The sequence below is a fragment of the Rhinoderma darwinii genome, chromosome 5, assembly GCF_050947455.1.
Source record: "Rhinoderma darwinii isolate aRhiDar2 chromosome 5, aRhiDar2.hap1, whole genome shotgun sequence".
Taxonomy (NCBI): Eukaryota; Metazoa; Chordata; class Amphibia; order Anura; family Rhinodermatidae; genus Rhinoderma; species Rhinoderma darwinii.
Genome location: NC_134691.1, coordinates 211596517 through 211665393, shown reverse-complemented (window position 1 = coordinate 211665393; position 68877 = coordinate 211596517). Strand labels below are relative to the sequence as shown.

The following is a 68877-nucleotide window of genomic DNA, read 5'->3' as shown; positions in this document are numbered from 1 at the left end:
GTTTTTAATGGTATTATTTTGGGCTACATGCGACTTTTTGATGACTTATTATTCTATATTTTGGGAGGGGTGGTGATCAAACAATAGCGATTCTGGCATTCGTTTTTTGTTTTGTTTTTGCGGTGTTCACCGTGCGGGAAAAATAACATTATAGTTTTATAGTTTGGGCCGTTACGATCTCTGTGATATGTGTACTTTTTTTAAAGGTTTGATTTTTTTCCCTATAATAAAACACATATTATAGGAAGAAAAAAAAAGCCGTTTTTGTAACTTGTTACTTTTATTTTTACACTTTTTTAAAACATTTTTATTAACTTTGTTTTACGTTTTTTTTGTCCCACTGGGGACTTGAAGACCTGCAGCTCTGATCACTGCTAGAATACATTACACAACCTAGGTAGTGTAATGTATTCCAACTGTTAGTTTGACGCTGACAATGATGTAATAGGAAGCCTATGAGGACCAGCCGGAGGCTGATACTCAAAGTCTTCCATACATGGCAGACCCGGAGGCCAATGTCTGACCTCGGTTGCCATGCCAATTATCGTCAGCCTCCGAAATCGCATTGTGGATGCTGTCAATCTGCTAAAAACCCATCGCAATCGATCGCCACATCTAAGGGGTAAATTGCCAAAATCAACGGCGTCGGGGACAGCTGACCTCCCAGGGTCCCAGTGCACATTGTCACCGACAGTGTGTACCGGGAACGACTCAGTAACTATATGTTCTCGTGCGGGAAGTAACCTCCCACGACGACGTATAGTTACTGACTCGTGTGGGTAGGGGTTAAACTATGTAGAAGAGATACAGAAACATATAGAGCTTTCTTGCAAATAAGATAAGGGGACAGTTACACCACAAGTGTGGTTAATATTCACTCTTAAGCATCACAAATGAGAGATTAAAAATAAATTATTTCAAAAGCAGGAAACACATCTGTAAATTTTGTACATGACTAGACCACAATCTATAGCTGTAATAGGCACCACTTTTCCAGGAAATGTTGTACTTAAAACCACTGTACAGCACATAAATCATGCAGCTGCAATGTAAAATATGAGTGGTTGTTACTAATATTAATACAAATTTACATTTGCTTATAGTATATACTTGACGTCAAGATGACCATCAACTATATGTCTACAAAAAGTCTCTAACTTTATAGTGAATGTCCACCTTTTAGCACCATATTTTAGGCCCAACATTCTGTGCAGATTAATTTCTTATCTTTTGTTTATCATGTCAGAGCTCCATTTTCTAACATAGAGCTCTATATCTCTTATATAAAGAGTAAAGCCCCCTGCACACGTAGCAGATTTTCCATCTGGATCTGTTGGAAAATCTGCAGAGTATGCTCATACTTGGCATATTTGTATTGTACAGTTAGGTCCAGAATTATTTGGACAGTGACATAAGTTTTGGCATTTTAGCTGTTTACCAAAACACATTGAATATACAGTTATATAATCAATACGGGCTTAAAGTGCTGACTCTCAGCTTTAATTTGGGAGTATTCACATGCTAATTTGAGGATTTAGGAACTACAGCTCTTTAATATGTAGCTGCCTCTTTTTAATGGGACAAAGGTAATTGGACAATTATCTCAAAAGCTATTTAATGGGCTGCATTGGCTATTCCCTCATTAATCCATCATCAATTAAGCAGGTAAAAGGTCTGGGGTTGATTCCAGGAAGCTGTTGGTGTGAACCCACAACATGAGGTCGAAGGAGCTCTCAATGTAAGACAATCGTTATGCTGAAAAAAATTAAGAAATCCATCAGAGAGATAGCACAAATGTTAGGAGTGGCCAAATCAACAGTTTGGTACATTCTTGAAAAAAAAGAGCGCACTGGTGATCTCGTGAACTCCAAAAGGCCTGGACGTCCACGGAAGACAACACTGGGGGATGATCACAGAATCCCTTCCATGGTGAAGAAAAACCCCTTCACAACATCTACCCAAGTGAAGAACAATCTCCTGGAAGTAGGTGTATCAGTATCTAAGGGTGCGTTCACATATATCAGTTGTATCAGCATCAGTTTTTTTGTCTCTCAAGTGATTAATACTGATGCAAAAATTGATGCAAAAACGTATCAGTTGCCATGAGGCTTTTTCACGATTTTTACTACAAAACCATCAGTTGTCATGACTTGTCGTTAGTTGTCATCAGTTTTTACCATCCGTTTTTAACATCAGTTTTTACCACAATGGTCCACAAAATGGTAGTCTAGGCTCTGAAAATGTGCCCCTGTATATAGTGCCACACACCCCCTGTAGATAATACCGCAGTGCCCTCTGTAGATAGTGCCACACCCCCCCTGTATATAGTGCCACACCCGCCCCATAGCTAATGCCACAGTGCCCTCTGTATATAGTGCCACACAACCCCCGTAGCTAATGCCACAGTGCCCTCTGTATATAGTGCCACACACCCACCTGTATATAGTGCCCCTGTAGATAATGCCACAGTGCCCTCTGTATATGCCACAGTACCCCCTGTAGATAATGTAACACAGACCCCTGTAGATAGCGCCACACAGCGTCCCCTGTAGATGGTGCCACACACACGCCCCTGTAGATAATGCCGCAGTGCCCTCTGTGCCACTGTCCATATATGGATAGTGATGTCAAGGGCTTACCAGAGCACAGCGCTTAAAATAGCGCAGTGCCAGGGGAATTATTGGCGATTGGAGGAGCTCCCTCTGCTCCTCTGCCCTGAACTCATTCTGAAGCAGGGACCTGATTGTTACCTGCTTCAGTATTAGGTTCAACTGTGTCTGCGTCCTGAGGACACAAACACAGTTGACAGCGGGACATACCCCCGGCCGCACGTAGCAGCAAGCACACCGCCCGGAATCCAGGACTGTCCCTCTGAATCCGGGACGGGTGGGAGCGTAGTCGCTAGGGTCTCCGTCTGGAGCGGAATCCCCGGCAATGCTATGACCGGGGATTCCGCTCCTAGCTCACATCCACCTTCCCGCCGGGTGCTGCCGGAAGGTGGATGCGGCAGCACCCGGCGTTCATCCGGTCACAATTAAAATAGATAGGATACGTGCCGAACCTCCCTGGGAGCCAGAACCAAAAACACTACAGGTAACGTTTTTGGATCCTGCTCCCAGGGAAGTCCGGCGCTGTATGGCGCCACAACTGATGTCCCCTGTGACAGAACAGATCCCATAGAAAGCTATGGGATCCGTTCTAGCATCAGTTTTCCTCCGGCTTTTTTTCAACACGCCGAAGGTAAACTGAAGTGGACGCCGGACATATGTGAACGACCCCTTAGTTTACCATAAAGAAGAGAAGACTTCATGAGAGCAAATACAGAGGGTTCACCACAAGGTGCAAACCATTAATCAGCCTCAAAAATAGAAAGGCCAGATTAGACTTTGCCAAACAATCAACCTGTATCAGAATGATGGGAGAAAGAAGGAACGGCTCATGTTCCAAAGCACACCACATCCTCTGTAAAACATGGTGGAGGCAGTGTGATGGCATGGGCATGCATGGCTGCCAAAGGCACTGGGTCACTAGTGTTTGTTGATGATGTGACTTAAGACAGAAGCAGCCAGATGAATTCTGAAGTGTTCAGGGATAAACTTTCTACTCAGATTCAACCAAATGCAGCAAGGTTGATTGGACGTCGCTTCACAATACAGATGGACAATGACCCAAAACATACTGTGAAAGCAACCCAAGAGTTTTTTTTAAGGCAGAGAAGTGGAATATTTTGCAATGGCCAAGTTAATCACCAGATCTCAACCCGATCCAGCAGGCATTTCACTTGCTTAAGACAAAACTTAAGGCAGAAAGACCCACAAACAAGCAACAACTGAAGACAGCGGCAGTAAAGTTCTTGCAAAGCATCACAAAGGAGGAAACCCAGCGTTTGGTGATGTCCATGGGTTCCAGACTTCAGGCAGTCATTGCCTGCAAAGGATTCTCTACAAAGTATTAAAAAAAAACATTTTATTTATGGTAATGTTAATTTGTCCAATTCCTTTTGAGCCCCTGAAATGAGGAGGCTGTGTAGAAAAATTGTTGCAATTCCTAAAACATTTCACAGGATATTAGATTGTGTCACTGTCCAAATAATTCTGGACCTAACTGTATTTCCGCAGCATAAATATACTCTGCGGAAAACTACAACGTGTGACTATGGGAAAAATATTTTGCAATGCAGACAGATTTCTTGTGTCGCGGATTATTTTTCCCATAGACATAAATTGTAAAGTTACATACATTGTAAACATACGCTGCAGAAATACAACGTAAGTACACCACGTGTGAGCGCCATAGGCCTCATCTGGATCCAATTTTGGCTCAATTCTGCCTCAAAATTTAGTTTGAAATTTTGAGGCAGATTTTGATGTGCCTGCACGCCGTTTGCCACGTCTTTCACAGCGTTCTTTGCCCGCGGCCATTGAGCGCCGCGGGTAAAAAATGCCGCGAAGAAAGCTCTCTCTGCCTCCCATTGATGTCAGAGGAGTAAACGCCCGAAGATAGGGCATGCTGCTTTTTCCTGCCTCCCATTGAAATCAATGGGAGGCATTTTCGGCTGTTTTTTTACATGTTTTGACGCGGAAACGCGTCATAAAACGCACCAAAAAATGTCCGAAAACGCCTCTTATTGATTTCAATGGGAGGCGGAGGCGTTTTTTTCCTGCGAGCGGTAAAACCGGTTTGCGGGAAATTGAAGCAACATGCCCCATCTTCGGGCGTTTACATCTCTGACCTCCCATTGACATCAATGGGAGGCAGAGAAAGCGTTTTTCGCTGCGTTTTTGCCTGCGGCGCTCAATGGCCGCGGATAAAAAAAACGCGGCAAGCGGCATGCAGGCTGGTCAAAATCTGCCTCAAAATTCAAGACAGAATTTTGAGGCAGAATTTTCTGCCAGCAAAAAACTCAGTGTGAACAGAGCCTAATAAGGGATCTCTTGGAACAGATCCAGCAGCAGGTGAGGAAAATGTACTGACTGTATTGTGTGTACCAAGATGTCTGACATAGGTGGAGTGGGCAGACTTAGGGTATGTTCACACGGCAACGCAAAATACGTCTGAAATAACGGAGCTGTTTTCAGGCGAAAACAGCTCCTGAATTTCAGACGTTTATACAAGTGCACACATTTTTCACGGCGTCCATTACGGACGTAATTGGAGCTTTTTTTTCAATGGAGTCAATGAAAAACAGCTCCAATTACGTCCCAAGAAGTGTCCTGCACTTCTTTGAAGCGGGCGTAATTTTACGCGCCGTCTTTTGACAGCGACGCGTAAAATGACAGCTCGTCTGCACAGAACATCGTAAGACCCATTGCAAGCAATGGGCAGATGTTTGTCAACGTATTGGAGGCGTCTTTTCAGGCGTAATTTGAGGCGTAAAACGCCTCTATTACGTCTGAAAATAGGTTGTGTGAACGTACCCTTACATTTATCAGGCTGTGAAAGGGGTGGGGGAGGGAGATGGGTGCCTGTACTTAGATCAGGGATAGATGGAGGCACAAAGGATAATGATGATTATTAGGGCTTATTCAGACGAACGTGACATACGTCCGTGCAACGCGCGTGATTTTCACGTGTCTCGCACGGACCTATAGTAGTCTATGGGGCCGTGCAGACAGTCCGTGATTTTTGCGCAGCGTGAGTCCGCTGCGTAAAACTCACATGTCCGTTCTTTGTGCGTATTTCGCGCATCACGCACACATTGAAGTCAATTGGTGCGTGAAAATCACGCATGGCACACGGAAGCACTTCCGTGGGACGTGCATGATTCGCGCAACTGCAGTGAAAAGCATGAATGAAAACAGAAAAGCACCACGTGTCATAATGATGGCGGCTGCGCGAAAATCACGTAGCCGCGCACCATATGCTGATGACACACGGAGCTGTTAAGTGCCTTTTGCGGCGCAAAATGCAGCGTTTTTTGCGCACACAAAACGCACACGCTCGTGTGAATCCGGCCTTAGGGAGGATTTACACGAGCGTCTGCGTTTTGCGCACTTAACAGCTCCGTGTGTCATCACCATATGATGCGCGGCTGCGTGATTTTCGCGCAGCCACCATCATTATGACACTCTGTTTGTATGTTTGTAAACAGAAAAACACGTGGTGCTTTTTTGTTTTCAATCATACTTTGTACTGCTGTTGCGCGAATCACACGCGTCCCACGGAAGTGCTTCCGTGTGGTGCGCGTGATTTTCACGCACCCATTGACTTCAATGGGTGCGTGATGCGCGAACAGCGCAGAAATATAGGACATGTCGTGCGTTTCACGCAGCGGACACATGGTGCGTGAAAATCACGGACTGTCTGCATGGACCCATAGGCTAACATAGGTCCGAGTGACGCGCGTGAAAATCATGCGCGTTGCACGGACGTATTACACGCTCGTGTAAATCCTCCCTTAGGCCTTATTGAAGACGAACGGGAAATACGTCCGTGCAACGCGCGTGATTTTCACGCGCATCGCGCGGACCTATATTAGTCTATGGGGCCGTGCAGACATGTGCGTGATTTTTACTGAGCGTGAGTCCGCTGAAAGTCACGACATGTCCGTTCTTTGGGCATTTTTTGAGCATCACGCATCCATTGAAGTCAATGGGTGCGTGAAAACCACGCATGTCACACGGAAGCACTTCCGTGTGAACAGCGTGATTCGCGCAACAGCTGTCAAAAGGATGAATGAAAACAGAAAAGCACCACGTGCTTTTCTGTTTACAAACATCCAAACCGAGTGTCATAATGATGGTGGCTGCGCGAAAAGCACGCAGCCGCGCATCATATGCTGAGGCCACACGGAGCTGTTACGTGCCTTTTGCGTAGGCAAAACGCTGCATTTTTTGCCTGCGCAAAAACGGCACGCTCGTGTGAATCCAGCCTTAGTCCTGGTTTACACGAGCGTGTGCGTTTTGCGCACGCAAAAAACGTGGCGTTTTGCGTGCGCAAAAAAACACTTAACAGCTCCGTGTGTCATCAGCGTATGATGCGTGGCTGCGAGATTTTCGCGCAGCCGCCATCATTATGACACTCTGTATGGATGTTTGTAAACAGAAAAGCACGTGGTGCTTTTCTGTTTACATTCAGAGTTTGACAGCTGTTGCGCGAATCACGCTGTTCGCACGGAAGTGCTTCCGTGTGGCATGCGTGATTTTCACGCACCCATTGACTTCAATGCGTGATGCGCGAACAGCGCACAAATATAGGACATGTCGTGAGTTTTTTTCAGCGGACTCATGCTGAGCAAAACTCACGGACTGTCTGCATGCCCCCATAGACTTACATGGGTCCGTACGACACGCGTGAAAAGCACGCGCGTCGCACGGACGTATATCACGCTCGTGTAAACGAGGCCTTAGAGTGTAGAACAGTGTGCAGGGAGGGAGATGGGTGCCTGTACTTAGATCAGGGATAGATGGAGGCACAAAGTATAATTATGATTATTAGTGTGTAGAACAGTGTGCAGGGAGGGAGCTGCCTGGACAGGGGCATAACTAGGAAAGACTGGGCCCCATAGCAAACTTATGACTGGAGCCCCCCCTCCCCTGAGTGCCACACAAACACCCCTTGTACATAGTGCCTCCCTGCAGATTCCGCCACACAGCTCCCCCCTGTAGACAGCACCACACAGCTCCCTCCCTGTATAAAGCGCCATACTGTCCCCTCCCTGTCAAGGGCATAGCTAAAGGCTCATAGGCCCGATATAAAAGTCCTTCTTGGACCCCCCCCCCCCCCCCAACTTCTCATGACCGCCGGCCTGCAGCTTTCAGCTGCATCGCTTAGTCTCCTAAGTGACCCAACGATGCACACTAGCAGCCAGGGGCGTCGCTAAGGTCTTAAAATGTCAGGGGCATTAGCCCCAATACATATACCCAAAAAATGTGTGTGCGTGTATGTATGTGTGTGTCTGTATATATATAGGAGACAGCATATCTATAGCACTACGACCCTATAGCTATGGATAGGATTAGATACAATGGCTCAGCAGACAGTATCACACGTGGTAGGATTAGATACAATGGCTCAGCAGACGGTATCACACATGATTAGATATAGGACTCAAAATAATAATTGCTTTGCTTTTTTATGTGTTACTAATTTTTTTTGTCTTTTTTTTTACAGGTTCAGTTGTTGGACTACTTCAGATTCAAGTACTACGTCAATGACTGAGTTTTTTTTTATTCTCAATAAAACGGTTAACAAGGGTTGTGTGGGTTTTTTTTTATTTCAATAAAATATTTTTTCTATGTCCTTGTATTTTTTTAAACTTTATTACTACCACCTTATTAATGGCCGCTGACTGATTGATAACCTCCATTACTAAGGCAGGGTTTAATGTTAGCCGTTGCAGAGGCCAACACTAACCCCCATTATTACCCAGGTACCCATCGCCACCAGGTGTGCCGCGAAGAGCCGGGTACGATCCAGTACCTGACTATCTGTAGTAGTGGTCGGGCAATGGGGCGGCCGCTGGTTGGTATTATTAGGCTGGGAAAGGCCAACAACAGTGGTCCTTCCCACCCTGGTAATGCTAGGCTGCTGCTGCTGTGTTGTATCTGGCTGGTTATGAAAAATGAGGGGGGAGGGGGGGGGGGACACAGGAAAGCACTTTCCCATAACAGTTGCTACAAAGTTGGAAGCATACAATTGTCCAAAATATCTTTTGTATGCTGTAGCATTAAAAAGTACCCTTTACTGGAAATAAAGGGCCTAACCCCAAACCCTGAAAAAACACCCCCAGACTATTATTCCTCCTCCTCCACCAAATTTAACATTAGTCTCTATGTATCCGCCAAATCCAGATTCATCCATCAGACTGCCAGATAGTTAAACATGATTCAGATTTCTACAGAATACGTTTCTACTCCTCCACAGTCCAGCGGCGGCGTGCTTCACACCACTCCAGTTGACGCTTGACATTGCATATAGTGATCTTGCTTTATAGTAAGGAATGCAACAGAGGATCAGATATTTTTATGCGCCACACACTTCATCATTCGGCGGACCCGCTCTGTGAGTTTGTTTGGTCTGTTGCTTTATAGCACTTACAGTTGACCGGTAAGGAGGGAAATCTAGCAAATCAGAAATTTCATGAACTTTCTTGTGGGAAGGTGGCATCCTGTGACAGTGCCATGTTTAAAGTCACTGAGCTCTTCAGTATAACACCAACTACAACCAATGTTTATCTATGGAAACTGCTTTATTTTATGCACTAGGTGTGGCTGTAACACCTGAAATCAATTAGGAAGTGTGTCCATATACTTTTGCCCATATAATCCATATAGAAAGAATTCTGGGGATTTGTTTTTGCTCCCTTTGGCAACCTTCATTTATTTGTTATGTTAGCCAACTTTCTTACCTATTTACAGATTTTTTAAAGGGGTATTCCCATCTGCATAATCATATCTCAAATGCTAGTAAACTTAAAATTAGCAAATTTACCAAATACCTTTTCAATCTTTACTATTATCTGGATAATCCTCCTGTGACATGATGAGTCCCCCCTCATGTGATGAGTCCCCCTCGCCCGCATACGCAGTGGCTACTGGCCTGGCAAACTCTCTCCAGATATAATCAGATCTGTGGATGGCTCCATGGCTACTGTGCATGCCCTGGAGCCATCCACAGATCTGAATAAAGCTGGAGAGAATTGGCCGGGCCGGGAGCCACCGTGCTTTCACAGGTAGGCGCGCACCCGAGATCCCAGCCATCTTTTACAGAAGGGGAAAAGAGTGTGCAAGCACACCAGCCCGCACAAGGGGGTAGGGGGTGTAGAGGGGGGTTGAAATGGTGGATAAGGAGCGGGATAAAACTGTGTAGAGGCAAACAAAGATTGTAAGGATGACAAGGTAGGATCGTCTCAACCATGCTTACAATGCCTGGTTGACACGAGGGATCAGCAAGGTTTACTCCCAAGACAGCATCGGGAGTGCGCACGAAGGCAGCAGTTTGATTGATATAAAGCGTGAAACACCCACATTTGCTCCCGCTCAAGGAAAAAGGTTGAAAAAAAAAAAAAAGACACTTCTGGGGGTGATATATTGGATTGGATGGCATGATTAGACATAGTTTCAATAAACATCAAAATCTAAGGAGACAAATAAAAATAAGGGCTTTAGGTGGGAATAACCCTTTAAGCGCTTTGTCATTTCTAAAAGTTTGTATGCCTTTCTTTTCAAATGATTGCCTTTTTAACTTAAAAAATAAGCCATCTCGTGTTTAATTTTGATATTTTATATTTGATACCTACAGAAATAAATTTAGCAAACATTTTTCTTACAGTAAGTAGAGTTAAGACATGCAGCGATCAACCTTTGAGAAATAGCATTTGTAAGATTTTGTGTTTTTGCTCTCCCAGCCTGTGTAGGCTTTTGACAGTATAGATCAGGGGTCTCAAACTCGGCCGGGTAAGTGGGCCACATATAGAAAAAATGGGAAGTTGACGGGCCGCATTACTTTCAAATTTGATACAATACAAAATTATTGTTAATCAATTAGTTATTTGAATTACTATAACACTATAGTACTATAATAACAATACTACATTACTATAATAATACCGCTAGGTTTAAAATTTGAGAGAATTCTCCACGTGATTATTTCAACAATCCGGTTTAAGTGTTGCTAAATGCAGTCCGGCGGCTCAGTTGGCAGCGTTTGGCAGACACACGTCAAGATTGGGCAGCCATCCGCAGGTGCTGCCACAGTGCCCTCCGCAGGTGTTGCCACAGTGCCCTCCGCAGATAATGCCACACACAACCCAATATGTAGACAGCGATGTCAGGGTATTCCACAGAGTCCCGGAGCAGAGCCTATTCTAGCGCTCTGCCCAGGACTCCGCTCTGGGGAAGACCCTGACAACACTGTCCATATGTGGACAGCGATGTCAGGGAATTCCACAAAGTACCGGAGCAGAGCCGATACTAGCACTCTGCCCGGGACTCCGGCTCTGGGCAAGACCCAGACATCGCTGTCCATATGTGGACAGGGATGTCAGGGAATTGCACAGAGTCCCGGAGCAGAGCCTGTACTAGCGGCTCTGTGTCCCGCGGGCCGCAGATGACTGCCCCAGGTGCCGCATGCGGCCCGCGGGCCGCGTGCTTGAGACCCCTGGTATAGATAAAGTATAAGTACAGTGAGGTCAGGTCACAAACTGGCCCGTAAAATTATCCTGCAGCAAGCTAAAGGTGAAGCAGAACTATAACACCAACCAATATCGGAGTCGTTAAAATGCCTCATTTTTACCACTTTATCAGCCTTTGCAGCCCTCTTTATTTATTTGTGTAAATGACCTTATATCTCCTTGACGATGTTGGGGTGCTATAGATTACACCAAAAAACTATTTTCATTGTTTCAATTTGTAGATTCACCCGCAAGGTTTTCCATCCTCACATTCTTCATAAACTATTGCCTCTTTTACACTTGCTTTCATTTCAAATCTGTAGATTTACACCCCCACTATTGATTTTGTCCCGTCTCTACAAAATTGTGTATAACCATAAAGACTGACAACCCAATCAGTTGAAAATGTTAGCCTTATTACACCAACTAGAGTACATCAATGTGTTCCTCCAGTACCAAGCTTTATCTGTTCAATGAGTAATGGTGTTTTGTTGCTTAACTTAGTCTTTAAATATGACAGATTAAAATGAACTCTGCATTATTAATTACATAGAAACTATTGGACTATTAAAAATATTATGATAGATTTGTTTATTTGAAAACAAGACTGCCATTCAATCTGATATATACAAATATTTACATTAAAATGTTACAATCATTACATCTTTGCATTAAGGCTCAATTCACATCTTGTCAGAACCTTCTGTCTCTGATGTATACCTCCCACGTATGCCACTGTATTGCCAAACAGTGGCACATGTCGGCCATTGGCCCCAATGTTAAAAAACGTGTACCGCATAGTATACTTTTTTTGCAGTGGCCCACTGTATAGGAAAGCGCAGTCTACTGCGCTTTCCTATGCAGTTAAAAAAAAGTTTCTTGTTCGTTATATTGGGGGACACAGACTGTGGGTATATGCTGTTGCCACCAGAAGACTTGACACTAAGAAATAAAAAATCCGACACCAACTGGACAGGGGCAAAAAGGACACTCTTTAGGCCTCTGTCAGGTGAATGGGGGACTATGGATATGTTCGGTATATACATTATATATTCTAATCCTCTGAGCTACCTAACTTCAAAATATAGCTTTATAGAAGTTGGAGTTCTATTTTCTTTCTGCAGGCAGTCCTTCTCAGGCAGAAAAGCTCCAACCCCTATAAACTTACATTATGGAAATTAAACAGCAAAGAATGTTGGACCTGTTTAGAGTTTAACAAGGGACTAAGTGTACTAGAGTACACCAAGTTTGAAAAGCAGTTTATTTGGATTCTGAATTTAAGTCATAGGACATGACTAAAACAATGATTATTAATACAGAATAAGCATGGTCTATATGGGCTTTAACGTCAATGAGCAGTAAGATAAACATTTCATACGTGGTTAGAATTATTGGCAGCCATTTATGAAAACTAGTCTAAAAGTACGGGGAAATATTGTAAAGGTTCCCAATTTTCAACCCCAGATGGAATCCGATTGGTTTCTACGAGCAACATACTATTTGTTAGACCGGATTTATGCATCAGTTCCTCCAGGTATCACATGGGATAAGAAGGCTCAGATTTGGCTTCCTACATATAGCTGTCCCTGGAGAATTTAAACAAAATACTTGCGGGATTATGGAATACACACACACACACACACACACACACAAAGACATACATAGTCACAGAAAGAAATACACTGATGATTGTTGGGAATGAAAGTCAAGACAGACCTGTTTATTCCATGCCAGTCATCATCACAGGAACACCTAAACTTCAGTGTAGGAACTATGTAAATTCTGCTTAAAGTGGCATTCCACCAAATGTATGAGAAAAATCTGATCAATAACACAGGCTGATAGCATAACATGACTGCTACCAAGTTGCTTCCCCCCTTCCTTGATGTCAGCACAGTGCTAAGTCAAGTGAACAGCCAAGTGATGTCTGACTGGTTTCTAGGAACACACTGTAGGGCAACCTAAGTCTTTCCAATAGGATTTTTGGGCAACACTTCCCAAGCAATCTGTCTCACATTACTCAGATATTTAGCTCAAGGCAGAGAAGAGGGTAAGGAGGCTTGACATGACATATACTATGCCTTTTTATTATCTCATAGTGCCCGGTAATAACCATTATTTTGTAAAATAAAATTGGCGGAAAATCTCAAATTGGTGGAAGAGCTCAAATCCAAACTTTTAAGAGTTGACTTTAGCTGTAACCTTTAACAATTCAATCAGATCTCCAGTTGAAGAAGTTGAAAACATGAATAAAAAAGCCTGATTTCTTGCTATTAGTTACAACACCTTTTCTGAACTACTACTTGTACACTAAGTTATATAAATAACACCCATGTTTACTAAAAAAAATGTTGAATGCATAATATAATAGGAGACATTCTTTTGGTCTGTTCACGAAATAAATGCAAATAGCAAATTGAGATGTTACGCTGCCAAATAACAAGGGCAATAACTACTGTGCCTGCAGGTGTAAGAAAATCAGGACAGGTAATTGGAATTCCAGAAACTGCTGTCAATAATATTTTACACTCCCTGTCGGTTCTTAAGATACCCTGAGCAAAATCTATTTTGCAGTTGACACACAAACAAAACACAGATTTAGGTCTACACTACTTACTCACAGAGAAGCAGGCACTCTTAATAAGCCGCTGCTTGTAACATGTTTATATTCTGCTTATATTGTTAAGACTTAAACATCACACAAATTTTGGTATCAAATAAGTTAAAAACATTGAAATTACCATGTTGAAAACAAAGGTTGTTGTACAATATTTGCATGCAAGTTTTTAAAATTCTTGATATATAAAAAATTAAATCAAAGACAGACATAGAAATGTTATAGCTGAGATTTACCACTATACTGACAATTTTTTAGAATTTACTATGTTTGTCTGAAGTCAGGTACCCACAAAGTGCCAATATAGTCTACCTACATTTAAATATGCCCAGTCAACTTAAAATGTAGCTTCACATGGTAGTTACCGTGTCCAATTGTTTATAGGAAGTGCTTAGTTTCAAAAGTTAGGGTAATGGTCAGTTATCACCGGGACTTATTAAGGTTAGGGAATTTTTCAGATGCTCTGTGTCTATAGGCTCTCTACTCATTCCAGAGAAATTTTGACCACTCCAAATGGTGCCGTCGAGAAAAAGGGTTAGGTGACAAAAACATAACATGTGAGCTTACTGAATGTTAAAATAGGCAGAGATTTTTTCCGGGAGGAGGGTGGGAACCACATCAGGCGCTCCTTAACTTATATAGCTCCCCCAATCGTGGGTTGGGAGGAAGGATATTTTATAAATTGCATCTACTTGTTCAGTGGGAATAGGGTATCTAGGTAAATTTCTTTTAATCTGGCATCAACAGGTCATTCAATTTTCTTGATTATCGGGCAGTCAAAGAAGATTATAAACTCTCCCTTGTAAGGGTAGAGAACCGTCAGGAAAAAATTTTAAAATAAAAAGTTAACAAAATATGATACTATAACTTTTTTTTTTTTTAATAAGAGGAATTTTGTAATTGGTTCTCAATGCTCTGTCTTCTGCTTTTATGAAATTTCACATCAGATTACAGTTGCTGGAATCAATTATAAGGTTATCAGAATTTCTGGATTATTGGACACAGGATTAAACAAAATAGACTGTACTAAATAATCTACTAAAATAATAACCAGAAATGTACTACAATCGCTGAAAAATTTGCTTCCTTTCAAAGCCATAGCATCTTACTGGTTACAATGTATACTTAATTATATGTGTGAGTCTTCTTTCATTTCTTTTTATTTTAAGCCTGATGGATTCAAACAATGAGTTGTAAAATTCCAGAGAAATGAATACTAGATATGATTTTAATCTCAATTCCCTCGATGCAAAAAATGCTTAGTAAGGCCCCATGCACACAAACTTATTTTTTTCCTCCCGTAAATACTGGCGTAAATACGGGTCCTTTGTCACACGTATTCGACCCGTATTCCACCATTATTTACGGACCCGTGCCCGTAAATACGGATCCGTTGTCACCAGTATTCCACCCGTATTTACGGACCCATTTTCTCTGCACTAATTGGCAGCCCCTTCTCTCTATCAGTGCTGGATAGAGAGAAGGAGCAGCCCTTTCAGGCAGACTTTCCGCAGCGATTAAAAATAAAAGAAGTTCGTACGTACCCGGCCGTTGTCTTGGTGACGCGTCCCTCTTTTGACATCCAGTCCAACCTCCCTGGATGACGCGGCAGTCCATGTGACCGCTGCAGCCTGTGATTGGCTGCAGCGGTCACATGGTATGAAACGTCATCCCGGGCTGCCGGACTGGAGGAAGAAGCAGGGAGTTCCGGGTAAGTTAACTTTTAATACTATTACCTCCAGCGGTAGTCACTGTCCCGGGTGCTGAAAGAGTTACTGCCGATCAGTTAACTCTTTCAGCACCCTGGACAGTGACTATCCCCTGACGTCGCCTAGCAACGCTCCAGTAATTACGGGTGCACACACGTAGCCATCCGTAATTACGGGAGCCCCATAGACTTCTAGGGACCTGCCCGTGCCGTAATTACGCCTGAAATAGGACATGTTCCATATTTTTCAACGGCCCGGGCCCCTTCCCGTAAGCAAACGGGAAGGTACTCGTGGCCAATAGAAGTCTATGGGCCCGTAATTAGGGGCGTCTTCACGTTCGTGTGCATGGGGCTTTAGTAAATAAAATTATTAGTAGTTATCTGTAGAGGGATTTTGGCAAACTTTGCTGGATGACAAACAATAGGGGACAATTCAGAAATGCACAATATGAATAACGAACAAGGGTTAAAAAAATAACAAAAAACAAACACACCAGAATTAATTTCTGTGAAAGCAGCTAAGAAAGAAGGTTTGTGCAAGTAGCAATAACATATACGAATATGCTTAGATCCTGCAGTTTAGGAAGCTTTGTATAGTGAATTTGTTTCCTGTCATTTGCCAGTGTTACACTTTGGAAATGACTTTTCAGGTGTACGTTTGTTAGATATAACTACACACCATGTGCCATTTACTTCTCTATTGGTAACTCTGCAATACATCACAAAGCTCATTTTGTTATAAAATCATGTCTTTTTCACATTTTTAGTTCCACTAGATAACCCATCCTTAGGTTTGTACTTTATTCTGCATCATGGAGAGCAAAAAGGCACTAAAATCTGATAATGTGGACTCCAGTAGAGAGACCCAAAATTGGTCCAGTTATGCGGCCCTTCTAGGATAAAATATAAAAAGCCAGTGTCCTTATTGTATCTGCGAGCATACACAGTTAGACTGTATTTTTCTCTTCTTACTAAAGTTTAACCTATGCCCACAGCATCTTCAACCGTAGTTTAGCAGCCTTTTAGAACTATCCATCACAACAACACCAACTTTATCCTGGTAAAAGGCTTTAGGTGGCTTCACTTCCTGCGGTCACCATAGATACATCACTTTTTTCGATAAGGTTCCATGCAATGAAATGTCCACAATCTGTAGGGAGGCGAGAAAGAGAAAGTGGAGCTTTATTTTGCACACAAAAAATGCACGGTATTAAACATTTCCAAAGTGTGCTAATAAATTTCAATAATGGTACAGTACCACAACAAATCTTTGTAGGCCAATAAAATATATTGTATCTATGTATGAATAAACACAACTGGGTCTTGCAAGGAAAAGTATATTTAACCTCTTAAGGATGCGGCCTGTTATGGGCCTTCAGGACCGTGCATTTTTCATTGCTAAATTTAAAGAGAATTACTTTTTTTGTTTGAGGGCTTGTTTATTTCGGGACTAGTTGTAGGTTTTACTGAGAAAAAATGTGGGGTAGATATAATTTGTTGGTTAACTTCTAATTCCACCGCTGTTTTTATAAAAAAATTTTTACACAGTGTGGTTTAATTAACGCATTAACTTTTGTCCAGAAGTTGATACAGTAACAGCAATATCAAATATATCTCTCTTTTTTTTGTTGTTTAACTACTTTTGCATAATAAAATAATGTTTTTTTGAAAAAAACAAACATTTTTGTGTTATAGCTTTCAGGGAGCCATAACTTTTTTTTAAATTTATCCATTGACATATTAGGGATTGTTTCTTGCGGCACAGTTCCTATTTTTTTTTTTTTTACAAAATTTGGTGGTACATCTAAAATATTGATTTACTTTTTTTTTTGCGTGCCTTTAATAATCATGCCTTACTACAGGTTGCTACAATTGAAGCGAAACCATATACATGTATTTTTTATGGTTTACTATTTTAAAATAATCAAGTATTCTTTAATAAAAAAAATAATTTGTTTATTTTTGGGGATACAGTGTTTTTTTTATTTTTTATTAAACTTAATTTAGTAGTCCAAAGCAGTATTGCTAGTGTATCGTTGACAGGCAATCCATCAGACCATACCTATAGCAGACCTGGGAACCTTTGCTAGGCCGCCAGCTGCCATGGTAACCCATCGGCACCATGCAGGTACGTTGATGTGCTGACAAAAGGAGCCCCCTCCTCGTGTCAAGCACCTTACTATTGAAGGGTTAAAAGCCTGGGTCAGGGGTTTCTCTGATCCTGGCCATCACACCAGGTGCCTGGCTGTCAATAACTACCAAGTCTCCCCTTTTCATCGTACAGGCACAGCTTCTATGCCCACATGATAACCAGGAAGTACTATTACTTTCTGCTTCAGTTAGGCAACCACAATTACAAAGTAATAGTACGTCAATTGCATGGGCTTAACGTAAAAAAAAAAAATGTTAACAAGACGCCGCCTGGTGGGCAATAGTTGAAGGGCAATGGTCTAGCAATGTCAATTGCCTTTAGCCAGGATACTACATCTTTGTGTTTAAATTAATATATTCTCTTTGCTTGCCCCTTTCACTGCCAGAAATTTGGGTACTGGGAAGAAAGATATTTTTATTGCCCTTCCCTATTTGGAAGGCCATAACTGTTTTATGTTGACGTAGCTGTATGAAGCCTTGGGACAAAGGCAATAATGTGTCAAGTAGTTGTTACATTTTTTTGATACAGAGAAGTTAGAGTTTAATTTTAATAAGTTGTATTGTGGCTGAATTCATCATATTTATTCCTGTAGTCAACCACCATAAATAATATGTTCACTATTGTACAAGTGTGACCCATCTATCACGACGGGCTCATTTTTATAAATAATTCAATCACCCCCCCCCCCCCCATTAATCATAAAAAAATAAAACATTTTCCTGCTACAAATGCTAAACTTGTCATTGTTATAATGCTGTCCAAATCTGTCTTGCTCTGCCTATTGAATTTTGGAGTAAACTTATTCACATTATAATATACATTATTAATATATAATTAAATATTAATAATATTCATTATTAATTTTCAGAACAGAATTATTTATACTTACTTTACTAAATAAGAGATTTTTCACTTTCTTGCTTCTCCTCAACATCTTCCTCAGAATCTACAAACAAAATCATTTAAAGTGAAGCATCAGAAAAAAGTAATACGTATTAACTAATTAAAAAATTCAATAGATATTAAAATGTCAAAGCTGGACATACAAAATAAAAGTCGGCTGGACCCACCCAGTTAGTTTGGCTATCCCTTAGAGAGGATCTTGGAGGAACCTGTCTTATTTTTGCCTCAAGTGTCCATTCATGTGTTTACTGTAAACTGCTGCATTTTTTGGACGTGTGGTTTTTACAGGTGAAATACGTTTAAACATGTTTTATCTGTACAAAAGCATTGCAAAAAAACTGCATTTGACCATGCAGCACACTACCGGCATGTGTCAATTCAGCCTTAAAGTGTAGCTAAACCTTTGACAAACTTCTGACATGTCAGAAGTTTTGCTTGGTGGGGGTCCAAGCACTGAGACCCCCACCAGTCGCTAGAACGAAGCAGCTGAAGCACTCGTGTGAGCGCTCAGCCACTTCGTGTCTCATAGACTTTCTATTGAGTCCGTACACCGATACATTTATTTCTGGAAAAAGCCAAACAAACACAAAGCAGCTGAGCGTTCACACGAGCGCTTCAGCTGCTCCGTTCTAGCGATTGGTGGGAGTCTCTGTGCTCGGACCCCCACCAATCCAAACTTCTGACATGTCACTTGTCAGAAGTTTGTCAAATGTTTAGCTACACTTTAATTTGGTTTGTTCTGTGTTGCTGAAATGTGTGGTTTCCCCATGCTTTCCAAAGAACTCTCAGGCCTTATAAAAGGTTGTAGATTTCGTAAAAACTGCCAATTTGCCCTAGCCAGGCTGAAGCACCACATCAAGTTCAGCCCGAGGATCCCAGAGTTTCTGGAACAATGGCCCACATTTATTAAGACTGCTGTATCTAAGTAAAGAAGCTAGTTAACGTGATTTGTGGCAAATTTATTCAAATGTGCATGTTTTTTTAAAATAATTTTTGCACTGGCAAAAAAACAGACCTATGCCTGCTATGAGCAGAAGTAGAATAAAAATATCGTCATTACACCAAAAGGCTTTATACTTAAAGGGTTATTCCCAAAATTGAGTCATATTTTTTTTTAAATGCATCCTAAATCTAAATAAAATTCTAAATCTAGTGTCAACATTTTTTAAAAATTCCTTCCCTAACTACCTTTTTTTCCCAAGTTGATAACTCAGCTAGTGCTGGTTATCTTTTATAAAAGGAGGCGTGAGCAGCTCAATGTCAATCAAGCCGCTCTGCACTGCCCGCGCTCCTGACATTGCTAGATAATCTAGATCTAGCAGCATCGGGAGAACGATAGTCTCAATCTTTTTTTTATTTTTTTAGCAATATAAAAGCAGAGGTGTAAGAAGCAAGGCGTGCTCATAAAATTTATTTAAACAAAAGTCATGATGTCCATCTTTATGTTGGTTTCTGCATATATTTGTGGCAGAATATTTACTTGATGGCCCACATGTATCAAAAGTCATTTTAGATCATGTATGAGTCAAAGGCCATGTACGCTTTAGAATACTTTTTTTTTTTTAATTACTATTATTAAATCAATATTTTAGGTGATATTAAACATTTCTTAAATAGACTTTTAATAAAAATTGTGTTTCATTTTCCGATACAGCTTCTATGTATCCTCTATACATAGAATCTGTATCGGTCGCTATGAGCCGATTCCGTCAGTCCAGCTGAATGGACGGCTCGGCTGAGAGTGGGTCTTGTGTGTGTCTAACAAACAGGAACACCATAATAGCGATCACTTCTAAGTTCATTAACAGATGCAACTTTATTTATTTACAACTGCATGTAAATTATTTGATCAATTTGTCATCATATGCATCACTGCCATACTGGCTAAAATTATTACACTTTCTGAATGCCAGGATCTATGTGGAGCAGAGATGCAACTTTTTTTTTTCTCTCTCATTTGCAAGCTTTTTTTTTTTTTGGGTGGATTTAAAACTGCAAAAGAAACCCCATGTAAGGAAAAAAAAATTAAATCTCCCAATTGATATCTCAGACAGGTAGACAATTATAATACATGTCTGCTGGTGGTTATTTCTGAGTAAAGCTCAAACAGATCTATCTACCTGCAAGAGATTCAGGTGGTGAGTAGAACTGTCCATCTGACCTTGGTCCTGGTGGTAAAAGCGCAGCACGTTCAGAAACGCTCCGTATCATTAAACGACCTAAAAAAAATATATATATATATAAAAGCAAAAAAATAAATAAAATAAAAAAGTCAGCAAGGACTGCTTAATGGGATTGGTAATTGTTTTCAAAGTATATTAATAACTTGGCAAAAATTGTCGAATGAGCTTCTCAACTGTGAGAGTAAACCATGTTTGTGTAGTTTTTACATTTTATAATATAATGATATTATTTGTATACAGATGAAGGATATACATATACAGGCATGTTGAATCTGATCTTTTCATAGATTTTTTTTTTAGTACTCCAGATTCTGTCTTTTTATAGAATAGTGGAGGCTGAACTGATAATCTTTTGAAAACCACGCAGACATCAAAAAAGACCAGCTGGGCAGAAAACAGAAGAGAGAGGGTATTTTGTAACATTTAAACATGAACTCTTCAGCTTTTCATATACCACGTTTTATCCAGAATGATATTTGCATTAATGTTTTTAGTGACATTGCCATTGAAGTTAGCGATTGTCCGCTGTGGTTACATATCCGCTGATGAAACATCCCTGCCCTGCAATGTCAACAAGATGTAGTGGGTATATCGCCATACAGACTGCACGGGTTTGGTGACATATTAAATATTATTGTTTATATGAGACCTCAATTATAACACTAAATTCATGAGATATTTGTTATAAAGCTACTGCATACTGGATTTGATTTCTTCAGAAGTAAAAGCTCTTTTGTTTCTGGTTTGCAGTTATCTCATTGACTGGGAATGCAGGGATCGCTTTAGACATGTTTTTGCAACAAGCAGAGGGTGAATTCCTGTGGGTAAAAAGCTAACACACTAGAGAAAGCTACAGATTCTTGCCACATAGTAAAGTAAAGATAAACAATAGGTTTCTTCTGAAAGATTTTATTAGCTTCAATAGGATCTACCACGGTCACATAACTTCTTCTCGGTTTTTCATCTTACAGTTTCACTTAAAAAAAAAAAAATCAATCAAGCAAGGAAAGACGATTGCCTCTGCTCTTTACTGATCTCAATTCACTACCTTTCATAGCGACAAGCTGTGGGGCATACAGTTTACAGGGATTGTCTCAGGAAAGACATTGTTGGCATTTCACTGATATGAAGAGGGTCGGTAGAGGGTCCGACTACTGTGATCCCTTCCACGCACTAGGACAAGGGATCGGTAGCGATGGGAAAGCATCCTACCAGAGACTGAATGGTTCACCCATTATAATCATAGTTGGGCATCTACTCCTATTGGCATGACCTTTACCTTTTTATGTAAGGTTGACATATTCCATGGCATTGTTCTGCGACTTAATAAGATTACAGCGATACCAAATTTATATTGTTTTTTTTTTATGTTTTACTACTTTTACAAGAAAAAAGTAAAAAATAAAATTTGTTTTGCATCGCCATATTCTGAAAGCCATAACTTTATTTTTCCATCTTGAACTGTATCAGGGCTTACTTTTTATTCCATTTTTTGTGGGAGGTGAGGCGACAAAAAACAGTGATTTTAGCGGCTTAAGTTATTATTATTTTTCTTCCTGCATTCACCATACGATTAAATAATGTTAAATTATAATAGTTCAGACTTTTACGGATGTGGCGATACCAATTATGTTTATTTTTTTACAATGCTTTAGGGGGAAAATGGAAGACAGATTTTTTGTTTTTTTTTACTTTTATACATGTATTTTCTTATGGTTCACTGCTTATAAAAAAATAGATATTTTTCATAAAAAAAGGTTTTTTTTGTTTATTTTTTTGGGGGTCGGAGACTTTTTTTTTTTTATTAAACCTTATTGAACATCATTTTACATTTATGTTTTTTGTCCCACAAGGGGATTTGAATCTGCGATTGCTGCTTTGGAATACTTAGTATTGACTGCGGCATATAAGGGGATAAACTTCTGATCCTGACCATTACAGAGGGCGCCCGGCTGAGAAACATCTCCGGCTGTACAAAGATGTATAGATTTTATGCCTATGTCTACATGCAAATATTTTCAGAAAATCATCAAAACTAAAGATACCAAAAATCTCTACGATCCCGCAACAATGTACACTACAAAGCAAGTGAATAGGGTTTAAAAAAAATAAAATAATAATATTTGCATACTTTAGGACAGTCTTCTCCAACCAGTGGCTCGGGAGCCACATGTGGTTCTTAGATCCCTTGCATGTGGCACATGGCTGTTGACTACTGCAGCTACTATTACTCACATAGCTTTCCTAGAAATTGGTACTAAGGACCAAACCATAGGTAACAGATATCATTAGGGAAAAAGTCATATCAGTTGGTTCTATCTTTAATAGGCTTTCAGTGTGGCTCAACATCACCGATCATGTTTGAAAGTGGCTTCAACCTACAGAAGGTTGGGGATCCCTGCTTTAGGCAATGCTGCTAATTTTCAAATCCACAGAATGTTCTGTATGTGGTATATTTGATCGTAAAATGTATAATCTATAATGACAGGGGATTTATTTTTGAGGAATGGTGTTCAAGTTTTAAATGAGGTATAGCCATTATTTTAAGTAATTCATTTTATAAAAACATAAACAATAATCAATTTAATTATACAAACAATTCTTAAGTACTCACGATTTTCTTCTTCACCTTCTTGTGGTAAAACTTTAAAATCTAAGAACCAAGCTTCAATCCAGGCCAAGATAAAGGACATGATAGGAAGGACATAACCGAAAGCACCTTGAGAAAACAGCTGGAAAATCCAAAACAGGAATACTTTTTATTTACACTTTTATATGACGGAAAAACCAAAAAATACATGTAATGTGAAACTATCACCGATGGATAGATTAAAAACAAGTAACAAGATTCCTCAAGAGATGTAGGATTAAAAAAAGGGACTCAAGAGTTTCAGTTTTATGGCAATAAAATGTAAATAGGAACTACACTTTCATCAAACTTTGATATGTCATAGAGACATATCAAAATTTTGGATCGGTGGGGGGTCCGAGTGCGGAGACCCCACTGCTCCTGAAACAAAGGTGCAGTAGTGCTCAGCTGAGCCCTTTGCTTCTTCGTCTGTGATCAGCGCTCATCGTCAAGCTGAAGACAGCTTACATAGAACGTCTATGAACCTGTGTTCAGCTTGAAGGGGAGTGTTGATCATAGTCGAAGGAGCATAGCGCTCAGTTGAGCGCTACTGTACCTTAGTTTCAGCAACGGTGGGGGTTAGATACGTTACATGGGATTCAATTCCTTACCAATTTTAAAATCTTTTTAATGATTAAGCTTTATTTACATAACTGAAAAACCACTTACACTTTCCCAATATCCGTCGTATATATACACAGGGAAAGGGGGTGAGTATGGAGGGGTCTCACCGGTTGAGGCATCTCCATAAGTTGAGCATTTCGGCTGTATGAATCAGCCAACATTTCACTGTAACGAGCGGGATCCCACTCGTATAACCACTTAGATTCTGCAGTCAATAGCAACAGTGGCTTCTAAGCCATTAGAATGAGGGGGTGGCACCATCCGACTTCCCATCGGCCTCCCGCTACGCGATTGCGGGGTGCCGATGGATGTTCTGGCAGCCTGACTCCAGGTCTGCCATCTTTGTGCTCCAGAGGCAGGGTTTAATAGAAGCCTGTAAAAATCACAATTAACTGCAATAGATTAGTATTGCAGTATATCGTGCAAGCGATCTCTGATTGACTAATAAAAAAAGTAAAGACAGTTAAAGGGTTTTTTACATATAAAAATAATGTAAAACATTAAAAAGGTCAAAACAAAACAAAACACCTTTTCTCAATTTCCCCAAAAGCAATGTAGAAAATGAAAAAAATGAACATAACTGTTATTGCCTCGTCCGTAAAAGTACAAATTTTTACAATATAACATTATTTTACCCGCAGGGTAAACTTAGTAAAAAAATTAATAATATTTCAAATGCCAGAATAGCCGTTTCTTGGCAATGAAAAGTGCTAAAAAAAAAAAATCGTATGTGCCCCAAAATGGTAGCAGTAAAATACTACCGCTCGATTCGCAAAGAGCAAGTCTCACACTGCTCAATTGACGGAAAAAAAAAAAAAAAAGTTATGGCTCTCAGAATATGGTAACACAAAAGAAATTTTATTTTTAATAATTATTTTTTTCCTTGTAAAAGTAGTAAAAAAACCAAAATATATAAATTGTGTATTGCCGTAATGGTATCGACCCGAAGAATAAATTTAACATGTCGTAAAAATGAAACCCAGAGAAAAAAAATAAAAATTGAGAAATCAGTTTTTTCCCCATTTCACTCCACAAATAATTTGTTACCAGTTTCCCAGTAAATTTTATGGTATAATAAATGGTGCTGTGAAAAACTACAACTGGTCCCGCCAAAAAAACAAGCCCATATATGGCTAGATTGATGAAAAAATAAAAAAAGTTATGGCTTTAGAAAGGTGGGGAGGAAAAAGCAAAAATGAAAAAAAAAAACAAAACTAAAAATGGCTGCGGAAGGAAGGGGTTAAAGCATACATAAAATACAGGCACCTGTTGACACTAATATAAATTATTACAGCAAGTTAGTTGCCCAAACATTCATATTTAGGACACCTAATTATCTGGATAGGGCAATTCTCCAAGCCTGCTATTGTACGTGCTTACCTTAGATAAAATAACTTTCACTATCAGGAAGGCACAAGTTGTTGCTGTGGTCACCTTCAGAAGAATGAGAATAAAAATTAATTTTAAATCATAAAATAAGAGCTCGTTCATGAATTCCTTACCCTTTCTTAATATTTTTGTACTCACCATAAAATATTTTTCTCTGTCTTCATTGGGAGACACAACACCATGGATATAGACCCTTGCCAGGAGTCTGAGACCAGGTAGGAAAAGCCATGGCTCCACCCAAGCGGGTAATACCCTTCCCACAGACACTGGCTAAAATCAATTTGTGCAGAAGCAGTAAAAGAAAAATAAAACAAACATGTCCACGGTCCCGAGAGATATCTTAACCAAAAAGTCTGATAAACATGTCCCTGGCCTGGAACACAAGAAATGTATGGTGAATACAAAAATCCTATTTTCTGGTTGGATCATTAGGGGATACAGCCCCATGAGAATCTAAACCGTTCCCAGGCGGTGGGGAAAAAAAAGAAAAAAAAAAGGATAGCCCTGCAACCCATCTAACGCACAGCTGCCTGAAACACTTTGCAACCCAAACTGGCATCAGAGGAGGCCATCAAACTAATCTAATAAAATTTGTTGAAGGTGTGCATTGAAGCCCAGGTAGCACCAGGGCAACTGAAACTTGATGTGTGACCGCCCCGGAAGGAGGCACCAACAGCCCTAGTCGAATGGGCAGTGACCCAAAGGGAAGGAACTTTATCCTTGGACCGATGGACTTTTGAAATCTCAGACCGGATTTAACGCACAATAGTGGGCTCGAATGCTGCCAAAGCCTTGTGTAGCCCAGCAGGCATGACAAAAAAAGAAACAGAGCGTCGAAACGACTCCGTCATAGACAAATGGGTGCGGACTGCTCCAACCATGTCAAGGTAATCCGAAGTCTGTTCCTGATTGAGCACTCTGGGCGGGAGCGAAGAGATACAGGAAGGAGAACTCGTTACACTGAGTCACCAGAGCGTTGACTGTGATGGCCCTGGGATCCCTCTGCCTGGCTGCGTACGTTGGAACCTTGTGGTTTAGACTTGGACAGCTGAAATGAGTGGCGACCCTTTCAGTCTGAAAATGTCCTGGCAGAGGAGGACTTTGGGTCTTCGGGCGCTGTGGCCAAGCAGGTCTGGGCTTGAAAGAAGGCTGTCTGGGCCTTTTCCCAAAGTGTCTGCCACCAACAAAAGGGAAGGCTAACAACGTATTTTCTGCAAGCCTGATCGGCCGCCCAAGATTTCAACCAAATTGAATGCTGCATGGCAATTAAATTAGCCTATGCACAGGCATGGACGTGGGATGATTTAAGGGAAGCCGCAAAAAGGAACATTAAAGCGTGAATTACCTGGGACATGAGGTCAGCCATGCAGTGCACCTTCTAAGATATCGCGGTTCAGCGGTTTACTCCAAACCAAGCAAGCCTTTCTCATCCAGGCGGATGCAAATGCTGATGGCAGAGCAGAACCTGCGGCCACGAATATAGACTTGGTCTGGGAACGTCTAGAGCAGGGGTCTCAAGCACGCGGCCCGCGGGCCGCATGCGGCCCCTGGGGCTGTCATCTGCGGCCCGCGGGACACAGAGCCGCTAGTATCGGCTCTGCTCCGGGACTCTGTGGAATTCCCGGACATCGCTGTCCACATATGAACAGCGATGTCTGGGGCTTCCCCAGAGCCGGAGTCCCGGGCAGAGCGCTGGTGTCGGCTCTGCTCCGGGACTGTGGAATTCCCTGACATCGCTGCCCATATGTGGACAGTGTGTCAGGGTCTTGCCCAGAGCGGAGCAGAGCGCTGGTGTCGGCTCTGCTCCTGGACTCTGTGGAATTCCCTGACATCGCTGTCCACATATGAACAGCGATGTCTGGGGCTTCCCCAGAGCCGGAGTCCCGGGCAGAGCGCTGGTGTCGGCTCTGCTCCGGGACTCTGTGGAATTCCCTGACATCGCTGCCCATATATGGACAGTGTGTCAGGGTCTTCCCCAGAGCGGAGTCCCGGGCAGAGCGCTATTATCGGCTCCGCTCCGGGACTCTGGGGAAGCCTCTGACATCGCTGTCCATACATCGACAATGATGTCAGGGGCTTCCCCAGAGCAGGAGTCCGAGTGATGTTAAGAGCACAGCTGGAGTCCCAGGAAGAGCCTACTAGCGCTCTGCCTGGGACTCCAGCTCTGGGGTTGCCCCTGACATCTCTGTCCATATATCGACAGTGATGTCAGGAGCAGAGCTGGAATCCCAGGTAGAGTGCCAGAAGCGGCTCTGCTCCGGGACTCCAGCTCTGGGCAAGCCCCTGACATCACTGGGGCAGCCTCTACAGAGGGCACTGGGGCAGCCTCTACAGAGGGCACTGGGGCAGCCTCCACAGAGGGCACTGTGGCAGCCTCCACAGAGGGCACTGTGGCAGCCTCTACAGAGGGCACTGTGGCAGCCTCTACAGAGGGCACTGTGGCAGCCTCTACAGAGGGCACTGTGGCGTTATCTACAAGTGGGTGTGTGACAGTATCTGAAGAGGACACTGGCATTATCTAGGGGTGTGTTGCATTATCTACAGAGGGCACTGTGGCCTTATCTACAGAGGGCACTGTGGCCTTATCTACAGAGGGCACTGTGGCCTTATCTACAGAGGGCACTGTGGCCTTATCTACAGAGGGCACTGTGGCCTTATCTAGGGGTGTGTTGCATTATCCACAGAGGGCACTGCGGCAGCATCCACAGAGGGCACTGCGGCAGCATCCACAGCGGGCACTGCGGCACTATCTAAAAAGGGGCTGCCCAATCTTGACATGTGTGCTAACTGAGCCGCCGGACTGCATTTAGCGACACTTAAACTGGAAAGCTGGATTGTTGAAATAAGCACGTGGAGAAATATCTCAAATTTTAAACCTAGCGGTATTATTATAGTAATGTAGTATTATTATTCTAGTAATATAGTGTTATAGTCGTTCAAATAACTAATTGATTAATAATAATTTTGTATTGTATCAAATTTGAAAGTAATGCGGCCCGTCAACTTCCCATTTTTGCTATATGCGGCCCACTTACCCTGCCGAGTTTGAGACCCCTGGTCTAGAGGGTCACTGAGTTATGCCGCATCTGACAGTAGAATGGTGGTGCTCTTAGACAGCCGTGAGATCCACAGAAGGAGAAATTGAATGTGCTTTAGAACAGCCAGATGCCTGCCAGGATGTTTCCATTCTTTAAATAAAATCTCCTCAAACTCGCTACGGTTTATTAAGCATAGCCTTTGGCATCGTTGACACTGTAAGGGTGCCTCTTCCTGAGAAGGGTTGATGGGATCATTCTTAATGTGCAAGGTGACCGTGACAACACGTATCAACGCCTGAATGGCAGATATCAGTTTTGAGTCCTGCTAAGATTCTGAATCTGAGGATATATTGGAGGAAGTTGACTGATCCTGATAAGAAGCAGCTTCACCATTGATGACTCTTAACAGGGGTTCCGTGGAGATAACCTGAAGAGGAGAGGAACTTGTGCCTGGGACTTCTGCGCATTTTATGGGCTCTACCATGAGAGGTAGATGGTGTAGTATCCATGGGAGGGGAAGGAGGGGCGTTGAGTTCGGCCACTATCTGGGAAATCAAGTGTTCCAAAGGCTCAACCATGGTTTGGGAGAGTCTGGAAATGTCACCTAAAAACTGAGTAAAGGACCTGGCCCATTCAGGGGGTGCCACATTCCGTGGGAAGTTATTGTCCTGGGTTGCAGAAATTGTGGGCAGAATGGGGTAAGCTGGCTGAATGAAAACGTTTTATGACAACCGCCATTATTATAGTAAAAAAAAAAGCAGCCTGCCGGCTGCCTGTTACGATCCTCCCTGTATGAGGACATGTTGCAAGGAAGCAGAGAAAACCCCAAAAAAACGAACAACTAAGGCCCTGTTCACATGGCGGAATAATTGCGACAGAACGCGCCACGGATTCCGGCGCAAAATTTCGCCTGCCATTCATTTCAATGGGAGTCGGACGCTTATTTTTCCCAATCGCTGATTTTTTCAGCTAGCAGGAAAAAGAAGCGTCCTGCTCGATCTTCGGGCAGATTCTGGCTGAACCTCTCATTAAAGTCAATGTGAGGGGAATTCTTTCTGCCAACGGTAAAAAATAATTCCACGGCGGATTTTGCGGTGGGACCCGCCAGACAAGATCCACCGTGTGATCTGACCCAAACAGCGACAGTGGAAAAAGTGATCCCTGGGGAGAGCTGCACCTAATGAAAAAAATAAGTGACCACTTGAGAAAAAACAGATAATCAGCCCAAAAGCTGGCTTAACAGACTTCTGGTGCTGTGTACCACTCGGCAAAAGACTGGAGAGGCTGAAAAAGGTAAAAGCAACAGGTCCTAGAGCAGCAGCTGAATAAGATGATCGCTCCTGAACAAAAGCGTTGAGAAATGATGCTGGTACCCGAGACAATTGCTGAAGGAACGATGTAGAAAGCAGAACACCGCCCCTTCAGAAAGCCTGCGCTGCGAAACGACCACCCTGCTCCTGAGCTTGCCGCCAAAGAAAAAAGATTCCCTCGAAGCGGGCAATAGCATAATGCCAGGATCACAAACAGAGAGGGGGTGTGAATGAGTGAGAAAATGGCCTTGCGGTGATGAAGTCCAGGGACTAAAGTATTAACAACTGGCCTGCAGCGCTGAGGGGACGAGGGGCACTATCTTGCAAGAATGGCGTAGCAAGCCGCTCGTTCCCCCACGAAAAAAAAAAGGCATATAGGGAAAAACAGCATTTCTCTGTCATACTTGTCCCTGTTCAGGGAGAAAGACTGCAAGGAGATGTACAGCAGCTACACCCAATTACGTCCCCAGAAAGGGTACAGTGTTCCAATAAAAAAATTGGAGGTGCAAAAAGTAAGGTGACCGGCAGTGACTGAATGTGTGTGCAGATAACTGCCTGGATTCCCAGCCCCCAGAGGACTGGGCTGGTGACGAAGCTGACAACCCACCTGCAGCTAAAGAGGGAAAAATAATACAATTTAAAAAAAACAAAAAGACCTGGTTATCAGTTTATGTCTGCCTCGTACAGACACTAGGCTAAAATTGATGTACTCAGAGTCTGTGGGAAAGGTATGGCCTACCTGGGCGAAACCAAGACTTTTCCTACCCAGTGTCAGCCTCCAAGAGGGAATGGCCAATACTCATGGTGTCCCACAATATAAGGCTATGTTCACACGGGGTATTTTGCAGAGTTTTTGGACGCGGAAATCGCGTCGTAAAACTCGGCAAAAACGGCCCGAGAACGCCTCCCATTGATTTCAATGGGAGGCGTCGGCGTCTTTTTCCCGCGAGCAGTAAAACTGCCTCGCGGGAAAAAGAAGCGACATGCCCTATCTTCGGGCGCTTCCGCCTCTGACCTCCCATTGACTTCAATGGGAGGCAGAGAAAGCGTATTTCGCTCTGTTTTATGCCCGCGGCGCTCAATGGGCGCGGGCGAAAAACGGCGCGAAAATCGCCGCGAAAATCGGCGTGCAGGGAGAGGAAAATCTGCCTCAAAGTTCCAAACTGAATTTTGAGGCAGATATTCCTCCCCCAAAATACTCCGTGTGAACATAGCCTAAGCGAGAAACATTTTCTCTTTCTTAGGCCTTGTTCACACTGAGGTTTTTTTTTTACAATGGGAAGCGGAGGCGTTTTTTTTCGTGCGAGCGGAAAAAAACGCTCATGGGAAAAAGAAGCGTCATGCCCTTTCTTCAGGTGTTTCCGTCTCTGACCTCCCATTGACAACAATGGGAGGCAGAGAAAGCAGTTTTCGCTGCATTTTTCGAATTCCTGAAGGAATCTTACGACCTGCTGCTGGATCTAACACAAATAAATTTCTGGAATATATTATATACATACACACCATTTAAAAGGGAGATTCTCTTTCTACTTTAAGGTCAGTTCACAGATAAACACGGAAACCGCGTTGAAATCAGCACCAAAAAACTGCCGAAATTGGCCATTTTTTTCTGGATGGCTTTTAGCCGCTTGCGAGGAAAAAAGCGGGATGTCCTTTCTTGCCACGGTTTCCGCCACTGACCTTACATTGAAATCAATCGAAGGCAAAAAAAAAACGGTGGCGCTCATTTACGAGTGTTTTTCGCCCAGTCCTTAATGGCCGCAGGCATAAAACACGGCAAAAAAGCACAGGCCTGAAGGAATTTTGAGGCAGATTTTTTCTGCCTGCAATATACTCTGTGTGAACAGGGCCTTACAGTTTGATAAATGTCCCAACACCTGAGTCCAAAGTCATCTATGTCACAGTGGGAGTAGTATGCGGGTCACCATATGCCTTAAAAAAAGGCTAAAGCACTGTGAAGTCTTGGGTAGGTCTCTCCAACTGAAACAGATTTAAAAATCCTGCCTAAGATCTACTTTGTCAAGGAGACACTACATAGGGTTTATCCCCCTACATAGGGTTTATCCCTCAGTCTCCCCTTGTGGTTTAAAGGCTCTGATATCATATTACACATGGTGGCTCGATTGCTAGCTCCTATGGGCAACAAATCACATATTCCTTTTCTGCTGTCTTTCAAGGCCACCGTTTATACATTGCCATCCACTTGTTTAATGGGTGACCTACCTACTGGGTCTAGCCAAAGCATCCATAAAGTTGGCTAAATTCGTTCTTCAAGTGGCTAGAATTCATTTAGTTATCAGAGGGATATCAGCTACCCTACCCTGACAGTACCAAAATATGCTTTAAGGACTCATTTATGCCAGCTGCATGATTAGATTGTTCTGAAAGCCCTGGTTGTGTTCTTTCAAAGTCCCTAAAATAAGACCCTATCTGGAGGTTTAAATATATATATTTTTATCTTGATGGAGGGATCCTAATATGTTAAGTCTAAGTATACTGGAGCCTATTCTTACCACCAACATAATTGTACTCTCATAGCCAATTAATATTGTCTCGGACATATTTGACCATGTATTACTCTGTATCGGTTTTCTTTTTGTATTCCACTGTATAGAACAATAGGGTTCTATGGTTATGTGAGTTATGGTCTAAGGCACACCACTACATTTATACAACCACAGACATATAGATACCTACCGCTACTGCCCACCAGTGGCGCAATTTGAATATTGCATAAGCAATTATTAGAATGTTGAATCGAAAGAATGACAACAACTGTTTAGAAATAGAAAATTGCATTAAAAACAATTCATGGTTTATTACATCAAATGTTAAAAGAATTAGTAAAGAAAGAAATGTTTAATCAAACAGGATCCTGTAAGTGTCTGCCTCATTCCCCAGGCCCCAAATTAATAGACAGGAGCCCTCCTGTACGCGGGTCTCGTCTGGCGGCTCACCTGTTCTGCTCAGCAGTGCCGATCTCCTCTGCTTCTGGATTAGGAGGAGGGCGTTAGGGCTCAAGCAGAGGACTGTATTCGAGGTCCATATTACACTCAGATTCTAAATACATTTTAATGGGGCTATGCATACCACTGTATAGAAAGTAAACAAATTTGTAGCATGCTCTATCTGATGTTGTTTATTGGACCAGGTATTCCCCTTGAAGTACTGTTTTCAGTCCTTCTAGCGGAAAACTTGGCAAGTGATACAACATGATTCCGTATGTTGCCCATTATTAGGGCATGCCCACACGTGGCGGATTTCCTCCGCAACTGTCCGCATCAATGCCACACAGAATCTGCGTTGCAGATTCTGCGGCGGATCTGCCCAAAATGTGCAGTAAATTGATGCGGACTAGCTGCTGCGGACTGCGGTAAAAGTGCTTCCCTTCTCTCTATCAGTGCAGGATAGAGAGAAAGGCCAGCACTTTCCCTAGTGAAAGTAAACAAATTTCATACTTACCGGCCGTTGTCTTGGTGACGCGTCCCTCTTTCGGCATCCAGCCCAACCTCCCTGGATGACGCGGCAGTCCATGTGATCGCTGCAGCCTGTGATTGGCTGCAGCCGTCACTTAGACTGAAACGTCATCCTGGGAAACCGGACTGGAGGAAGAAGCAAGGAGTTCTCGGTAAGTATGAACTTCTATTTTTTTTACAGGTTGCTGTATATTGGGATCGGTAGTCACTGTCCAGGGTGCAGAAACAGTTACTGCCGATCGCTTAACTCTTTCAGCACCCTGGACAGTGACTATTTACTGACGTCTCCTAGCAACGCTCCCGTAATTACGGGAGCCCCATTGACTTCCTCAGTCTGGCTGTAGACCTAGAAATACATAGGTCCAGCCAGAATTAAGAAATGTCATGTTAAAAAAGCAAGACGCATCCGCAGCACACATAACATGTGCATGACAGCTGCGGACTTCATTGCGGAATTTAGAATCTCCATTGAAGTCAATGGAGAAATTCCGCCGTGAGTCCGCAACCAGTCCGCCACAACTCCGCAACAGCCATTGCATGCTGCGGACACCAAATTCCGCACCGCAGCCTATGCTCCGCAGCGGAATTTTACGCATGGTCTAAACGAACACTGCTAAATAAAAGTGGAAGTCAATGGAGAAACGGCTCCGCTGCGGATTAACGCTGCGGAGTGTCCGCTGCGGAACTCAAGAGGAAATCCGCCACGTCTGGCCATGCCCTTACGGTCTCTGAGGCCTAACTGCGATTCGCCGAAAGGAGAGACATGACATGCATAGGGGAAACTTGGCTGGCTCCACTTATGTGTATATTTTTGAAAAAACAAAGATATTGAAAATAAAAAAGACTTTTCCTAGAATCATAAATTGGCACCTATCCACAGGATAGATGATAATTTTCTGATCTTTGGGACCCCCACCGATAGTGAGAACAAGGGTCCCCGAAAAAAAAAAAAACCGCCCCCGTTCCTCCTCACTGCTCGACCGCAGTGAAGAGGACATTAAAGGAGCAGCGGTCGAGCATACGCAGCCTCATATGAACTACACAGCTTTTACCATTGAAAACAATGAAAGGCTGTTTTCTAGTTTTTTAAACAATATTTAGGAGCTTAATATGTACGTTTTACGATATGAAATATGCCAGAAATAAGCTGTGTGAACATGCCATTACTTCCCACATAAATACTTACGAAGATGTCAAAAAACGAATAGTAGTAGTCATACTGTAAAACCTCTTTCTTCAAGGCCTCTAAAATACTAACATTTGCCTAAACGAGAAAAAAATATATTTTATCACAATACCCTAAGACCTTTAAATTTGTAAGCATCATGTTGATTTTAAAATGGCGGTCGCAGAACAATTGCAATAACAATCACAGTGACAATTTGACTGACTTATTGGTTCTACGAATTCTGATTGCAAATTTGGTGCAAGGAAAACCAGACGCAGGATTGTCTTATCCCATTTCATTTTGATAGAGAACCTGTATGACTTCTGCCATGTAGTCCTAGCTATATTTTCTTGTTTGTTTGTTCTTTTAAATAAAAGAAAAAATGGATTGCAAAAACAATGCATTTTTTTGCAAGTTTTTTTTCCAATTGTGGAAAAAAAAAAAAAGTGCTCCAAAGACACGTTTGCTCTTACCACTTTTTTTCAGCCAACATTAGAGGTATTCTTCTTCTCAGAACAACGGACATAGTGATGAAATACTATAGACGCCATTTAAATTCATGTGGTCTAACAGGTGCCTGTGGTATCCGTGGTATGACAGATCCGGCACTGCGTCTTGGTTTCCATTGTAAACATAAACCAGAACGCAGATGTGAATATAGCCTTAGTTAGACATACCAAAGATGTGTGATTGGTGGGGGGTAAAAAAATGAAGGGGCACTTATCTTTCGGAATTATTGGAAATTAAGAAACCGGTGATTAACTGCACTTGACTATTTCATATCTCCAATTTACTTTAATGTAATGTGACCTCAAATGCGTGGCCACTTCTCAGTTGTGATATTGGACAGGACAAATATAAATAAATTACCGTATTTTTCGGACTATAAGACGCAGTTTTTAGCAAGAATAAGTCTTGCTAAAAAGTCCCTGCGTCTTATAGTCCGCAGTCAAGGGACCCGGCAGTGCCCTGCCCCCTGACCGTTCCTTACTTAAGGCCTTCCCGACCCGTGATGTGCCGGCACATCATGGAACGGGGAGGGGATGATGTATGGAGCGGGCTCACGCGCTGAGCCCGCTCCATAAACTGAAGGTGTCAGCTTCTGACACGCTGCACTAACGGCCAGGAACAGCGATGGCGCTGTTCCTGGCTGTTTAACTAGTTAAATTCCGCGGTCAATAGCGACCGCGGCATTTATAGTGGTTTTCCCATGAAGGACATTTATGACATATCTACAGGATATGTCATAAATGACAGATAGATGCGGGTCCCAACTCTGGGACCCGCACCTATCTCTAGAACAGGGCCCCATAAACCTTGTTCTATCTTTCACGGCTGCGCTGTCCTCCGGCCACAACCTGGTTACATGGTCGAGTTACGGAAACAGCGTAACTCGCTGAGCTACACAGTTTCCGTAACTCCCATAGAACTGAATAGTAGTTACGGAAACAGCGTAGCATGCTACGCTGCTTCTATAACTGCCATTCACTACTATGGGAGTTACGGAAACAGCGTAGCTCAGCGAGTTACGCTGTTTCCATAACTCATCCATGTATTGCAGTGTATTGTACCAGCGATCTAATGATCGCTGGTTCAAGTCCCCTAGGAGAACTAATAAAATGTATAAAAAAAAAAAGTTTGATAAATTTTCAGGAGTGTAAAAAAAATGTAACGTTAAAAGACCAAAAAACTTTTTCCCATTTTTCCCCAAGCACAATGTTAAAATAAGGCTGTCCGTGGTATTGTACAAAATATCCGCACTCCAGTATTGCCTAATCTTTGACTTCTTCACTAGCCCCATATGTAGCACAGACCCCAAAATGTCATAGTTTCTGCTGCATTTACAGGGTCTACCAGTGGGGGCTGCAAGTGATGACGTGGGGTTTTAGGTGAAAAACTGTTGGACATATAATTTAGTCTGGGCCGTCGTTTTGCATTATTGCGTTCCAAGAGTCATAACTTTTTATTTTTCCGTTGACGAGCTGTGTGAGTGCTTGATTTTCATGGGATGAGCTGTAGTTTTTATTAGTATCATTTTGGGGTACATGAAATTTTTTTGATCAGTTTTTATTACATTTTTGGGGAGGTGAGGAGACAAAAAACAGAAATTCTCTAACTTTTTTTTATAATTTTTTACCGGCGTTCTCTGTGCAGTATAAACAACATGTTTACTTTATTCTGCGGTTCGATACGATTATGGCAATACCAAATTTATATTGTTTTTATATATTTTACTACTTTTACACAATAAAAACACTTTTTTCTAAAGAATGTTTTAGTGTCACCATGTCCTGAGAGCCATAACTTTTTTTATTTTTTTGTCGACGAATCTGTGTAGGGCTTGTTTTTTGCGTGACAAATTGTCGTTTTTATTGGTACCATTTTGTGGTGCTTGCTACTTTTTGATCACTTTATATTCCATTTTTTAGGAAACAATGTGACCAAAAAAGGAAATTCTGCCATTGTTTTTTATTTTATTTTTTTACAGTGCTCACCGTGCGGGTTAAATAATATGATATTTTTATAGGTCAGGCCGATACCAACGCGGGGATACCAATTATGTATAGTTTTTTCCAATTTTTTCTAATTATAAAGGACTTGATCCGGGAAACAGGGCGATTACGGTTTTTATTACATAAAACTTTTATTTATTTCTCTAAAACATTTTTTTTTACTTTTTTTCACACTTACCTGGGGACTTGGAAGATCTGGTCTTCTGATCCCCAGTACAATATACTGCACTACTTGTGTAGTGCAGTGTATTGGAACTGTCATTTTACAACTGACAGTTAAGTTAAGCCTATTACGTCCTGCCTTGGGCAGGACCTTATAGGCTTCCGTACCTGGCAACCGGGAAGCTCCTGTGCCCGCTTCATCCTCAGGTCGTTACTGTACGCCCATTTGTGGGAACGCACCGCTAAAAAGGATGTACAGTAACGGCCATTTGTGGGAAGAGATTAAATGGAGAGGGATTGCTTATTGTACATTACAGTAATCAATGTAGAAATCCTGGTAATTCACTTCCTTTTTCTTGCAACTGTATGAAGGTTTGCTACGAATTAAAAGAAAAAAAATGATAAAAGTCATAAAAAGGTAACATGTATTTGAATGGAACCACTCACATTTAGCTCTATGATCCACAACAAAGTGACAAACAGGAAATCAAAAGTGGCGAAGAGGCAGAACGTTCTTCTGACATCAGATATGCTTTTTTTCCCTGAGCTCTCATATGATTCAAGTCTTGCAACCAACTCAGCACTATTAATTGAATGGACGTCAAGCAGTGAACTGTGAGAATCCAAGAGACTACTTCGTGCGTACTCGCTGTCAACTGGCTGCTGGTTCATTGTGATTGAGCAGAGAATGCCTTCTTTTCTTCTCTATCATCCCCTAAAACTATCTGTACCTGTATAAATGAATATACAGTCATTACAAGTAGAAAATAGTGTCCAAAAAAACAAAGAACATTTCCAATTAAATAAAAAAAATAATAATAATTAAAGAAATTATATTGACCTGCAGCTACCTGCTGTTTGCAATCCAGCAGCAGTGCCAGCCCTATTGCTTTACGACACTCATTGAATTACTTACCCTTTGTACCAATGTGTTCTGGTTTGGAAATGCCTCAAGTATTTAATGTGTCACTAATTTAAATATTTCTAATTTAATTTAAGGGGGGGGGGACTGTTAAGGAATCCTCTCCATAAGGCCGGATTCACACGAACATTGCAAACCTTGGACATGAAAAACTTTAGTTGCATCTGTGCTGTACGCTGCGGGTCGCGTTATCACGCATCCCCCATAGACTAGAATCTATGGAGGGAAACGCAAAAAAATAGGACATGAATAGGACAAAATAGTCCTGAATTCCCATTGCAGTGGAATTAAACACCTGTTGCTGCGTTCCCTTGCTGATTCCGGTTGATCACTGGGAGCCGGCTAAGTACCCACTTAGCTTAAATGCTGCAGAATTTCCACAACAGAATACAGCGTGGAAATTCTGCAGGATTTACAGTAGCAGCAAAGTGAATGAGATTTGAACAAATCTCATGCCCACACTGTGAGAAAAAAAAATGCAGCGAAAACTAAAATAAATTGACCTGCCATGCGGATTTTAAATCCGCAGATATGTAAATTTATGCTGCATATTCGTTGTTCTTCTGTTGTGAGTTTCCCCATGGAATTCAACGGGGATGTAAAACCTGCTAAAAACAGCCAAACGTTGCGAATTTTGTGTAGCGTAAAAATTGTAAATGAGAAAAAAAAAAGCAGAACCTTGTTTTTATAAAGAATTTTTTAAAAAAAAAAGCTTATACTTACCCCCGGCCATTGTCATAGAAACGCGTTCCACTGTACTGAGTGCAGCCCGGCCTTCTGGGATGATGTTTCATCCCATGTGACTGCTGCAACCAATCACAGGCTGCAGCGGTCACGTGGGCTATAGCGTCATCCCAGGAGGCTGGGCTGGACTCAGAACAGATGGACACGTCACCATGATAACGGCTGGGAGTGTTTGAGCTTTTTTTTGTTTTTGGTGCGGTTTTTCTGGCGGAGTTCCGGTGCGGGTTTTGGTCAAATACGCTGCGTAGTTTTACGCAGAGTATCCAACCTGTAGGAACCCAGCCTTAGAACAGGGAACCTTCCTGCGATTAGATTATCCTCAAACAAGGGTCGTGCAAATCAGATCATAACCAAATTTCTCACTTTTGAATACTGCCTTTACCAAGTAGCCTAACATAGACTTGGCTTATTGGTCAAACTTGACAAGCATAGTTATGAATGTCACTTGTGTTATAAAAAATGGAGACATGTACAAAGTTAGGCCCCATGCACACGACCGTAAAAATCATCCGTAATTGCGGACTGTAATTATGGTCCGCAATTACGGACCCATTCCCTTCTATTAACCACGGACACCTTCCCGTATATTTGCGGGAAGGTGTACGGGCCGTAGAAGTGTACAGCAAATTATGGAACATGTCCGTTCTTTTGCTTTTTACAGGGCGTGCTCCTATACTTTGTATGGGAGCAAGGGACGAAAATGCCAGTGCCTGTCCGCGGCCGCCAGCCGTGACTGTAATCGCGGGATGTGATTATGGGCACAGCCATGTGCATGGGGCCTTAGACCTTAAGTGTGGCTTTTTATAACAGCGTACAATACTAGAAATATGTATGAGACATTCTAAAGAATATGCTGTAGACTTTGCTCTGATAACGGACGTGCTGACATACTCATCCCATTAAAACACATAAAACTATTAGCGAGTATACAATGTAAGAAATACAAATGATGTTTAAAGGTGGAAGTACTTACGCAGCATGTTTATATAACTGTAAGAACAATTCTTAACACTTCTCCTTACACAGAAGAAAACAAAAGTTTTTACTCACAGATCACATGTTATTGGCCAGGTTCCAAAAGTCTTCAGTTTCCCCATGTGATGTGATAGTAAATGAAGGACGTGCCACTGAACTCTGTGTTAGAGGAAACTAGAGAGAAGAAAAAAAAAAGCAGAATCATTTTACATATGTGAAACTTCTTTTGTGTGCTATTTTAGATATTTATAACACTTTAGAACTGCTCCATTGACAGGGAATTGAAGTCCCAAATTAACCAAAACTGTAGACAAAATGAGCAAGTAAAACCTGCTTCTACTTATACTAGTGTTCCCTTCAAATTCAAGAGGTTATACCATGACTGAAGACTATACATTTGTCAGTCTCTAAAATGAACCCTCATAGAAAAGTACTTGCATTTTGCCTTTTAGTATCAAGTTAATACTAAATTTCATATAATAATACAAAACTATGCAATAGTCAGAAGTAAATGTATTGCTTATTTGGCCCGTTCATAAAAACGCTGTTAAAATAATATGTCACCAACACTAAAATGTTTTAGCATTTCACATTTTCTAAGCAGAAACATGACAAAAATTTTGGACACGCAAACACTACAGTAAATTCCCTGGAAAACCAAGAAAATGACAAACCATGATCGCTAAGCAATTTAACGGTAACCAAAGCATTGTATCACAACTGACAAAAACGTTCAAGCATTGGTGATAAAAACACTCAAGCATTGAAGAAGGTAAGGAGAAGATTAGAAGTCAGATCTTATATAGGGATTAATAATCTGATATTATTATATAGTAAAATTCCTTTATAAGTCGGCATCCGTAGGACCTGATAGGTGTTGGATTATTCGATAGTCGTAAGAGTATAAAAAAAAAAAGTAAACAAGCTTCCGAAAGATAGACCAAAATAAGAGGTTAACATAAAATATATCATTCTATTTTGATTGTCAGACATTCTTGATTATTAGATGCTTGATGAAAGAAATGTCCCTGTATTGTGCATGTATTACATGTAATGCAATTCTCTAATGTAATTAATAAAGTGGTTCCAAGATGAAGCTTGATTTTAAGTGATGCAACTCAAATGGAGGGTATGACATCACGCAATGATGAAATCAAGTTTTCAGGATATTCTCATATGTACTATGTTCTGCTGTAACAAGATATACTTCAAAGACTGATATGGACAGGAATAATAAAGAATTAGAGGAAAACCAAAATCAAAAGGGAAGGTGGAGACCCATAAGGAAAAGAAAAAGATGCTGCAAAATCCACAGTCCATGTAAATTTTCCTTCTAGGGTCAAATAGCATACCAGATGATCTTAAGTTCACTAGAAACTTTTAGGGATACCATGTTACAATTATATCTCCCATGACAGTAATTAGGTCCTTTTCACAGGGCGTTTTGGCCCTCTGTCGGAGGTATAAATCTGGAGCATATGGCATGCAATAGATACATCGCCCGGGGTCACTGGCCCTGGGGAAGCTCCTGAAGTCACTGTCCATATATGAACAGAGAAGTCAGAAGCTTTCCTAGGGCCGCAGTCACCAGGTCGAGAATGGGCTAGGGCTAACACTAACACACACATGTTGAAAATGTGCCCATGTCAACAGTTATTTTGTTATTAAAGGATTTGCTGACGATTGAAACAAGTGGCAATCATAACTTCCCGGTCTGACAATGTGTCATGTAGGTGCAATCAGAATCGCAGACATTAACATCAACTAAAAATGATCGGTATAAGTCATTTACATAGTGTAGATGTAGCTAATAGTATCTGTTCACACACTTTTCTTCCGTTCTGTCAGAATAGAAACATGCTCACATTTAAAAAAAAATAAGAAAAGAACAAAAATCTGACCCATTATAAGTCATATTTATATATATTATTTTTTTTATTTTAAAGATCATAACAGATCTGTCAAACAGACTATAATAAATCATAATGGATGCATCATGGATCCTGGTAAAAGTGGAAGTCTTGTCACCAGGTATAGTTTTAGTGTAGTAAGAAAATCAATCATATACTGAATTGAATCAAACTACTTGAATTCACAATTTTTCAACTTATCCTGTCAGCAACAACAGATGTGTTAAAATTTGCAACTGACACTGCACTTGTCTCACAACAATTGCATAGAAGTGAATGGGAACCATGGAGGTTGTATGTCTTTCCTTATTTACTTCAATTGACTCAAGGGGAGAACAGTTGTGATGTGATAATCATGAAAGCCATATTATGCTATTAAAGGGGTTTTTCTTGGACTTTGATATTGATAACCTATACTTAGGATAGATTATCAATACCAGATCGGTGGGTGTTCAACTCTCGGCACCCCCTCCAATCATTAGATTGAAAGGTCCGGTAATTGCTGTGGCCTCTTCATTGCTTACCAGGAGAAGTTCCGTACATTCGGTAGTGGCTTTGTGTGGTACTTTAGGTCTGTCCCATTCAAGTAAATGGGACTGAGCTGCAGTACCAGGCATAGCCACTACCAAATGTACGGAGCTGTTCCTGGTACATTTGGCCCCTTCAATCAACTGATCCTAACAATAGGTCATCAATATCGAAGTCCCGGAAAACCCCTCATGCACACTGCTGTATTATAGATCTGTGCTGTATGGATCCATAACACGCCAATGTGTAATACTGTACCTACGATTTTACAGTGACAAATTGAGGTTGAGGTACCTCATCACATGCCATTATAGAGGCATTATGCCATAAAAAGCATTTCTTCTGGTAAGAACACCTTGCCTCACAGAGGCACAAGTAATGTGTATAGGTGAAAATGAAACAAGTAGTGATCATAATTTGTGCCAAATTGAGGTACCGCCATCACATATGATATTATGGAGGTAATCTCCCCTAGAAGCATTTCCTCTAGGAAGAAATGTGCGAGGTACACAATGTGCATGGGTGAAAAATTGCTACTTTTGGGTCGGGTCCCCTGCTCTCGCCAATTTTCAAAAAGTGGGCATAGCTGAGCAACGCACAGCCTAACCCATTTACTATAATTTACGCCAGAAACTAGCGTAAGGTAAAGCAGAAATCTATGCCAGTTCCTGGCTAGATTTCATTCAGTGTCGAGCGACCAGCCGAAGATGCGACAAATCTATTAAGGGTCTCTTAAATGCCTCGGTCGCTACTGACCGCGGAATATCTGATAGCCGCGGTGTATAGAGCAGGCCCCAAACATCACACCCCCGCCCTATGACGTGTATTTTCGTATTTTTGGCATAGGACGTTAAGGGGTTAAAAAAAGACAGGTCAGCTCTCACGACTGTATGCATTCTCCTTGAAATAATTCTGGAGAACCTTTTCTACAAATTCTGCTATGTGCTGTTCTGGAATATTAATAAATTGACAACTGGGTGTTATCATTCACCATGGGGCACGTCCCTATAGACTCTGACACTGTCCAATTCAGCTGTCAATGTATTCATACATTTACAGGAGCAACAGCACAATGCCTTGAAGTAGAAGTATTTACTAAAACAGACATGTCAGGAGATCTGCCAGGTACTCTTTAATGCAGATATGTAATGTGGATTGAAAAAAGATAAGTATAAAACATAATCTAAAAAAATGATCAAATTACACACTCATTCCAGCTTATGCATGATCAGTATTGTAATAATCACATCCTGTAACACAACTACTAAATGCATGCCTTCCATTACATTTCAATGTATTAAGATAAGTCAAATACTGCATTGGGCTGGCTGCCACATGAATACTTTCTTTGTTCAGTCAAGTTCTTCAAATGCAGTTCTGTCAGCCAAAGAAAATCTGAAATCCAGAATTACAGTAAAGACAATAAATGGAATATTTCAAAAGATTTACGCCAGTTTTCTGGTGTGCAAGTGTGGCAAATTCTGGCACACGCCAGATTTATCATAATTTCTGACAGAAAGTAGTAGTTAAGGCACAAGTCTACACCTGCTCACAGCGGGCATAGATTGGCATTTGTGTTGCACAGACAGCCAAAAGATGTGCCAAATGTTTTAGGAAGTGTGCACCTCTTAAAATATTTGGGGCATTTTCCACCAACATGAATTACTTTAAGGGTATGTGCACACACACTAATTACGTCCGTAATTGATGGACGTATTTCGGCCGCAAGTACCGGACCGAACACAGTGCAGGGAGCTGGGCTCCTAGCATCATACTTATGTACGATGCTAGGAGTCCCTGCCTCTCTGCAGGACAACTGTCCCGTACTGTAATCATGTTTTCAATACAGGACAGTAGTTCCACGCAGAGGCAGGGACTCCTAGCATCGTACATAAGTATGATGCTAGGAGCCCGGCTCCCTTCACTGTGTTCGGTCCACTACTTGCGGCCGAAATACGTCCGTCAATTACGGACGTAATTAGTGTGTGTGCACATACCCTAAGACTGGCGTATCAAACGCCAGACTTAATATATTTCTCCCAGTGAGTTTAAACAAACAGCCATAATGCAATACTAGAAGAAAGAAATGTGTGCATTAAAGAGAGAAAGTCCACGTCTATGTTTTATTTGTATTACAATATCAAAAAGAAAAAAAAGATTTAGAAAGGAACTCATTTTTCAATGAGAGAAAATTATGTGTAATATATGTGGTAGATGCCCAACAACAGACAGTAATCCAAGTCTTATCAGAGAGAGTTCAGTCGTAGCCGGATTTGACAGATTTTTTGAGCGGATTCCGCACTAAATATCTACGACAATTTACAGTACAAAACCCGATCCAGAAAATCTGCGTGGAATTCAGGGATTGCTGAAGATTTTCAAATCCAAAGCATTCCCATTCTGTTAGGGAAATTCTGCCGATTTTCACTGCGCATTTCACTTTTTGCAAAGGAAAGTGTGAACTCTGAGGCAAATTCACAGACAAATCTGCATGTGACTCAGGCATTTTGACACAGATTCACACTAAAATTTGCAACGGAAAATGTCCACCATGTTTGGCCTCAGCCTTACCGTTATGCTTGATCTTGGGCAGTCACATTCCTGTAAAGGAAAGATTTGTTTCTTTAGACCACATAAATGAGTTAGGCCTCAAGCACACCGTCGTATGTATAATTCTTGAGGCACGTTACATAGATCATGAATACAGCGGCCATAGAAATCTATGGACCCATACTGTAGCTCTGTATGCCTCGATTTTAAGCAGAAACACACAATGTTTTCTTACGCGATCCATATGAATCTGTGAGAAAAAAAACTGTTGAATTCTCTATTGGAATTGCTTCTCACGGAGGCACCATACGAAGGCTTGGAGTGCCTACAGGTACGTATTAAAGAGGACCTGTCACTAGATCACATAAGTTGTACTGTTTAAGTTTTATTCCTGGACCCCCGTTCTAGAGATATGGCCCACTGTTGAGTTGGTTTTCTATAGGCTAATTTGCTGTAGTTAGCCAACGTGGTGGAGCTATATTCTCTGCCTCTGATGCCGAACCATCAGCGCGAGGCAGCATGAGAGTAGTTCACGCCCTGTTGGCTGACTACAGAAAATCTGCATAGAGGGAGCCAACACAACAGAGAGAGAGAGAGCGAGCGCGAGAGAGCGAGCGAGCGAGCGCGCGAGAGAAAGAGAGCGGGAGAGAGAAAGAGCGCGAGAGAAAGAGCGCGAGAGAAAGAGAGCGCGACAGAGAGAAAGAGAGCGCGACAGAGAGAAAGAGAGCGCGACAGAGAGAAAGAGAGCGCGACAGAGAGAAAGAGAGCGCGACAGAGAGAAAGAGAGCGCGACAGAGAGAAAGAGAGCGCGACAGAGAGAAAGAGAGCGCGACAGAGAAAGAGAGCGCGACAGAGAGAAAGAGAGCGCGACAGAGAGAAAGAGAGCGCGACAGAGAGAAAGAGAGCGCGACAGAGAGAGAGCGAGCGAGAGAGCGACAGAGAGAGAGCAAAAGTGAGAGAGAGCGACAGAGAGAGAGCAACAGTGAGAGAGCGACAGAGAGACAAACAATGCTTCCAGGGGTGAATAGCGCCATAATACTGCATACAAGGGAGTATGCCATAATTGTGGTATCCAACATAAAAACCTCTGTGTGAAATAGGTGCAGTAGGGCCCTAGAGACTTCTATGGGTGTCATATTATGGGTATGTACAACTCAGAGGTTGTACCAAGTCATGAGAAATTCTGTAAGAAACAGCTATCTGCTCCTTTATGAGCAGGGGAGATTTGGGAGAGACGCTGCAGAAAAACGTTCCCTATTCTCCCTTTGATGTCAGGGGGACACAGGGGATGTTTTGATTGACCATTAGCAAAAGGTACATTGTTGTTTAAAATTCCGAGCAAGCAGGACTTCCATATATTCCAGAACCATACAGTTATCAGTCCACCCTAAAGCCAACACACATATTTGCTAAGCCTGCTTTAATTGCGAAGTAAATTGATCTTTTACCATATCTGTGCTACAAGAGAATAACACATAAAATCAAATATGACCTATAGCCTCATTTCTTCTTTTCCCCGTACACAAAGCAATAAACCTGTTATGGTTCATAGCCGTGATCTATAGCAGCTGCCATTTCAAGAACTTTACTACATTACACGTTTATCATTAATCCTACAGCATTTAGTAGATGAATTTAAAAAACAACAATTAACAAGCATTAGAATCCTAATAAATAGACAGAAAAAAAGAAAACAACGCGCGTTTCCTTCCAACACTCAGAATCGTGATCATTTTATAAAGTTCACACTTGCACTGTATAGTCCGTTACTCTGATCCGTTTTTTAGGTTAGAATAAGGATAAAACCGGATCCGTTAAAAATCCTACTAAAATCAAAATAGTATTATTAATAGTATCCGTTAAATGGATACGTCGTGAACTGGGGTCATGAGAATTCATGAGATTTCTGTTAAACGGATACCATTAAAGTCTATAGGTTAAGATGCCGCTATTAGGCATCCGTTTAACATATCAGTCACCCATAGACTATTAATTCACGAAAGGCTATTTAATGGTCCATGACGTATACATTAAACTTATACCTGTCACGTATGCCATACAGTGGCATCTGTCACCTATAGGCTCCCATATTTTAAAAAAAAGTATACCGCGCAATATATGCTTTTTGCGGGATAGAATAGCGTAGTCTACTATGGGATTCCATCCTTCAAAAAAACAGGTATACTAACTGACTGTACAGGATCAGTACAAGTTAAATGGTGCACTGTATTAAACATTTACTCCACTGTACGTAGAACCTATCCATATATAAAATTTGAACAAGTGCTCAAAGGTAAACATACCCTCTAAACGTGGAAAATACTTGTGTGCTACACGTGTACCTGGTTAAAGGGAGTCTGCTGCAGTAAATCTAGGTTCCTCTGTGCTTCTTTTGAGATATGTGTTTTTACAAGAGATCTAAGGGTATGTTCACACGGCTTATTTTCAGCCGTTTTTCAGCCCGTAATCTGCCCATTGATTTCAATGGGAAAAACGGCGTTTCGTTCCGACGGAGCATAAAAAAACGCCCCGTAAAAAGAAGTGCATGTCACTTCTTGAGCCATTTTTGGAGCCGTTTTTCATTGTGTCAATAGAAAAACAGCTCCAAAAACGGCCGCAAAAAAACGCATCAAAAAACGTATGATGCTTAAAAAACGGCTGAAAATCAGACGCTGTTTTTCCCTTGAAAACAGCTCCGTATTTTACAGCCGTTTTTAGTTTAGCATGTGTACATACCCTTAGGGCTGATTCAGACGGCCGTGAATTGCGTCTGTGCAGGTCGCGTGGTTTTCACATGGCACGCATGGACCAATAGAAGTCTATGGGCCAGTACAGACAGTCCGTGCTTTTTGCGCAGCGTTTATCCGCTGCGTAAAAAGCGCGGCACGTTCAATATCTCCGAGTATTTCGCACATCACAGACCCATTGAAGTCAAAGGGTGCGTGAAAACCACGCATGCCGCACGGAAGCACTTCCGTGCGAACTGCCTGTTTCGCGCAACAGCAGTAAAAGGATGAATGTAAACAGAAAAGCACCACTGTACTGTACCCCACAAAAGTGATTCCATTTAGGAAACTACACCTTTCAAGAAATGTATCTAGGGGTATATTGAGCATTTTGACCCCACAGGTTTTTTTGCAGAAATTATTGGAAGTAGGCGGTGAAAATGAAAATCTAAATTTTTTCAAAGAAAATGTAGGTTTAGCGATTTTTTTTTTTCATCTCCACAAGGACTAAAGGAGAAAAAGCACCACAACATTTGTAAAGCAATAGAACAATACCCCATATGTGGTAATAAACGGCTGTTTGGACACACGGCAGGGCTCAGAATGGAAAGAGCACCATTTGGATTTTAGAGCTTAAATTTAGCAGGAATGGTTTGCGGAGGCCATGTCGCATTTGCAAAGCCCCTGAGGGAACAAAACAGTGGAAACCCCCACAAGTGACACCATTTTGGAAACTACACCCCTTGAGGAAATTATCTAGGGGTATAGTGAGCATTTTGACCCCACAAGATTTTTGCAGAAATTATTGGAAGTAGACTGGGAAAATGAAAATCTAAATTTCAAATAAAAATGTAGGTTTAGCTCACTTTTCATTTCCACAAGGACTAAAGGAGAAAAAGAACCCCAACATTTGTAAAGCAATTTCTCCTGAGTAAAACATTACCCCATATGTGGTCATAAATTGCTGTTTGGACACACGGCAGGGCTCAGAAGGGAAGGAGTGCCATTTAGATTTTGAAATGGTTTCTAGGCTCCATGTCACATTTGCTAAGTCCCTGTAGTACTAGTACAGTGGAAACACCCCATTTGGGAAACTACACCCCTTGAGGAATCATCTTAGGGGTATAGTGAGAATTTTGACCCCAAAGGTTTTTTGCTGAATAAATTACAATTAAGTCGTGAAAATGAAAAAATTATGTTTTTTTGCCAATAAGATGTAGTTTTAGATCAACATTTTTTTATTTTCACAAAAAAAGAAAAAAGAAACAGCGCCCCAAATGTGTAAAGCAATTTCTCCCGAGCATGGTAAGGGTATGTTCAAACGGCCTATTTTCAGACATTTTTCGGGCCGTTTACGCGTAAAAAAACGGTGCGAAAAAGAAGCGCAGGACACTTCTTGGGACGTTTTTGAAGCCATTTTCTATAGACTCTATTGAAAAAAGCACCAAAAACGCTGCAAAAATCGCGAGTGGCACAAAAAAACACCTGAAAATGTCTCTTGAAAACAGCTCCGTATTATGAGACGCTTTTGACTCTGCGTGTGAACGTAACCTTACACACCCATATGTGGTTATAAACTGCTGTTTACATATATGGGAGGGTTCAAAAGAAAAGTAGTGGTATTTTGCAGGAATAGTTTGTGGATGCCATGTCGCATTCGCAAACCCCGGATGTACAAAAAGAAGGGTTCTCCCGGGTATGGTAATGCCTTACTTGAAGATGTAAGCTGCCGTTTGGGCTAAGAAGGGAAGGAGCGCCATTTGGTGAATGGATTATGCTTGGTAGTAGTTTTGTATGAGTATTACTGGTATTTCAGTTTATAATGTGGGGGCATATGTAAGCTGTGCTTAGTAAATCAGGGCATAATAAGAGGGTATAATAATCGGGTAAATAATACAAGTATCCATAGATGTGTGGTATGCTGTGAAGCAATCTGTTATGCGCAGGCTGGTGTCGCACTGATAAACGGTGTCCTTTCTTAACCCCTTAACTGCACATTTTGGTAACTTTTTCTCCTTTGTAGTTTTGGAAGTTCTGCGGGGAAAGCGTTGCGCTGATATAATACAGGAACCCTCGCTTCCAGCAGAGGTCCTATGTCCCTTCCTAGTTCCTAAAGACTAGGGCACTGAAACTGAAGGAATGCTCCCTTCCGGCCTGCACATCGGGATGTTTTTTCATCACCACATTACTAGTGCCATTACTTTTTTTTATTCTTTGGTTGATGGAGCTGTGTGCGGGCTTGTTTTTTGCGAGACGGGCTGTAGATTTTATTGGTACCATTTTTGGACACATACGACTTTTTGATCACTTTTTATTTCATTTTTGGAAGAGGAAATTACCAAAAAACAAGCAATTCTGGAATCGTTTTTTTCGGGTTTTTCACAGATTTTACCGTGCGCCATAAATTACATGTTAATTTTATTCTGCGGGTCAATATGATTACGGCGATACCGAATTGATAGTTTTTTTCATGTATTGCAGCTTTTGCACTATAAAATCACTTTTCTTTTTAAAAATCATTTGTTTTCTGAGTCGCCATAATCTAAGACCCATAACTTTTTTATTTGGACAAAGCTGTGTCAGGAATTTTTCTTTGCGGGACGGGTTGACGTTTTTATTGGTACTATTTTGGAGTAAATGCGACTTTATGATCACTTCCATTCAATTTTTTTGGGGATGAGATGTGACCTAAAAACTGGAATTCCGGCATTGTTTTTAATTATTTTTTTATACGGCGGGATAACTTACATAATAGCTTTATAGTTTGAGTCGTTACGGAGGTGGCAATACCAATTATACATAGTTTTGTTTTTTACAATAATAAGACTTACTATGGGAAAAAAGGCATTTTGGCTGTTTTTTACTTGAAACAACTTTTTTGACAACATTTTTATTAACTTTTTTTATTTTTCCCAGTAGGGGACTTGAAGGCCTGAAGCCCCGATCAGTATTCTAATACACTGTATTAGAGCTGTCAGTTATTCACTGCCAGCAAGCCTATGAGGACACACGGAAGGCGGGTCCTCATCGGCTTCCATACAAGGTACATATGGCGTTATCTACAGGGGACGACGACGACGTAAGACGTAATCTACAGGGGGGATTGGGGCTGTAAGACGTTATCTACAGGGGGGATTGGGGCTGTAAGACGTTATCTACAGGGGGGATTGGGGCTGTAAGACGTTATCTACAGGGGGGATTGGGGCTGTAAGACGTTATCTACAGGGGGGATTGGGGCTGTAAGACGTTATCTACAGGGGGGATTGGGGCTGTAAGACGTAATCTACAGGGGGGATTGGGGCTGTAAGACGTAATCTACAGGGGGGATTGGGGCTGTAAGACGTTATCTACAGGGGGGATTGGGGCTGTAAGACGTTATCTACAGGGGGGATTGGGGCTGTAAGACGTTATCTACAGGGGGGATTGGGGCTGTAAGACGTTATCTACAGGGGGGATTGGGGCTGTAAGACGTTATCTACAGGGGGGATTGGGGCTGTAAGACGTTATCTACAGGGGGGATTGGGGCTGTAAGACGTTATCTACAGGGGGGATTGGGGCTGTAAGACGTTATCTACAGGGGGGATTGGGGCTGTAAGACGTTATCTACAGGGGGGATTGGGGCTGTAAGACGTTATCTACAGGGGGGATTGGGGCTGTAAGACGTTATCTACAGGGGGGATTGGGGCTGTAAGACGTTATCTACAGGGGGGATTGGGGCTGTAAGACGTTATCTACAGGGGGGATTGGGGCTGTAAGACGTTATCTACAGGGGGGATTGGGGCTGTAAGACGTTATCTACAGGGGGGATTGGGGCTGTAAGACGTTATCTACAGGGGGGATTGGGGCTGTAAGACGTTATCTACTGGGGGGATTGGGGCTGTAAGACGTTATCTACAGGGGGGATTGGGGCTGTAAGACGTTATCTACAGGGGGGATTGGGGCTGTAAGACGTTATCTACAGGGAGCTGTGTATGGTGCTATCTATAGGGGGGCGCTGTGTGGTGGAATCTATAGGGAGGCACTATCTACAAGGGGGGGGTTGTGTGATACCCAGCGGAGGGGGGCCCCAGTCAAAAGTTTGCTATGGGGCCCAGTCTTTCCTAGTTACGCCCCTGACCATGTGCCTCACGTAAAAAAAAATGGAAGGTGTTTTTATTTTTGGGGTTATATTTTTACTGTTGGCAAAATATCATTTTGATATCGACAATCACAATACTACACGATATATCAGTGTCAAAGTCCAATTTCTGGTATCGTGAGAACCCTGAATAAAGTAATGTGTCGTGTACCATGTGTTCTCATGCTTTTAATGTGATATATTAATCCCACTCCGCGGACTTAACCTAAATCTCTGTCCTCTTTAATCCTTGCACTTTCATTTACTGACTTATTCCGTACTAAGTATGCAATGGCCCATTTATTTTTCTAACATACTGTAATTGTAGAATGGATTAGATACCTACATAAACAAGTACCTCTAGGAATACCAATGGTCATTACCTACAAGGTACCCTCACCTTTAGTTCATTTATGCTTATACATTGGGAAATTGTAAACAAAGCAATTCTATGGTATGTACAAAGAGGAGCAATGCAATAAAAAATAGGGAAGTAGTAGCAACATGAGTGTATTCCAGGGGTATCGTAAACTGCAGGGAATTGTAATACTCATAATTCCCTAATAACGCTGTACTGCTGAAAAGTCTACCTTCTCGCAAAATGTAGACATTGCAGAGGGTCCACATGCACGAGCGACTTGCCAAATTACCAAAACTTGTTAGCAAAGTCCCATAAATAACACAAGCAGCTGTAATGTGGGCAACAATTTCAAACACACGTGCTACCAAATATCCATCCAATGTGACGGATAGGAAAATAGAACTTCCAACTCAGGTTGTCAATTATTTAATATTGTACATTAACAATCAATAACACTTGTTTAATGACGTTTAGCTAATTTTCAGCTTATGTTGTAGAAACGTTTTGCAATGTATATCGTGGGACATATATATATATATATATATATATATATATATGTCACTATTATAATGTAGAGTACACAGCTCAGCACAACTCACATCCAGTAGAGTTCTCCCTTATTCCGATATAAGCTCTCTCTCTCTCATGTCAGGTCCAGTAGCAGTCTCCTTTATTCCAATATGAGCTCTCAATTATGTCAGGTCTAATATGAGCTCTCAGTTATGTCAGGTCTAATATGAGCTCTCAATTATGTCAGGTCTAATATGAGCTCTCAATTATGTCAGGTCTAATATGAGCTCTCAATTATGTCAGGTCCAATACGAGCTCTCAATTATGTCAGGTCCAATACGAGCTCTCAATTATGTCAGGTCTAATACGAGCTCTCAATTATGTCAGGTCCAATACGAGCTCTCAATTATGTCAGGTCTAATACGAGCTCTCAATTATGTCAGGTCTAATATGAGCTCTCAATTATGTCAGGTCCAATACGAGCTCTCAATTATGTCAGGTCTAATACGAGCTCTCAATTATGTCAGGTCGAATACGAGCTCTCAATTATGTCAGGTCTAATACGAGCTCTCAATTATGTCAGGTCTAATATGTGCACTCTATTATGTCAGGTCCAATACGAGCTCTCAATTATGTCAGGTCCAATACGAGCTCTCAATTATGTCAGGTCCAATACGAGCTCTCAATTATGTCAGGTCTAATATGTGCACTCAATTATGTCAGGTCTAATATGAGCTCTCAATTATGTCAGGTCCAATACGAGCTCTCAATTATGTCAGGTCTAATATGTGCACTCAATTATGTCAGGTCCAATACGAGCTCTCAATTATGTCAGGTCCAATACGAGCTCTCAATTATGTCAGGTCTAATACGAGCTCTCAATTATGTCAGGTCTAATATGAGCTCTCAATTATGTCAGGTCTAATACGAGCTCTCAATTATGTCAGGTCCAATACGAGCTCTCAATTATGTCAGGTCTAATACGAGCTCTCAATTATGTCAGGTCGAATACGAGCTCTCTATTATGTCAGGTCCAATACGAGCTCTCAATTATGTCAGGTCCAATACGAGCTCTCAATTATGTCAGGTCTAATATGTGCACTCAATTATGTCAGGTCTAATATGAGCTCTCAGTTATGTCATGTCCAGTATGAGCTCCCCATTATATGTAAAGATGAGCAAACTCAAAGTAGAGATGATCAGAATCTAATACGGTTCGAATTTCCCAAAAGTTTTGGATTAGCTGAAATCCCAAACTTTTGGGGTTTGCGAAGAATGAATGTGCAAAACGGCGCCCGCCAATGTGCGGCAGCCGCATTTTACATTAAAGAAAAAAAAATGTGGGGAGAAGAGGAGATAAAAAAAAACATATTGCCTCCCCTTGTGACCCGTCCCTGACGGCCTACTGATATGACATTGTTTTGCTGTAACGCTGCAGCTAGTCACAGGGCATTGTGTACGGTATTTTATTTTAGGGGTGGAATTGCAAGTGCCCCAATTGCCGTGTTTGACTCTCTGTTGTCTTCTAGGATTGTATCAAACTCAGAGTCAGACAGGGCAATCGGGGTACTTGCAATTTGCTGCATATTTACTTGGACCAAATAGAATTTCGGGATATTTGCTCATCTTAAATTATGAACTCTCCATTATGTCAGATCCAGTATGAGTTCTCCATTATGTCAGGTGCAGTATGAGCCCTGACCCAAATATCAGGTCCAGTATGCACCCTCTCCCCTTATATTAGGTTCACCATGTGTTCTTCCCTATGACGGGTTCAGCAGAGCTCTCCCTTAAATTACGTCCAATAGAGATTTCCCCTTTAGCAGGTCCAGTAGAGCTCTAGTAGAGTTCTCTCCCTTATGTCGGGTCTAGTAGAGTTCTCCCCTTGTGCCAGGTCTAGTGGAGTTCTCCCCTTATATCTGGCTTTGCAAAGCCCTGTCCCTAAGGTCAGTAGAGCTCTCTTTATTTCAGGTGCATGTCAGATTTAGTAAAGCTCCCTTTTATGTCAGGTCCAGTAGAGCACTCCCCCATATATCAGGTCCAGTAGACTACTTCCTCTTATGTCTGGATTAGTAGAGCTCCCCTTATGTCGTCTTTTAGAGCCCCCCCCCCCTTAGATATAGTAAAGCCCCCCTTATGTCAGGTCAAGTAGAGCTCTTATTATATCAGGTATAGTTGAGCTCTCCATTTAAATCAGACGCAGTAGCGCACTCCCCCTCATATCAGGTGTAGTAGAGCCCTCCTTATGTCAGGTGTAATAGAGCCACCCTTACATCAGGTCTAGTACAGCTCCACTTATGTTAGGTCTAGTAGAGCTCCCCTTATGTCAGGTCCAGTTGAGCACTCTCCCTTACGTCAAGCCTAGTAGAGCTACCCCTTATGTCAGGTCTAGTAGAGCTACCCCTTACGTCAGGTCTAGTAGAGCTACCCCTTACATCAGGTCTAGTAGAGCTACCCCTTACATCAGGTCTAGTAGAGCTACCCCTTACGTCAGGTCTAGTATAGCTCCTGCTTGTCAGGTCTAGTAGAACCCGCTCTCCCCCTATATCAGGTCTAGTAAAGTCCCCACTTATGTCAGGTCTAGTAGAGCATCCTTATGTCAGATAGTGTAGAATTCCCTTATGTCAGGTCTAGTAGATTTCCCCCTTATGTCAGATAAAGTAGAGACCCTTTTATGTCTGGTATAGTAGAATCTCCCCTTATATCAGGTCTAGTAGACTACTTCCTCTTATGTCTGGATTAGTAGAGCTCCCCTTATGTCGTCTTTTAGAGCCCCCCCCCCTTAGATATAGTAAAGCCCCCCTTATGTCAGGTCAAGTAGAGCTCTTATTATATCAGGTATAGTTGAGCTCTCTATTTAAATCAGACGCAGTAGCGCACTCCCCCTCATATCAGGTGTAGTAGAGCCCTCCTTATGTCAGGTGTAATAGAGCCACCCTTACATCAGGTCTAGTAGAGCTCCCCTTATGTCAGGTCCAGTTGAGCACTCTCCCTTACGTCAAGCCTAGTAGAGCTACCCCTTATGTCAGGTCTAGTAGAGCTACCCCTTACGTCAGGTCTAGTAGAGTCCCCCTTATGTCAGGTCTAGTAGAGCTACCCCTTACATCAGGTCTAGTAGAGCTACCCCTTACGTCAGGTCTAGTATAGCTCCTGCTTGTCAGGTCTAGTAGAACCCGCTCTCCCCCTATATCAGGTCTAGTAAAGTCCCCACTTATGTCAGGTCTAGTAGAGCATCCTTATGTCAGATAGTGTAGAATTCCCTTATGTCAGGTCTAGTAGATTTCCCCCTTATGTCAGATAAAGTAGAGACCCTTTTATGTCTGGTATAGTAGAATCTCCCCTTATATCAGGTCTAGTAGAGCCCCCCTTATATCAGGTCTAGTAGAGTCCCCCTTATGTCAGGTCTAGTAGAGCTACCCCTTACATCAGGTCTAGTAGAGCTACCCCTTACGTCAGGTCTAGTATAGCTCCTGCTTGTCAGGTCTAGTAGAACCCGCTCTCCCCCTATATCAGGTCTAGTAAAGTCCCCACTTATGTCAGGTCTAGTAGAGCATCCTTATGTCAGATAGTGTAGAATTCCCTTATGTCAGGTCTAGTAGATTTCCCCCTTATGTCAGATAAAGTAGAGACCCTTTTATGTCTGGTATAGTAGAATCTCCCCTTATATCAGGTCTAGTAGACTACTTCCTCTTATGTCTGGATTAGTAGAGCTCCCCTTATGTCGTCTTTTAGAGCCCCCCCCCCCTTAGATATAGTAAAGCCCCCCTTATGTCAGGTCAAGTAGAGCTCTTATTATATCAGGTATAGTTGAGCTCTCTATTTAAATCAGACGCAGTAGCGCACTCCCCCTCATATCAGGTGTAGTAGAGAGTCCCTTCTTATGTCACATCTAGTATAGCCCCTCTTATGTCAGGTTTACTAGAGCCCCTCTTATGTCAGGTTTAGTAGAGAGTCCCTCCTTATGTCAGATGTAGTAGGGACCCTCTTATGTCAGGTCTACTACAGCCACTCTTACCAGGTCTGGTAGAACCCCTCGTATATCAGTCAGGTCTAGTAGTTCCCCCTTATAGCAGGTCTAGTAGAGTAGAGCCCCCCTTGTGTCAGGTCTAGCACAGCCCCCCTTGTGTCACGTCTAGAAGAGCCCCCTCCTTACCACTGACACATATCTCCTCCCTGTCACAAGCAGCAGTGCTGTGTTCTGCACGTCTTGTACTCCTCTGCCGCCTCTCCCAGCTCCCTCCCGTTGTTTTCTCTCCTCTATATCCGGCCTGTCAGAAGCTCACGCTGTACTCACATCCCGGCAGTCTTCCGTCACTTCCCCGGTGTGACCCCACCTATTCCCGCCTTACGTCTACCTGTTTCCAGCGTCTGCTTCTTCTGTGTCGCCGGGACCGTGGCGTTGTGCCCGGGCAGCGTGACACTCCGGAGAAGGCGCTCGGCGCAGGAGCGTCGTGAGGGGAGGGGAATGAAGAACAGCAGTTCTGCTGCCTCACAGCTCGACAACAACACTAGTCTCCACATGAGAATTATGTAGCCTCAAATATGCGCTCACTGCTATAGCTCTACACGTGATTATATGCTAGGGAAATGCACAAAGAGCAATTCCATAAAAGGCTTCATTTATCGGGATTGCTGCCTTGTGGAGGCTCTCACAGTCCTAATAAAACAAATTCCTGTAACCCCTTCAGGACTGAGCCTGTTTTGGCCTTGAGAAGGAAGCCGATTTTTTCAAATCTGACGTGTCACTTTATGTGGTAATAACTCCGGAATGCTTATACCTATCCAAGCGATTCTGAGATTGTTTTCTCGTGACATATTGTACTTTATGATAGTGGAAAAATTTGGTCGAAAAATTCAGTATTTATTTGTGAAAAACACCAAAATTTGGAGAAAATGTGCTAAAATTAGAATTTTTCAAAATTTTTCTGTATCTGCTTGTAAAACAGATAGTAATACCACACAAAATTGTTACTACTTAACATTTCCCATATGTATACTTTATGTTTGCATCATTTTTTGAACATCCTTTTATTTTTCTAGGACATTACAAGACTTAGAACTTTTCAAGGACATTTCAAAAGCCTATTTTTTAGGGACCAGTGCAGTTCTGAAAGGGTATTTGATGGCATTATATATTAGATAGACCACATAAATCACCCCATTTTAAAAACTGTACCCCTCAAAGTATTTAAAACAGCATTCAGAACATTTCTTAACCCTTTAGGCGTTTCACAGGAATTAAAACAAAGTAGAGGGGAAACTTACAAATTAACTTTTTTTTTGCCAAACTTTATTTGTAATACATTTTTTTCTGTATAGGTGTATAGTTAGCACCTTGATCCCAGAGGTCTTTTGCTATATTTTTTGGAGTAAGGCCGGATTTACACGAGCGTGTGCATTTTGCACGCGCAAAAAACGCAGCGTTTTGCTCACGCAAAAGGCAGTTAACAGTTCCGTGTGTCATCATTATGACACTCTGTATGTTTGTAAACAGAAAAGCACGTGGTGCTTTTCTGATTTTCAATCATAGTTTTGACTGCTGTTGCGCGATTCACGTGCATCACACGGAAGTGCTTCCGTGTGGTGCGCGTGATTTTCACGCACCCATTGACTTCAATGGGTGCGTGATGCGCGAAAAACGCACAAATATAGGACATGTCGTGAGTTTTATGCAGTAGACTCACGCGTAAAAATCACTGACTGTCTGCACGGCCCCATAGACTATCATAGGTCAGTGCGAGGCGCGTGAAAATCACGCGCGTTGCACGGAGGTATTATACGTTCGTCTAAATAAGCCCTTAGTCTGTGAAAATAAAAATTACTTTTTTTCTGAAAAAACGTAGAAACTTTTTTTTTTTTTTACAAGGAGTAAAGGAGAGATAGCACCCCAAAATTTGTAAAGCAATGTCTCCCAATTACGGCAATACCCCATATGTGGTACTAAACTGCTGTTTGGACCCACGGCAGAGCTCAGAAGGAAAGGAGCACCTTTTGGATTTTGGAGCGCAGATTTTGCTAGAATGGTTTTCGGTGCCATGTCGTGTTTGCAATGCCCTGGAGGGACCAAAACAGTGGAAACTCCCCATAAGTGACCCCATTTTGGAAACTACACCCCTCAAGGATTTTTTTCTAGGGTTATAGTTAGCATTTTAACCCCACAGGTTTTTTGCTGAATTTAGTGGAATTAGGCCGTGAAAATGAAAATCTACTTTTTTTCAGAAAAAGCATAGAAATGTTTAATTTTTACAAGGAATAAAGGTAAAAAGGAACCCCAACATTTGTAAAGCAATTTCTCCTGATTACGACAATATGCCATATGTGGTAATAAATGAATGAAGGAACAGGGGGAGTAGAAAAAGTAGTGTGTTTCATCAATGTAAAAAATGTTTTGTTTCACCACATTCCGAGAGCCATAACTTTTTTTATTTTTTGGTCGATTGAGAGGTGTGAGGGCTTATTTTTTGCGGGGCGAGCTGTAGTTTTTATTAGTACCATTTTATGGTACATACAACTGTTTGATCACTTTTATTACATTTCTTTTAAGAGCTAAGGTGACCAAAAAAACAGCGATTTTGGAGTTTTAAATTCTTTATTTTTTCCGGCGTTCAATGTGTGAGATAAATAATGCTATATTGTAATGGTTTGGACTTTTACGGACGCAGCGATACCAATTTTGTTTATTGTTTTATTTTTTACATTACTGTAGAGGAAAAATTGGAAAAGGTTATTTTTTTTGGACTTTAAATATTTATTACATTTTGAAAACTAATAATAACTTTATTAACTTTTTTTTTTTACACATCTAATTAGTCCCCCTAGGGGACTTGAACCAGCGATCATTAGAATACTAATGTATTGCAGTACATTGTCATTTTTACAGGCTTCTGTAATAGCGCGATCGCTGTTCCTGTCCGTTAATTCCAGGTGTCAGCTGTAATACATAGCTGACACCCGCAGCGTATCGCACAGGCTCCATACATTACCCCCCACACCACGACATACTATTAAGTCGTGGTTCTTAATGGATGGTGCAAAGTGAAAATTACAATTTTCCATTGATATGCCAATTTAGTGCACAATATGTTGTGCCCAGTTTGTGCCACTGTAGACAAATACCTCATAAAATGTTAATCAGGTTCTCCCGGGTATGGCGATGCCATACCTGTGGACGTAAACTGCTATTTGGGCACGCTGTTGGGCTCAGAATAGAGGGAGCGCCATTTGGCTTTTGGAGCGCAGATTTTGCTTGGTAGTTGTTCTGTTTGGGGTTTTGCTGGTATTTCAGTTTATAATGTGGGGGCATATGTAATCTGTGCGGGTACATCAGGGCACAACAAGAGGGTATAATAATGCAGTAAATAAAAAAATAATTCATAGATATGTGGCCAGTGTCGCACTGATAAATGGTGCCCGATCTTATCCGCTTTTGGAACGCTCTGCACAATTTGTGTCGCTATATTCTGAGAGACGGAACTTTGTGGGGGCTTATTTGTTGCGGGACAATCTGTAGTTTTCATTGGTACCATTTTGGGGTACATGCGATTTTTTTGATCACTTTTTATTCAATTTTTTGGCAAGCAAGTTGACCAAAAACCGTAAATTCTGACAATGTTTTTTTATTCTTTTTTATGTATTGTGTTCACCCTGGGCTACAAATGACAATTTACTTTTATCTGCGGGTCGATAAAATTACGGCATTACCATATGTATATACTTTTTTTTATGTTTTGCAGCGTTTGAGCAATAAAATTTATTTTTTATAATATAATTTATTTTCTGTGTCACCATATTCTTAGAGCCATAACTTTTTTATTTGTCAGTCCAAAAAGCTCTGTAAGGGCTTGTTTTTTGTAGGACGGGTTGTAGTTTTAATTGGTACGATTTTGGGGTACATGCAAATTTTTGATCACTTTTTATTTTATATTTTGTGAGGGGTGTTGACCAAACAATAGTGATTCTGGAGATGTTCTTTTCTTATTTTTTTTGCGGTGTTCTCCGTGCAGGAAAAATAACATTATAGTTTTATAGTTTGGGTTATGAACGCGGTGATACCAAATATGTATACTTTTTTTTTCTATAATAAAAGACTTATTATGGGGAAAAAAAGCATTTTTTGTTTTTGTAACTTATAACTTTTATTTTTACACTTTTAGGGTATGTGCACACGTAGTGACCAAAAACGTCTGAAAATACGGAGCTGTTTTCAAGGGAAAACAGCCCCTGATTTTCAGAAGTTTTTTGAGCAACTCACGTTTTTCGCAGCGTTTTCGCAATTCGCAATTGCGACTGGGCAGCCCGCACGGCATCTGTAAAAGTTACTATAGTAACTGGGGCCTATGTAATCAAATACACGAGCCCCTGTTACTATAGTAATGACACATACTTACCCGTCTTCATTCCCGAGCGCAGCGGAAGTCCTGACGTCTTCTCGTGTCATGACAAATTGCAATGTAGATATCCACAGCACTCACTTGATCAGACTGTATCCATTCAGTTTCAGCAGAATGCAAATTCCTAGTCCAGGGATCCCTCCCGAACACTCGATTAGTACCAAAAAACTTGAGGACAGCATCCGTATGGCAAAATAGTAAAAGGTGTTTATTAACACATTGCAGTAATCGAGTGCTACGTTTCGACTCCGCAGGAGTCTTTGTCAAGCATACATTTCTTGTGAGCAAATGTGCGTTATATATACAAGCCCCTATACGTCATTGTTACCAATCAAATGAGAGCGTTACAAACACTCCCTTAAAACACATGTGAACGTGCTATTACATAATATGAATCCAATTAGTGAAAAAGCATGTTGTATATTACTTACATGTTGTTGAATGTCGCTGCTCAACTTCGCAGTGCCCCTCGGTCTCGGCGTCCCGGATGTATTAGGCTGGGTTCACACGACCATGTTACGTCCGTAATGTACGGAACGTATTTCGGCCGGAAGACCCGGACCGAACACAGTGCAGGGAGCCGGGCTCCTAGCATCATAGTGATGTACGATGCTAGGAGTCCCTGCCTCGCTGCAGGACAACTGTCCCGTACTGTAATCATGATTACAGTACGGGACAGTAGTTCCACACAGAGGCAGGGACTCCTAGCATCGTACATCACTATGATGCTAGGAGCCCGGCCCCCTGCAGTGTGTTCGGTCCGGGTCTTCCGGCCGAAATACGTTCCGTACATTACGGACGTAACATGGTCGTGTGAACCCAGCCTTACTGCTCATGCGTCAGCACGCACCGGAAGTTGATGTTCAGCCATTTTACTTACTGGCCAAAGCCCTGGCAACAGTGCCACGATTGCGCAGTAGAGCAAGACAATAGACTGTAGCCAAGCAACCGTATCTGAATGTCGCTGAACCCCAGATCGTTCGCTGTATCTAGCACAGGGGTGGGCAAACTTTTTGACTCGCGGGCCACAATGGGTTCTAAAATTTGACAGAGGGGCCGGGCCAGGAGCATTTGGAGGGAGTGTTTGGGCCGGATATACTAAAGCATTAAATGTAGTGTGTGCAAACCTCATAGCACAGTAAGAACACTACAACCCAATTTATTAACTGTCTTTCAAATGTGAAAAATAGCCCTTATCAGTTAATAAATTTGTCTCAAGGAATATGCAAGATATGGCATTTACATACTATTTCGCAGATTCCGGGGATGGAGGAAATGTAAATAGATTAAAATAACATACGCACTGTGATTTATCAAGAAAAAAGTTCTGTTGACTCTGTAAATTAGCTGCCAACCTCTGAGCAGTAGCCGCCCGTTCTTGTGTTGACTGCTTGCTAGCATAGTTTGCATGCTTCGTGGCAAAGTGACGGCTGATATTGTACTCTTTGAAAACCGAAGGGCTTAATGGTGACGTGAAACGAAGTGAAAATTAAAGTGAAATAAAGAGAAATACGCGCCACATTAACCCCTTAATGACCGGGCCATTTTGCACGTTAATGACCAAGGATTATTTTTTGTTTTTCCACGGTCGCATTCCAAGAGTCGTAACTCTTTTTTTATTCCGTCGACATAGCCGTATAAGGGCTTTTTTTTGCGGGACGAGTTGTATTTTGTAATTGTACCATTTTTAGATGCTTATAACATATTGATTAACTTTTATTAACTTTATTTTAGGAGAGAATTGAAAATAAGCAGCTATTCCAGCATTAATTTTCACGTTATAAATTTACGCCGTTTACTATGCAGCGTAAATAACATGTTAACTTTATTCTATGGGTCGGCACGATTACAGGGATACCAAATGTGTAAAGGTTTTATATGTTTTTTCTACGTTTGCACAATAAAAACCCTTTTAGAAAAAAATTACTTGTTTTTGCATCGCCGCGTTCCAAGAGGCGTAATTTTTTTATTTTTCCGTCGATGTGGCCGTACGTGGGATTGATTTTTGCGGGACAATGTGTAGTTTTCATTAGTACTATTTTGGGGTACATAGGACTTATAGATGAACTTTTATTTTATTTTTTATGGGGGGAATGGGAGAAAAGAGAGAATTTTGCCGTTGTTTTTTGCGTTTTCTTTGGACGCCGTTCATCCGGCGGTTTAATTAATGTGTTCATTTTATTGGTCAAGTTGTTACGATCGCGGGGATACCATATATGTGTATGTGTGATTTGTTTTGACCGTTTTATTAAATAAAACCACTTTTTGGGGCAAAAAAGTAGTTTTATTTGACTTTGACTGTAATTTTTTTTATATTTTTTTTCACAAACTTTATTTAACGGTTTTACTTTTTTTTTTTTAGTCCCACCAGGGGACTTCACTATGCGATATGCCGATCGCATATATAATGCTTTGGTATACTTCGTATACCAAAGCATTATTGCCTGTCAGTGTAAAACTGACAGGCAACCTATTAGGTCATGCCTCCGGCATCGCCTAACAGGCAGATGCTGAAGACAGACCTGGGGGTCTTTGTTAGACCCCCGGCTGTCATGGAAACCCGACGGCGACCCGCGATTTGTTTGCGGGGGCGCCGATCGGGAGACAGAGGGAGTTCCCCCCTCTGTCAAACACATTAAATGCCGCTGTCACTGTTGACAGCGGCATTTAATGGGTTAAACTGCCGGAATCGGCGCGTGCTTCGATTCCGGCAGTTGCAGCAGGAGCCAGGCTGTGTATAACAGCCGTGCTCCTGCCGCTGATCGCGTGGGTAAACTGTCAGTACCCGCGCGATCACAGGACGGATATATCCGTCCTCCTGCGCGAACTAGCAGCTGCTGAGGACGGATATATCCGTCCTTCGGCGTTAAGGGGTTAACAACGGTCAATGTGTTTTGAGTGCGCCATCTATTGGGAAAACGTGGGCATTGCAGGGAAAGGGGAAAAAAAAGGAGGTTTTTACTATTATTTGGACAAGTTCGGCGGGCCGGATTAAAAAGCCTAACGGGCCGTATGTGGCCCGCGGGCCGTAGTTTGCCCATGTCTGATCTAGCATCTAGTTTTAAAGTGGCAATTGGACCTCAGTGTGCTTGCTATGTTTGTTTGATAGCTGTTTTGTATGACATAAAGCCTATAATTCTAATCACTACTGACTCTACCCATAAAATATAGTGGATGCACATAATGTGCTATTATATCCGGGCTCATATCTAGCCATGGTATAAATAGTCTAATGTGGTATAATTTTCAACCACTAGGTGGTGATCATGTCTCACTGACAGGAGGTCAAAGAGTCAGGAAAACCCATATACCCATAGAATAACCACTAAATGGTAATATATTGTATATAGGATAGTCATAAGAAGATCACCTAAAAACATTTTTAGATACATAGAAGAACATATGAAACCTACTTCTTCACAAGAACTGTCAATGACACAATATCATGTCCAATCTGTTATTTATTGATTCATAATAGTGTAATCTGTCGCCAAACGAGACCATCTCAACATTGCTGTATTGTTAAGTGTAGGCCGTCGTCTACATCGTGATTAGTGGGTCAATACGAAGTGGCATTCCGACATCCCCAAGCATGTGTGAATCTGGATTGAAAAGATTTACAAAAATCAGTGAACATAAATACCCATTGAAAACGAAAAACATAGGCAAATAGAATGATATCTAAATGAAAGCACCAATTGTGTACTCCAAATTTAAACCCTTCGGTTGTAGACTATCTAACTGGAAAATACATTTTAATTCTTTCTTTTTAAGAAGCCCTTGCCTGACACCACCTCTTCGCAGAACTGGTACATGATCAATGACCCTAAACCTCAGCTGACTGACCGCATGCTTGAATTCTACGAAGTGTTTAGCCACTGGCAGATCAACTTGTTTCCTCTGTATTGTGCTTTTATGCTTATTAATGCGATCCCTAACATCATTCATGGTTTCTCCCACGTAGATGATACCACATGGGCAAGTAATCATATACACTGCATAATTTGTAGCACAAGTGAACCTTGCTGGTATATTAAATGTCCTCCCTGTGTATGGGTGAGAGAAGGTAGGGCCTTCTAAGAGATTCACAGCCCAATTCAAATTAATTCTGTGAAAAAACTGTGGGGTCTAAATGGTCACAACACCCATAAATGAATTCCTTGAGGGGTGTAATTTCCAAAATGGGGTCACTTCTGGTGGGTTTTCATTGCTTTGATACCTCTGGGACTCCAATCCAGCAAAATCTTGACTCCAAAGAACACATAGCGCTCCTTTCCTTCTGATCCCTCCCACGGCCCAAACGGCAGTTTATCACCACAAATGGGATATTGCCGCACTCGGAATAAATTGGGCAACAAAATGGGGTATTTTATTCCTTGTGAAAATAAGAAATTTTGAGCCAAATCTACATCTTATTGGAAAAATTATTATTTTTTTAATTCTCAGCCCAATTCAAATAAATTCTCTGAAAAAACTGTGGGGTCTAAATGATCAAAACACCCATAAATGAATTTCTTGAGGGGTGTCGTTTCCAAAATGGGGTCACTTCTGGTGGGTTTCCATTGCTTTGATACCTCTAGGGCTCTGCAAATGCGACATGGCACCCGAAAACTAATCCAGCAAAATCTGCACTCCAAAGAACACACAGCTCTCCTTTCCTTCTGAGCCCTCCCATGGGCCCAAACGGAAGTTTATCACCACAAATGGGGTATTGCCACACTCAGGACAAATTGGGCAACAAAATGTGGCATTTTCTTCCCTGGGAAAATAAGAAATTTTGATCAAAAATGACATCTTATTGGAAAAAAATATTTTTTTTAATTTCACAGCCCAATTCAAATACGCGCTGTGAAAAAACTGTGGGGTAAAAATGGTAACAACAACCATAAATTAATTCCTTGAGGGGTGCAGTTTCCAAAATGGGGTCACTTTTGGGGGATTACTACTTTTTTAGCACCTCAACACCTCTTTAAACCTGGCATGCTGCCTAAAATATATTCTAATAAAAAAGAGGCCCCAAAATGCACTAGGTGCTTCTTTGCTTCTGGGGCTTGTGTTTTAGTCCACGAGCACACTAGTGCCACATGTGGGACATTTCTAAAAACTGCAGAATCTGGACAATACATATTTAGTAGAGTTTCTCTGGTAAAACCTTCTGTGTTACAGAAAAAAATAGAATAAAATTTAAACTCAGCAAGAAAAATTATATTTGCAAATTTCACCTCCACTTTGCTTTAATTTCTGTGAAATGCCTAAAGGGTTAAAAAAAACTTTCTAAATGCTGTTTTGAATACTCTGAGGGGTCTAGTTTTTAAAATGGGGTGTTTTATGGGGGTTTCTAATACATAGGCCCCTTAAAGCAACTTCAGATCTGAACAGGTACCTTAAAAATAAGCCCTTTGAAATTTTCTTAAAAAAAATGAGAAATTGCTAATTATGTTCTAAGCCTGGTAACGTCCAAGAAAAATAAAAGAATGTTCAAAAAACTATGCCAATCTAAAGTAGACATATGGGAATGTGAACTAGTAACTATTTTGGGTGGTATAAACATCTGTTTTACAAGCAGATGCATTTAAAATCAGAAAAATTCAATTTTTTCTAAATTTTCTCAAAATTTTGCAATTGTTCACAAATAAACACTGAATATATCGACCAAATTTTACCGCTAACATAAAGCCCAATGTCTCACGAGAAAACAAGCTCAGAATCGCTTGGGTAGGTTTAAGCATTCCGTCGTTATTACCACATAAAGTGAAATATGTCAGATTTGAAAAATGGGCTCTGAGCCTTAAAGAGGCTCTGTCACCAGATTTTGCAACCCCTATCTCCTATTGCAGCAGATCGGCGCTGCAATGTAGATAAGAGTAACGTTTTTGTTTTGTTTTTTAAAACGAGCATTTTTGGCCAAGTTATGACCATTTTTATATTTATGTAAATGAGGCTTTCTAAAGTACAACTGGGCGTGTTTAAAGTAAAAGTACAACTGGGCGTGTATTGTGTTCTTTACATCTGGGCGTTTTTACTTCTTTTACTAGCTGGGTGTTGTGAATGGAAGTATCATCCACTTCTCTTCACAACGCCCAGCTTCTGGCAGTGCAGACACACAGCGTGTTCTCGAGAGATCACGCTGTGACGTCACTCACTTCCTGCCCCAGGTCCTGTATCGTGTCGGACCAGCGAGGACACATCGGCACCAGAGGCTACATTTGATTCTGCATCAGCGTTTGCAGGTAAGTCGATGTAGCTACTAACCTGCAAACGCTGATGCTGCTGCAGAATCAACTGTAGCCTCTGGTGCCGATGTGTCCTCGCTCGTCTGACACGATGCAGGACCTGGGGCAGGAAGTGAGTGACGTCACAGCGTGATCTCTCGAGAACACGCTGTGTCTGCACTGCCAGAAGCTGGGCGTTCTGAAGAGAAGTGGATGATACTTCTCGTCAGAACGCCCAGCTAGTAAAAGAAGTAAAAACGCTCAGATGTAACGAACACAATACACGCCCAGTTGTACTTTTACTTTAAACACGCCCAGTTGTACTTTAGAAAGCCTCATTTACATAAATATAAAAATGGTTATAACTTGGCCAAAAATGCTCGTTTTAAAAAAAAAAAAAAAACGTTACTCTTATCTCCATTGCAGCGCCGATCTGCTGCAATAGGAGATAGGGGTTGCAAAATCTGGTGACAGAGCCTCTTTAAGGCCCAAACTAGGCTGCGTCCTTAAGGGGTTAGCAAGGGGAATTGTAACACCCAATTGTTAATGCTTGCACAAAAAGGTAGTGTTAACAATAGTTACGGCAGGGCAGCGGTGGAGAAGGGGGGCCAAGTTTGGGTAACAGCCCAGGTCCTGTGGTCTACTTCATCAGCCACAGAAGATCTTGTCTAAGTTCTGTATTAGTTTAGGGGGTCTGGTTTTAGCTCCGTATTAGTTTAGGCGGTATGGTCTGAGCCTGAGGTCTGTATTTAAGGGTCTGGTCTGGGGTCTGTATTAGTATTTAGGTTTTCTGGGATATGTAATAGTTAAGGTGTTCTGGGGTGTGTATTGATAGTTTCTAGTCTTTATTTAGGGTGTTTGTTCTAGCGTCTGTATTTGTTTAGGGTATCTTTATTTTTTTTCTAGGGTCTGTTAATTTAGGGGTCTGGTTTGGTGTATGGAATTATTTAGGGGTCTGTTTTTATAGGAAAGGCTTTTATTATAGGAAAAAATTTAAATGTTAGAAAAAGTACACATATTAGGTATCACCGCGTTCGTAATGACCCATACTACAAAACTATAATGTTATTCTTTCCGCAAGGTGAACACCAAAAAAAACAATGCCAGAGTTGCTATTTTTTCAGTCACGACCCCTCCTAAAACATAGACTAAAAAGTGATCAGAAAGACGCATCTAGCCCAAAATGGTAGCAAAAAAAAAATACAACCCATCCCGCAAAAAACAAGCCCTTAGGCCTCATGCACACGACCGTATTTTTTCACACCCGTAAATACTGGCGTAAATACGGGTCCGGTGTCACACGTATTCCACCCGTTTTGCACCAGTATTTACGAACCCGTGCTCGTAAATATGGGTCCGGTGTCACACGTATTCCACCCGTATTTACGAGCACGTTTTTGGCAGCAAAATAGCACTGCACTAATCGGCAGCCCCTTCTCTCTATCAGTGCAGGATAGAGAGAAGGGACAGCCTTTTCTGTAATAAAAGTTAAAGAAATTCATACTTACCCGGCCGTTGTCTTGGTGACGCGTCCCTCTCTTCACATCCAGCCCGACATCCCTGGATGACGCGGCAGTCCATGTGACCGCTGCAGCCTGTGATTGACCTGTGATTGGCTGCAGCGGTCACATGGCCTGAAACGTCATCCAGGACGTCGGGCCGGATGTCGAGAGGGACGCGTCACCAAGGCAACGGGCGGGAGACCGGAATGGAGAAGCAGGAAGTTGTCTGTAAGTATGAACGTCTTTTATTTTTATTTTTTACAGGATAGGGGATACATGTCTTTTGTTTATGGCAGAGCGGGGAGATACCTCCCCGCTCTGCCATAGTTTTCATTGTAGTCCCGGCGGTAGTTACGCCACTGGGCTGTGGCCTGCAGACCGGGTAGTCCCCTGACCTCGCCTCACCTCGCAACGCTCCCGTAATCACGGGTGAACACACGGAGCC

General features: G+C 41.7%; 1 protein-coding gene across 4 annotated transcripts; it reads right to left on the bottom strand.

Moving 5' to 3' along the window:
- Positions 1–11687: 11687 nt before the first annotated feature.
- Positions 11688–56852, bottom strand: STARD3NL (STARD3 N-terminal like). 4 transcript variants are annotated; one of them, XM_075826924.1, is made up of 10 exons: positions 56684–56852; positions 39702–39800; positions 37433–37716; positions 34329–34406; positions 32364–32441; positions 25310–25363; positions 23291–23408; positions 20614–20712; positions 18480–18536; positions 11688–16588 (listed from the first exon to the last, which is right to left on the bottom strand). In XM_075826924.1, exons 3-9 carry the CDS (start codon positions 37655–37657, stop codon positions 18484–18486), a joined length of 705 nt encoding a protein of 234 aa, XP_075683039.1. In that variant the 5' UTR covers positions 37658–37716; positions 39702–39800; positions 56684–56852; the 3' UTR covers positions 11688–16588; positions 18480–18483. The 4 variants fall into 4 exon arrangements, with proteins under 4 accessions (XP_075683039.1, XP_075683041.1, XP_075683040.1 ...); XM_075826926.1 differs by having other exon boundaries at positions 56623–56697; XM_075826925.1 differs by lacking the exon at positions 56684–56852 and adding an exon at positions 56482–56614.
- Positions 56853–68877: the final 12025 nt, after the last annotated feature.

Coding starts and splice junctions, on each gene's coding strand:
- STARD3NL (XM_075826924.1), bottom strand. CDS start 37,657: ATGAACCAGCAGCCAGTTGACAGCGAGTACGCACGAAGTAGTCTCTTG. Junction 34,407..37,432: donor TGTGGATCATAGAGCTAAAT/GTGAGTGGTTCC, acceptor TTTCTCGTTTAG/GCAAATGTTAGTATTTTAGA. Junction 18,537..20,613: donor ACCACCTGAATCTCTTGCAG/GTAGATAGATCT, acceptor TTTTGTTTGTAG/ATTCTGAGGAAGATGTTGAG.